A 71,832-nucleotide genomic window follows, 5' to 3' on the forward strand; every position below is an offset into this window, starting at 1 on the left:
GTCCTCCACTTTGTGCGGTTATATCTGAATGATGGGGCAGCTACAGGTATCATTCAGATATCGCCGTCTTCAGCCACCGATTCTCTGCACGTTAAGAACGATCAAAGTGGCGGTTCCGCCGCTTGATCGTTCTTATAGGCGGTGGGAGGGGACGTCCCCCCCTCCCGCCACCATCTGGTGCTTCTCCGGGCTCTCCCGTGCCATCGGGGGCCCAGAGAGCGAATTGGCCGGCGATTGCTGCGAAAGCATAGAGATGACTGGTGACCACATGGTCACCAGTCATCTCTATGACCGTCGGAGGTCCGGGCGCGACGTTATGATGTCACGCCCGGTACCGGGAAGTAAACAAAGCCGCAATCGTGGCTGTCGGCATTAGATCGGTAATTTTTTTTCACCAATCTAATGCTTGTAAGCCTGGAGGAGAGATGTGGGGTCTTATTGACCCCACATCTCTCCATAAAGAGGACCTGTCACAGTGATTCCTATTACAAGGGATGTTTACATTCCTTGTAATAGGAAATAAAAGTGATCAAAAAAAAAATATGTAAAATAAAGTGTAAAAATAAAAAAATGAAGTAAAATAAAAATTACATTTAAATGTATTTATTTTTAAATGCCCCTGTCCCCGGTAGCTTGCGCTTATAAGCGAACACACATGCAAGTCCCGCCCACATATGTAAACGCCGTTCAAACCCCACATGTGAGGTATTGTCGCGTGCGTTGTAGCGTGTGCAACAATTCTAGCACTAGACCTCCTCCTCCTAGACCTTTACAGTTGGCATGAATCCTTATTCTGCGTTGTTCAGAGAAAACGCATATTATACTACTGTTCCTGTGGATGGGAGATTATCTGCAGGGGCACACCACGGTCCCGCCATGAGCTGATCAGACACATAGAAAGACAAGAGCGTGCATCGCCCCATAACCAATTATGTCCTTGCAGAGTGAACACATCCCCCAGATGAACATCTGTGCATTGCACAGGGGCCCTTTCACTGGTGGACATATCCCCACTCTGCAAACACCTTTCTCCAACCTCAGGAAGTTTTCCAGTACCAGACGCGACTCGACCAGCGTCAGTCTGTCCCAGTCAGCTCTTTAGAGCGGGCCGCGGGAGTACTAACCCTGAGACACTATGATCATACATATTAAATACATCTTCATAAAATTTACACAACAGAAGGTATGATTCTCCTTACGACTGTAAAACTAATCTTCTCCCTTCTATACTCTGATCTCTGTGTCCAGTAATATTCATCCAGCCTCGCCCTGTGTAGGAGGATGTCACCCCTCCCCATCCACATACTTCTCCGGTGTCAGAGATTTTCATTTCATTCATCTTCTGCTGTCAGCAAGGGCGTTTGCTGATCTGAGAGCTGAGTTGGAATATTCCGTCTGTCTGAACATTTATACCGATCCTGTAACCCTGAGATGTGGTCACAACTTCTGCCGGGTCTGTATTGATCGTGTGCTGGATACACAGGAGGGGTCTGGAGGATATTCCTGTTCTGAATACCGAGAGAAGTTTCCGGATCGTCCTGCACAGAACAGGTACATGACACTGCATAACATAGTAGAGAATTTTACAGTCTGCTCAGCCAGATCGGGAGGAGTCCGGGGTCTTCTGTACTTACTGTGTGGACTCTCCTGTACCTGCTGTTAGATCCTGTCTGTTCTGTGAGGTTTATCGGTGTGATAAAAACCTGAGAGTCCACAAAAAGTCCCCAGAACACATCTTATGTGACCCCACCTTGTCCATGGAGAGCAGGAAATGCTCCGTCCATAAGGATGTTTTGAAGTATTTTTTCACCAAAGATAACGCCTGTATCTGTTTGTCTTGCAGTTTGGCTGGAGAACATCGGAGACACCAGGTAGAGTCACTGGATGAGGCTTCTGAGAAGAAGAAGGAGACACTGAGGAATGTTCTGCAGAAACATCTGACAAAGAGAGAGGAGACGGAGGAAAGAGTCCAGAGTCTGCAGGAACACAGGAGGAAAGTAGAAGAAGAAGCAGCTGGTGACACCGAGAGAGTCACTGTCCTGTTTAGAGATCTCAGGAGACGTCTGGAAGATCTGGAGAAGAGAGTCCTGAGGGAAATCTCAGAGCGGGCAGAGCGGTTCTCCATCTCCATCTGGAAATAAAGAAGGAGGAGCTGTCCAGGAAGATACGTCACATTGAGGAGCTGTGTAACATGACGGATCCTCAGGAATCAGACACAGGTGACTTGTGTGATACTCAGGATGGAGATATATTACTGGATGAAAACACAGCTAGTAAATATCTACAGATATCAGATGACAGGAAAACTGTATCCATGGTAGATACAGACGAGAGTTACCCAGAAATACCAGAGAAATTTAATTGTCCTCAGGTGTTGAGCAGTCAGAGTTTCTCCTCAGGGAGACATTACTGGGAAGTGGATGTCGGGGGATCAGATGAATGGACAGTCGGAATGTGTTACCCCAGTATAGAGAGGAAAGGATGGGAGGCGGCAGGGATCGGGTGGAATAATAAGTCCTGGGCATTGTTGAGGTCTGAAGATCAGAATTTTGTGAACCATGACTGTGATAAGACCCCCTTACCCACCAATCTCTCCAGTAACAGAGTCAGGATAGTTCTGGATTATGAGGCCGGGCGGATCTCCTTTTATGATCTGTGTGACCCGATCCGACACCTCCACACCTTCACCACCACCTTCACTGAGCCCCTCCATGCTGGGATATGTGTAGTGAAAGGTACTATAAAGATATGTGGGGGGAAGGGGGAGATGTGAGAGCTCCGCCCACAGTCTGGTGATATCAGACAAAGGAGGGGAATTCATTTAATATTCATCCAATAGTATATAGAAGTGGGAGAAAAGTTTTCTACAATAAATAAATGTGAGATTTCTTACTGATCGCTGTGATTGGGTAGAATATCTGTCCAATTACTGGAGTAACAACAACATGTTCCTATTGGTCAGTAAGGATGGGTGTGGTCTATCTATCAATCTATCAATCTATCAATCTATCTATCTATCTATCTATCTATCTATCTATCTATCTATCTATCTATCTATCTATCTATCTATCTATCCCGTGAAAATCTGACATAATACTTTCTGTGTTTTGTAACAATATGTGACATCAGTCAACTCCTCCCCCTGCCCCTCCTTCTCCTAACCCTCCCCTCCTCTCTTCCCCTCCCCCACATGTGGTCCCTCTGTATAGGGGGCAGTCATGATCAGACATAGGGGGGTGGGGTGCTGTCACTATGATGGGATAGGATGGGGTCACCTCTCCTCTCTGCCCCTCCCCCTCCTCCTCCATACAATCTATACTACAAAGAGATGGAAATGAATGGAACAATCAGAGAGGAAATCTATGAAGACATCATCTAGAGATTTATTACTGGATATATGATCAGAGAGCCCAGACTGTTTTTAGGCAGAGTGGGTTAGGATTAGATCCCCTGTCAGGTTTTTTCCTCTATCCGGGGCTTCATTAGAGAGATTTCCCCTCACTTCCTGTCCCGGTGACAACATTTATCTAGACAGGAAATGAGGAGAACTCTCCAACAGGAACACAGACTGAAATAAGAATGATATGTTTAGTATAGTAAGGAAGGGGAAGGGTTAGAGCCCCTGTCATATTTTTATATGTCTGTGTCCCTGTACAGATTTCTCTCACTCCTTATATTGTTGTCACCAGGACAGGAAGTAAGAGGAAATCTCTCTAAAGGCTGGGATCACGTTGCTGTGCAGATCACACGTCATTGTCAGTGTGATGTGAATTTAGCCGTACAAACTGTGTGACTGAAATCACATTCACACCAAAATGGTGCCGGACCCTTTTTTTTGGTCCTCACTGGAATCGGATCACACTGGGTGTGACACATCTATACAATCCGATTCCTGCGCCATTTCGGCGTTTGCACTGCGATCTGCGATCCGACCTGGGGGTGTCATAAACTTTATATTGACATCCGCAGCGGTTCTCAGATTGATTGAGCTGTGATGTCATAGTATAGAAATGGCTGCCGAGGGACCCAATGTGGAAAGTATAGATAGAGGTGTACTGGCCCTTTAAGAACAAATCTATCTATCTATCTATCTATCTATCTATCTATCTATCTATCTATCTATCTATCTATCTATCTATCTATCTATCTATCTATCTATCTATCTATCTATCTATCTATCGGATTATAATGTGTAGATGTCTCATTCCTGATTAAAAAATACATTTACAATGACTTTAATTTTATTGTGTGAAGAAATTTAAATGAATAATAGATCTACAAATTACAGTAATATAAAGAGATGAAAATTGATGGAAACATATGAAGAAATTATCCCGAGATTTACTAATGAAAATAATAATGGGATTTATCACTTATACAATGATATCACTATAATAATGTATGATTACTAGAACATAGAATGGATCACCAATAGAATTCTATGGAATCACTTTTATAATGGACCCTAATATAATGTATCATGTGATGGTGTGTCTTATAATCAATAGATGTGTCCTGGTGATGGAGGAGAATTTGGAAATTGAATGTTAATTCAAAATAAAGATTCTTTATGAAATCATTATTATTATTATTATTATTATTATTACTATTATTATTACTACTACTACTACTACTATTATTATTATTATTATTATTATTATTATTATTATTATTATTATAACTATTATTATTACTATTATTGCTATTATTATTAATATTATTATTACTATTATTGCTATTATTATTATTATTATTATTATTATTATTATTATTATTATTATTATTATTATACAGGGTTTATATAGAGATGACAGTTTACACTGCACTTTACAACATGAAGGCAGACACAATTACAGTGTAATACAGGAGGAATAAGAGCCCTGCTCGTTAGTGCTTACAATCTAAGAGGGAGGGTCAAGGGATAAAAAAGGTAATAACTGTGGAGACAGTGTTCCCGATCACCACCACACCAGTCCCGGTGTCACCAGACCAGTGAAAGTCAGTAACAGGGTTCCCGATCACCACCGCACCAGTCCCGGTGTCACCAGACCAGTGAAAGTCAGTAACAGGGTTCCCGATCACCACCACACCAGTCCCAGTGTCACCAGACCAGTGAAAGTCAGTAACAGGGTTCCCGATCACCACCACACCAGTCCCGGTGTCACCAGACCAGTGAAAGTCAGTAACAGGGTTCCCGATCACCACCACACCAGTCCCGGTGTCACCAGACCAGTGAAAGTCAGTAACAGGGTTCCGATCACCACCACACCAGTCCCGGTGTCACCAGACCAGTGAAAGTCAGTAACAGGGTCCCGATCACCACCACACCAGTGCCGGTGTCACCAGACCAGTGAAATTCAGTAACAGTGTTCCCGATCACCACCACACCAGTGCCGGTGTCACCAGACCAGTGAAAGTCAGTAACTAGGTTCCCGATCACCAACACACCAGTCCCGGTGTCACCAGACCAGTGTAGCTATCAACAGTGTTCCTGATCACCACCACACCAGTCCCGGTGTCACCAGACTAGTGAAAGTCAATAAGGCCCCGTACACACGGCCGAGAAACTCGACGAGCAAAACACCCAAATCGTTTTGCTCGTCGAGTTTCTTGTGAAGCCCCCGAGGATCTCAGCGAGCCAAAATGTCCTCAGTGAGTAACGAGGAAATAGAGAACATGTTCTCTATTTGGCACGACGAGATTCTCGTCGGTTGCCTCGGCCGAAAGTGTACACACGGCCGGGTTTCTCGGCAGAATACAGCTCCGATCGAGTTTCTGGCTGAATTCTGCCGAGAAACTCGGTCATGTGTACGTGGCCTAACAGGGTTCCCGATCACCACCACACCAGTCCCAGTGTCACCAGACTAGTGAAAGTCAGTAACAGGGTTCCCGATCACCAACACACCAGTGCCGGTGTCACCAGACCAGTGAAAGTCAGTAACAGTGTTCCCGATCACCACCACACCAGTCCCGGTGTCACCAGACCAGTGAAAGTCAGTAACAGTGTTCCCGATCACCACCACACCAGTATGGTGTTAATAGACCGGTGAACTCCTTCACCAGTGTTCCCGATCACCACCACACCAGTACGGTGTTAATAGACTGGTGTACTCCTTCACCAGTGTTCCCGATCACCACCACACCCTTATACTTGTAGTGTAAGAACGTCTATCAACCGACTTCAGTAGACTCCTCCTGACGGATATTTCTGTACACTGTGATGATACATTAGCGCAGCAGAAGGGATTCCACCAATAACAGGGACTGTTCTGTTGGGGAATCCGGTGAATTTCTTCTAACCCGTGGTTGAAGGAAAGGAAACGGTATAATGTGTGGCCTGCCTTAGAGGAGAACACCCTGCTGCCTGTCCCAAAGAAACGTAGAGAAGTGCCTGCAGAAAAAAGAACGACTTGATGGCGTGATTGTAAGAAATATTACAGGAATGTTCCCCCTCCGTGTCTCTCGGCATCGGTGAGAACCCTTCAGGGGGACGGAGAACCGGTCATACAGGACAGACACACCCGGAAAGATTAAGGAGATACTGAGAGGAATGCGACAAAACAATACACAGCAATGCCGGGGGAGAAGGAGGGGAGTTGGAGCTTCAGTGAGACTCCCTCTGGTGAAGAGTGAATGGTAACGAGCCCTGAGCAGAGCGCCCCCCGCAGGAAGTGTGAGCTCCTTACATTTGTCACATTGCATGCTCTGGTTTCAGGGGTGTTACTAGGAATGTAGAAGACCGGGGGAGGGGTTAATATGTGACACAGCCACTAGTGGTTGTAGACAAACCAATGGGAGAGGAGAAAGGGACATAAATAAAACCCGAGTCTCCTGGTACTCAGAAGTCAATATTTTCTATCTAATGTTCCCCTCTCAGCACAATCTCCCCTCTAATCTCTCCTCGTGGCTCCCCCATACCCCCCATCTAATCAACTTCTCCCCAAATCCCTCCTCCCACCACAAATCTTCTCCAACACCCAAATCCCTCCTCCTATCACAAATCTTCTCCAACACCCACATCCCTCCTCCTATCACAAATCTTCTTCAACACCAAAATCCATCCTCCCATCACAAATCTTCTCCAACATCCAAATCCCTCCTCCCATCACAAATCTTCTCCAACACCCAAATCCATCCTTCCACCACAAATCTTCTCCAACGCCCAAATCCATCCTCCCATCACAAATCTTCTCCAACGCCCAAATCCATCCTCACATCACAAACCATCTCCAACACCTAAATCCATCCTCCCATCACAAATCTTCTCCAACTCCCAAATCCCTCCTCCCACCACAAATCTTCTCCAACCCCCAAATCCATCCTCCCACCACAAATCTTCTCCAACACCCAAATCCCTCCTCCCACCACAAATCTTCTTCAACACCCAAATCCATCCTCCCATCACAAATCTTCTCCAACACCCAAATCCCTCCTCCAACCACAAACCCTCTCCAACACCCAAATCCCTCCTCCTATCACAAATCTTCTCCAACGCCCAAATCCCTCCTCCCATCACAAACCCTCTCCGACACCTAAATCCATCCTCCCATCACAAACCCTCTCCAACACCCAAATCCCTCCTCCCATCACAAACCCTCTCCAACGCCCAAATCCCTCCTCCCATCACAAATCTTTAATCTCCAGCTAAATTTCTTCTCCAGTAAAAATCCTCACCCCAATGTCTATATCCCCTCCCACCTCTAATTCCCACTCCACATCCACCCTTCTAGCACAAATACCCCCCCCCAAAAAAAAAAATTCCACCCCAACACAAATAGCCCCATATACCCCCTCACAACACAAATATATTTTTTATTACTTACTATTGGTTTATTAGTCACCAATGCTTTATATGTATTAAGAGAGATAGTGCACCGCATTTCACTTGTTATTTTATTCATCTTGTATTCAAAGGTTTTTAGCGCTGCTTTTCTTGAGTATTTACACTGAGTGCAAGGTTTGTTTATTTTGTTTACATTTTATACTCTAAAAATAATAATGGTGTCATTTTATTGTAATGGTGTGTAAGGGTCAGGGGTTAACACCGTTCACGATCTCCCATTCCATCAACCCAAGACAGCTTCCGACACTCCAACCATCCAGCAGACCCGAACCATTCCATAAGAATTCCCTCAATAACGAGACTGACAAGCTCTGTTACTGAGTCAAAATGTATGAACACTTTTATTGGTTAGCCTTCAGGTTTATATACAGTTTACAAGGCATGTTTCAGTAATCACAGGAACAATCAAACTCTCCACCCCCAACATCACTCACTGGGGCTTCAATCACATTCTTTTAGATAATTACATAGAGGAGTTAATTATCCCCCAGACGTTACGTCTCCGACAATAAGTGATTCACCTGCAGAATACACATTTCACACATGAAACAGTATTAGCAAACATAATGAGAGATCTAGGTGCCAGGCTGAATTAACACCTAAAAGCTAGACATCTCACAAGCATGTGTCCTCACAGTGCATGAAAACACTCCACTGACCTGGTGGGGTCAGGATAAGCCAACAACTTGTAATTAGTTCTTTGCAGGCATTAAGGAATATATTGTGGATTACTGTCCATGCTAAAACAATCCAACATATGTCCCTTATTTCCTGGCTCAATCTGTGCCCAAAAGTGACTCTCGTTACATGGTGGTATTAGGAATATTCTTTCTTATAAAAAAAAGTGATTCGGTGCAGCCCATCTGTAACATTATAAAATAGAGTCTTTGATAAATAACAGTGGCCCGGATTCAGGTAGATTTGCCCCTTAGTTACGGAGGCGCAGGGCAGCGTTTTTGCCCTGCGCCCCCGCAAATTTCCTGCGCTACCCGCGATTCACGGAGCAGTAGCTCCGTAAATTGCGTGTGCGCTGTGTAAACTTGCCCTGCGTAAGGGCGCCTAATGTAAATGATCCCGTAGGGGGCGGGAATCATTTAAATTAGGCACGCTCCCGCGCCGAGCGTAGAGCGCATGCTCCGTCGGGAAACTTTCCCGACGTGCATTGCGGCAAATGACGTCATTTGCTTCAAAGTGAACGTGAATGGCGTCCAGCCATTGCTATTAGAAGGGGCAGCCTTACGCTAAACATGCCGTACGGAAACTACGTAAATTGCGTACGCAGGGCTCGCGCAACATTGTGAATCGGTGTTAGTATGCAATTTGCATACTATACACTGAGCACAATGGGAGCGCCCCCTAGCGGCCATCGCTAGAATGCAGCCTAAGATATGGGTGGCATAAGAGCCTTATGCCACGCAGATTTTAGGCTGCAGTCGGCGTTACGATGTTCCTGAATCTGGAGCATTCGTAACGCCGGGGCAAGGAAGCAATTGCGCTGTGTAACCTATGGTTACACAGGCGCAATTGCTTCTTGAATCCGGGCCAGTCTCTTTACTTGCTTCTTGCTGTCATACAAATTCTCCTGCTTCTTACATTTTTTTGGATTAAAAAATATGTAACTCCATATGGGAGTTTAGTTTTTATATAACATTTATGGAATAAAATTTTGCTTTCATATGTCTGCCTGATAAATGCCTCCTCCCTGCTTTGCAAATTGCCTCCTATTATACAGGATGTGTACAATGTGTATTCAGTGTCATAATTCACTTCATAATTCTGGCTGAAAAATGCAGACTCTCTCCCTCCACAACATTATCACCTCATAAAGAACGGGATTCTGTTCAGCAAACAAATACATTCGCTTTAAAAAGGCTTTTTAATACCGTATATACCTCGAGTATAAGCCCAGTTTTTCAGCACATTTCTTTTGTGCTGAAAATGCCCTTCTCGGCTTATACTCGAGTCACCTTTATGTGCCTGATCTCCCGGATTTTGGGGGACCTGATACTGGCCGATACTTGGCAAACATGTGGCCCCACTCTTCCTTTACAAGTGTGCAATGTTTGTTGTCCGGGGGACCTACGACCGGGGAGCACCGATTTTTCAAAGCCGGGCACCCCATCCATAGACTCCCATGTTAAACGGTAATTTCTCCTGTGAATTTGGGGACCCAGTACTTGCCGGTTGTAGGACCCACTGGACCCAAAACTTGGCACACATGTAGCCCTATGTCTCCTCTACAAGTGTGCAAAGTTTGTTGTCCGGGGGACCTACGACCGGGGAGCACCGATTTTTCAAATACGGGCACCCCTTCCATAGACTCCCATGTTAAACGGTAATTTCTCCTACGAATTTGGGGACCCGTTACTGGCCGGTCGTAGGACCTCTGGACCCAAAACTTGGCACACAAGTAGCCCCATTTCTCCTCTACAAGTGGGCTAAGTTTGTTGTCTGGGTAATCTAGGGCCGGGGAGCACCAATTTTTCAAAGCCGGGCACCCCTTTAATAGACTCCAATGTTAAACGGTTCTCCTGTGAATTTGGGGACACGGTACTGGCCAGTCGTAGGACCCCTGGACCCAAAACTTGGCACACATGTAGCCCCATTTCTTCTCTACAAGTGTGAAAAGTTTGTTGTCTGGGGAACCCACGACCAGGGAGCACCGATTTTTCAAAGCCAGGCATCCCTTCCTTAGACTCCCATGTTAAACGGTCATTTCTCCTGTGAATTTGGGGACCCGGTACTGGCCAGTCGTAGGATCCATGGACCCAAAACTTGGCACACATGTAGCCCTATGTCTCCTCTACAAGTGTGCAAAGTTTGTTGTCCGGGGGACCTACGACCGGGGAGCACCGATTTTTCAAATACGGGCACCCCTTCTATAGACTCCCATGTTAAATGGTAATTTCTCCTACGAATTTGGGGACCCGTTACTGGCCGGTCGTAGGACCTCTGGACCCAAAACTTGGCACACAAGTAGCCCCATTTCTCCTCTACAAGTGTGCAAAGTTTGTTGTCTGGGGAACCTAGGGCCGGGGAGCACCAATTTTTCAAAGCCGGGCACCCCTTTAATAGACTCCAATGTTAAACGGTTCTCCTGTGAATTTGGGGACACGGTACTGGCCAGTCATAGGACCCCTGGACCCAAAACTTGGCACACATGTAGCCCCATTTCTCCTCTACAAGTGTGAAAAATTTGTTGCCTGGGGGACCTACGACCGGGGAGCATCGTTTTTTCATAGACTCCCATGTTAAACGTCAGTCTAGTCATGAGCACAGTGAGGCATGCACATGGACACAGTGAGGCAAAGTGAGGCATGCAGATGGACACCCTAGGCTTATACTCGAGTCAATGCGTTTTCCATTTTTTTGGTGGTAAAATGAGGTGCCTCGGCTTATATTCGGATCGGCTTATACTCAAATATATACTCAAGTATAAACGGTATTTATGGCTGAAATATGTCAATTCCCTGCCCTCCAAAATGTCTCCCCTAAAAAAGGATACAATCGTGCTATGTTATCCTAACACGTCATTTCTGATTTGTGTCAGTGTGGTAGATGCAGATGAACATCTGGGGATCTGATACACCCCCTGTGTCCAAAATTGCATCGCTACTGGAGTGAGGTACTCTTTACGCTCAATGGCGTATTCCAGGTAAATGTCCCCTTGAACCCTATCCATTGTTTATTGGGGATCCTTAAAGAAGTGATACCTGAGGAGCTGACTAGGGTGGCCTTCCCCCGGCCTTTGTTCCAGGCCAGAAAGTTCATCCTATTGGGCTGGAAATCTGTAACTCCCCCTTTGGTCAAAACATGGGTAACTCACTTGGAGAGATACATATACCAGCACAGGGGTTGCCTCAATTAATATGAAAAAACTATGGTATCCTTGGTTCAACGTTCCTGGGTTGACCCCCAGGCAGCTTATCCCGATGAGGGTGTTACAATGCCCTATGGCTAATACAGTGTGGGAGAACCACAAAAGTGTAGGGGGGGGACTACATGGTGAATATTATAAACTGGTTGCAAACATTTTAAGCTAGTTGAATTAAGGTTTGGGCTGGATGAGAACTTCCCCTCTGATTTCATAAACTACAGACTTTAAATTAATAACATTTCCATGGAGACTACCATACATTACATTCTTTACATCTCTTGGTGTCAGGACATAATTCCACATGTGGACGTCACTTATTTCACCAACTAATGACTGAGAAGCATCAAACTTTCCACCAAAAGAGTCTTGTTCCTGCCCCAGAACAATGCTGGTCTCAGCTGCGATAGAAGACCCTTTCATGGAGACTCTTCTGGGGTAGAGTTTCCCGTTGACCCAAAGTTGGACCACTCCGGTGTTCGAGTCCCAGGTCACACAGATGTGCCTCCAGTCCAAAGACTCAGAGTCCGTCTTAAAACTAGTGAGTTCCTGGTTGATATATATAGAACAAGTGTTTGGAGGCTGTAAGAAGATGAGAAAGGCGTTATCCTTCCCGGGAGTGGCAAGAGAGAAGGGACAATAATTCCGGGAAAGGGCGGTATAAGAACGTAGACAGACGCTGACTTTCTGCAATGGCTCTGTAATTGTAGGTCTTAGAATGACATGAGCTGTGTTGGTTCCTTTCGGGAAGACGAAGACTTTATTCTCCATGTCTAGGGAAGAAAACAGACAACGTTCATTACTGCTACACATCACAATCTATCTACAAAACAATTGGATACACTCATATATCTCAGGAAGATCAGTATATTGGTTTTTGTTTTGTGTATATGTGGTTTTCAGATTCAGTAAATAGTGTTTTGGCAATTTACCTTCAGTCATCTTCTCAGTTGTCCAATCAAGAGACTTTTCTACCACTGGTGGAGTTTTAGAACAAGGAGCAGACACAGAAAGAATGGAGTTTGTATATAGATTACCGGTATACACCAAAATAATGACCACACACTATAACCCATTGAGTCATGGGCTCCACTAAACCTCTGAAGGTACGCTGTGGTATCTGGCACCAAGCCATCAGTAGCAGATTCTTTAAGTCCTGTATGTTGTGAGTTGAGGCCTCCATGGATCACACTTGCTGTCATGGATACGCTGCTCATAGCCCTGCAACAGGTCTCAGGTGTAGGGATGAGCCGAACACCCCCCCCGTTCGGTTCGCACCAGAACCTTCGAACGGACCGAATGTTCATGCGAACATTTAGAACCCCATTGACGTCAATGGGACTCGAATGTTCAAATTCAAAAGTGCTCATTTTAAAGCCTAATATGCAAGTTATTGTCGGAAAACGTGTTTGAGAACCCGGGTCTTGCCCCAAAGAACATGTATCAATGGAAAAAAAAGTTTTAAAAACAGTCGTTTTTTCTGGAGCAGTGATTTTAATGATGCTTAGCCTAGGTTCACACTGCTGCGAATTCAAAATCGCAGTAAAATGCACGATTTTACCGCGATTTCGCGGCCACGATTTTTCCGCGATTTCGGCCGCAATTTAATGTAAATCGCGGCCCGAGATCTCAAAAAGTAGTACAGGAACTACTTTTTGAAATCGCAGATGCGGCGTCGCACTGATTAGGACAGTGCCATTGCCGGCAAATGCCGCCGATTTGACATGTCAAATCGCATCTCAAATCGTTCCAAATCGTACCCAGTGTGAACCAGGGCTAAAAGTGGGAAAAAAATGAAAAATTCCTTTAAATATCGTACCTGCTGGGTGTCTATAGTAGTGGCACGTGTTTAGAACTGTCCCTGCACAAAATGAGATTACTCTCAGAAAAAAGTAATTTAATACTGCTTGCGGCTTTAATGTAATGTCTGGTCCCTGCAATATGGATGAAAATCACTGAGAAAAATAGCATGAGTTTCCCCGTCCCCGACCTCCCAGGTCATTACAAGCCCCTTTGGCCCTACATACTTTGAACAGCAGTATACAGGCGGTGCAAACAAGACAGGGACTGTAGGTTTGTTGTTAAGTAGAATCTGTTTGTAATTTTGAACTGGTATTTTTTTAACCACTTAACCCCCTTGGCGGTAAACCCGAGCATGACTCGGGGTTGGTTTTCAATGTTAGGATCAGTATCCCCGAGTCATGCTCGGGCTGGACGTGCAGAGTGTGCAGCGGCGCGGCTTACCTTCTCGCTGGATCCACAGGCAAGTTACTTACCTTGTCCCTGGATCCAGCGATGCCTCCCCACTGTGTGAGCGAGCGGGTCCTCCTCGCTCGATTCACAGTGTCCCTGTGTGCCGCCGATCTCCGTTCCCTGCGACGTTACGACGCACGGGGGCGGAGAACGGCGCCAAATTCAAAAAAGTAAACAAACACTTTACATACAGTATACTGTAATCTTATAGATTACAGTACTGTATGTAAAAAATACACACCCCCCTTGTCCCTAGTGGTCTGCCCAGTACCCTACATGTACTTTTATATAATAAAAAATGTTCTTTCTGCCTAAAAACTGTAGATTGTCCAAAAGTGTCCCTTTATGTAAAAAATGGGTTTAGATCAGCTAGAAAACAGCGATAATAAATTATAATCACTTGCAGAAATGTGCGATAGCGATTTGTGGTGAAATTCGTCATAAAAATAAATAAATAATGACAGCGACAATTCTGCAACTGAGCAAATTTCAGTGATTTTGAGTTGATTACATTATTGAATAATTTTTATTATAATTATATTATTATTTGTTATAATTATTTATAATTATTTATTATATTATAATTTATAATTGTGTTTTAAAAAAAAAATCATACCCGGGATGCCTACAAGACTCTTGCTTGGTCAGATTTAAGTGACTTATTTCTAAAAATTACAGGCCTACAGTATAAAACGCCAAATTTCCTTGCAAAATAATGGTACCGCTTTTGGTACTTGGGGCCTGATTCCCAAAAAAGCTGCCTAACTTAACTTTCAGCAGTTAAGTTACACTGACTTAAAATTTCTACCTAAGGGCCATATTCTCGTAGATCGGCGCATATTTACTCAGGTGTAGCGCATCATAGTTGAGCTACGCCGGCTTAACTTGGAGAGAGCTCTCCCATATTCCCGTACCACATGCGTCCTACGTTGCGCTCGCGGAGCTGAAATGTGTCGGCGTAAGTAGGCGCAAGTGACGGTAGGAGGGATGTGGGCGTGAAGAATGCTAATGAACCGTGACCCCATGCAAATGATGTCCAGACCGAACGGAGCATGCGCCGGACGTGCCCCGCCCTCTGCGCATGCGCAAAACAACAGTAGGCGTAAATCCCTGCTGAGTTGGGCCGTCCCAGTGTATAAATGCGTCACCACATGCGCCCAACGAGTGCAAAGTGACTCCATTGATTCTGTTGGTGGAGATTTTTTCTCTTTAGCTTTGCAATGCCTGGACCCAGGAAGGAAAGGAGAAAAAAGAATTTCAGCCAAGATGAGAGGGCCATCGTAGTCTCTGCCATGGAGAGATACGATTCAAGACTCCATGGTGCTGACAGTGGCAGCACAAGTAAAACAAAAAAGGAGGAGATCCTTAGGAAAGTGACTGCCCAGGTCAATGCCTTAGGCCATGAGGCAAGGACCCCCCAGGAAATTCAGAAAAAAATGAATGACCTGCGTGGTGTGGTCAGGAACAAGATGGCCATCATTGCAAAGCATGCCAGGGGCACAGGAGGGGGGCCACCCTGTTCTACCCGGCTCACTGAAGAGGAGGAAGTGATTGCCCGCTGCCTTCGGAGGGAGCAGGTGGAGGGCCTGGAGGGCCATGACTCAAGTGAGCCACCCATGAGGACAGGTAAGTGTGTTTTATCTTCTGGTGTGTTGCATGTTTGGTGGGGGTGGTGGGTTATGTGACAAGTGTGTGGGTCCACCAACATGTGAATGTTTTGTGTCATCCACAGGTGAGCAGGATGAAGCGGGGCCATCCAATGCTGCCAGTGGCCGTCACAGACCATCATCCACTGAGCAGTCTGCTTCTGTGACTGACCTCCTGGGAAGCCAACAGGCCTTGGTGGAGGGGAGTGGTCAGTCCTCCGCGCAGGAGGTTGTTGAGGAGGAGGTCCATGAAGAGGAGGTCCAGGAAGAGGTGGTCCAGGAAGAGGTGGTCCAGGAAGAGGTGGTCCACAGCGAGCAGGAGGTCTTCCTTTTTTTGGAGGAGTCGCATGTGGTGGCAGGACCATCACAAAGCCCACGCATCTCCAGCCCTTCAGGGTCCTCCAACACCCTCTCCAGTCCCTCCCGTCCCATCCCCCTCATCTCCAGCCCCTCCAGGTCCTCACTCTATGCAAGGGGCCCAGCCACTCCTGTCCCCAGGAGGGCTACCCACAGGACAAGGGGTGCGGCAGAAATGCTTCATGAGAATCTGGCCAGGCAGCAGGACCAGCAAACCCGTCATATGGGGGAAATCTTGGTGGAGTTGAGGCGCCTGTCCGACAGCTTGGCCTCCTCGGGAGCAGTACCAGATGCTCTCCAAGATGTGGCTGGAAACTGCGCAGCCACAATAACCAGCCTGGGTGAGCTGCAGACTACAACTGCCGAACTTGTGGGGGAGGTCAGGTGCCTGCGAAGGGCTGTTCAGGCCCAGACAGCTACCCAGGAGTCATTGCTCACCCGCATAGCACTAGCTTTGGAGGGCAGACAGGCAGGCAGGGAGGCACCTGGGAATGTTCCTCCACCTGGAGATGTTCCTCCACCTGATGCCCCAGCTCCCCCCAGGCAAGTGAGGGCCAGGAACCTGGGCACCAGGCGTAGCCCGCGCCGGGGCAAGTGATTATTTATTGTTCATTTGCTCTGGTTAAGAGCTTTTTTTATTATTTGCTCTGGTTAAGAGCAAATTTTATTTGTTGCTCTGGTTAAGAGCATTTTTTTATTATTTGCTCTGGTTAAGAGCAAATTTTATTTGTTGCTCTGGTTAAGAGCATTTTTTTTAATTTTGGGTGCTGCACACAGGCAGTGTTGCAGAGTACAGTGTGAATGGTGTGTGAATGTGGGGTGGTGACATTCCTGCCAGTAAGGGGGGTCACCCTCGGGCGCTGGTGATAAGTTCTCCCCAGGTCCGTATGAATGACGTATGAATGGACAGCAACATCATTGGGGCCTTGACGCGGCGTTGCTGCTCCTTAGTACCGTGCGGTGTACTTCGGTCTAATCCAATGTTCTGTGCATGTGGGGTGTGTGTTAGGGACCACAGTGGTGTGCATGCGTGCATTTTCTGTGTGCCATGTTTAATGTTTGTGTTTAACGTTCAAAGATTCGCTCCACGAGACATCTCCTGACTGCTGTACCATCAGCAGACGGGGTAGCCTCGGTTAGGGGGGGACATGGTGGTTGGGGGGTCAGGTCATCACGTAGGTCAATCTGCAGGCCCTTTCTCACTGCAAAGTTGTGCAGCACGCAACATGCAGCGATGATTTGGCACACAAAGTTGGGGGAATACAGCAGGGTACCCCCAGTCTTATCCAGGCATCGAAATCGTGACTTAAGGAGGCCAAATGTTCGCTCAACCACTCCACGGGTGCGTGCGTGTGCTTCGTTATATCTTCTCTCTCCTGGTGTTTGCGGATTGCGGAATGGAGTCATGAGATGAGGTCCCAGGGCATATGCAGAGTCACCTGGAAGGGAAAAGACAGGAGGATGTTAGTCATGCATGTGCCCCTCGTGATGTCTGCATCATGGGGGGGGGGCAGTCATACCTGACACCCATGTCACTCACCAACCAGCCAACTGTCCCCATACACATTCTGCTCAAATTGTCTTGGGATGTCACTTTGCCTGAATATAAAGCTGTCATGGCTGGATCCGGGGTGTTTTGCACGGACGTGCCATATGAGGCCATGTGCATCCACGATCACTTGGACATTGATAGAATGCCAATGTTTTCTGTTGCGGTACATGTGCTCGGTCTCGTGGGGGGGCTGTATTGCCACATGGGTACAATCAATTGCACCCACAGTGCGTGGGAAACCATCAATTAGGCAGAAATCTGTCATTGCCTTCAGCCGCATGTCCTCCTGGGTGGGTCTGATTATGTGGTGCGACATGCGTCAGAGTATTGCGGGGACAACTTGGTGCACGCATCTACTCATGCTGGTTTGGGATATCCCAACCACGTCTCCACTGGTTCTTTGAAAAGAGCCTGTGGCAAGAAAATGCAATGTTGCCAGGACCTTCACCAGTGGCTGCACTGCATGGGATCGTTGTGTTGGGCTGCTGATGTCATTCTTCAGGGCTCTGGTAATTTCAAGGATGGCATCAGGGCTGAATCTATAACGGAGATACACATCCACATCAGCCATGCCAAAGAGGCTAATGCGCTGTGGGTAGATCCTCTCACGTGCCCTCCTCCGTGCCCTCCTCCTTCTAAGTGCCTCTTCCTCCTCACACACTAGCAGTGCTAAGACCACGCCTGCCCCTGGCATGTTGGCAAACAAATGTGTTGTCCTAAAAATTTGGTTGCTCTGCTCGTCCGGGATGGTGCTGCTGTATTTGCTTTTTTCAAGCTAACTTACTCAGGTCTGGAGCAAAGTTAACCGAGCTTTATAAGGGGTAACTTTCAGCCGGACAATCGTCTTACGCGCACAGCGCGTAGCCTAAGCCGATCGCGCGTAGTTTCGGGAATCAGCGCATCTACATCATTTGCATATTTGAATACTAATTCTATGGCAGCCTAGGATGCCTTCAGCGGAAATATGCGCCTACGCCGCGTACACTTAAACGAGTTAGGACGGACAGGAGTAGCCTGATTTCTGGCGGATCTGGTTCTGTGACTATGGCGCATAGATAGGACGGCGCATCTTTACACTTACGCCGCGCATCTCCATATACGCCGGTGTAACTTGTTTGAGAATATGGCCCTAAGTGCCTGATCCACAAAGCACTTACCTAGAAATTACACGCCGTGTAACTTAAGTGCCTCCGTCGCAAGGCGGTCCTCCTCTCCGGGGGGCGTTTAAAATTTAAATGAGGGGAGCAGTACCAGATGCTCTCCAAGATGTGGCTGGAAACAGCGCAGCCACAATCACCAGCCTGGGTGAGCTGCAGACTACAACTGCCGAACTTGTGGGGGAGGTCAGGTGCCTGCGAAGGGCTGTTCAGGCCCAGACAGCTACCCAGGAGTCATTGCTCACCCGCATAGCACTAGCTTTAGAGGGCAGACAGGCAGGCAGGGAGGCACCTGGGGATGTTCCTCCACCTGGAGATGTTCCTCCACCTGATGCCCCAGCTCCCCCCAGGCAAGTGAGGGCCAGGAACCTGGGCACCAGGCGTAGCCCGCGCCGGGGCAAGTGATTATTTATTCTTCATTTGCTCTGGTTAAGAGTTTTATTTAATATTTGCTCTGGTTAAGAGCTTTTTTAATTATTTGCTCTGGTTAAGAGCTTATTTTATTATTTGCTCTGGTTAAGAGCTTTTTTTTAATTATTTGCTCTGGTTAAGAGCTTATTTTATTATTTGCTCTGGTTAAGAGCTTTTTTTTAATTTTGGGTGCTGCACACAGGCAGTGTTGCAGAGTACAGTGTGAATGGTGTGTGAATGTGGGGTGGTGACATTCCTGCCAGTAAGGGGGGTCACCCTCGGGCGCTGGTGATAAGTTCTCCCCAGGTCCGTATGAATGACGTATGAATGGACAGCAACATCATTGGGGCCTTGACGCGGCGTTGCTGCTCCTTAGTACCGTGCGGTGTACTTCGGTCTAATCCAATGTTCTGTGCATGTGGGGTGTGTGTTAGGGACCACAGTGGTGTGCATGCGTGCATTTTCTGTGTGCCATGTTTAATGTTTGTGTTTAACGTTCAAAGATTCGCTCCACGAGACATCTCCTGACTGCTGTACCATCAGCAGACGGGGTAGCCTCGGTTAGGGGGGGACATGGTGGTTGGGGGGTCAGGTCCTCACGTAGGTCAATCTGCAGGCCCTTTCTCACTGCGAAGTTGTGCAGCACGCAACATGCAGCGATGATTTGGCACACGAAGTTGGGGGAATACAGCAGGGTACCCCCAGTCTTATCCAGGCATCGAAAGCGTGACTTAAGGAGGCCAAATGTTCGCTCAACCACTGCACGGGTGCGTGCGTGTGCTTCGTTATATCTTCTCTCTCCTGGTGTTTGCGGATTGCGGAATGGAGTCATGAGATGAGGTCCCAGGGCATATGCGGAGTCACCTGGAAGGGAAAAGACAGGAGGATGTTAGTCATGCATGTGCCCCTCGTGATGTCTGCATCATGGGGGGGGACAGTCATACCTGACACCCATGTCACTCACCAACCAGCCAACTGTCCCCATACACATTCTGCTCAAATTGTCTTGGGATGTCACTTTGCCTGAATATAAAGCTGTCATGGCTGGATCCGGGGTGTTTTGCACGGACGTGCCATATGAGGCCATGTGCATCCACGATCACTTGGACATTGATGGAATGCCAATGTTTTCTGTTGCGGTATATGTGCTCGGTCTCGTGGGGGGGCTGTATTGCCACATGGGTACAATCAATTGCACCCACAGTGCGTGGGAAACCATCAATTAGGCAGAAATCTGTCATTGCCTTCAGCCGCATGTCCTCCTGGGTGGGTCTGATTATGTGGTGCGACATGCGTCAGAGTATTGCGGGGACAACTTGGTGCACGCATCTACTCATGCTGGTTTGGGATATCCCAACCACGTCTCCACTGGTTCTTTGAAAAGAGCCTGTGGCAAGAAAATGCAATGTTGCCAGGACCTTCACCAGTGGCTGCACTGCATGTGAGCGTTGTGTTGGGCTGCTGATGTCATCCTGCAGGGCTCTGGTAATTTCAAGGATGGCATGAGGGTTGAATCTATAACGGTGATACACATCCACATCAGCCATGCCAAAGAGGCTAATGCGCTGTGGGTAGATCCTCTCATGTGCCCTCCTACGTGCCCTCCTCCTTCTAAGTGCCTCTTCCTCCTCACACACTAGCAGTGCTAAGACCACGCCTGCCCCTGGCATGTTGGCATACAAATGTGTTGTCCGAAAAATTTGGTTGCTCAGCTCGTCCGGGATGGTGCTGCTGTATTTGCTTTTTTCAAGCTAACTTACTCAGGTCTGGAGCAAAGTTAACCGAGCTTTATAAGGGGTAACTTTCAGCCGGACAATCGTCTTACGCGCACAGCGCGTAGCCTAAGCCGATCGCGCGTAGGTTCGGGAATCAGCGCATCTACATCATTTGCATATTTGAATACTAATTCTATGGCAGCCTAGGATGCCATCAGCGGAAATATGCGCCTACGCCGCGTAAACTTAAACTAGTTAAGACGGACAGGAGTAGCCTGATTTCTGGCGGATCTGGTTCTGTGACTACGGCGCATAGATAGGACGGCGCATCTTTACACTTACGCCGCGCATCTCCATATACGCCGGTGTAACTTGTTTGAGAATATGGCCCCTTAGGTGTTTTTCAGATTTGGTGTTTGCAAGACTAAAACAGTGGGCCATATTCTGATACATTTCAGGCGGCGGAACGTATGTACTTTACGTTACGCCGCCGCAAGTTTAAGTGGCAAGTGCCGGATTCCCAAACCACTTACCTGTGAACTTGCGGCGGCATCGCGTAAAGTCCACCCGTGTAAGCCATCCTAATTCAAATGATCCAGGCAGGGGGCGTGGATCATTTAAATTAGGCGCGCTCCCGCGCCGATCGTAATGCGCATGCTCCGTCGGGTAAATTACCCGACTTGCATTGCGCTAAATGACGTCTCACGGACGTCATTTGTTTTGACTGTAACGTAAATGGCGTCCAGCGCCATTCACGGACGACTTACGTAAACGACGTTCAATTTTGAAATTTCGACGCGGGATCGACGGCCATACTTAACATTGAGTACGCCACCTAGGGGGCATCTTTATCTTTACGCCGCGTATCGCTTACGGAAACGACGTTAAAACACTACGGCGGGCAAGCGTACGTTCGAGAATCGGCGTGAGTAGTCATTTGCATATTCTACGCTGACCGCCACCTAGCGGTCAGCGTAAATATTGCAGCCTAAGATACAACGGCGCAGGCTGATGTATCTTAGGCATGTTTAAGTGTATCTCAGTTTGAGAATACACTTAAACATAGGAAAGGGACTTACGTAGGCGTATCTGTTGATACGCCTACGTAACTTGTTTAAGAATATGGCCCAGTGTTTTTTCTGCTAGAAAATTACTTAAAACCCCCAAACGTTATATATTTTTTTATAACACCCTAGAGAATAAAATAGTGGTCATTGCAATACTTTTTGTCTCACCGTATTTGCGCAGCGCTCTTACAAGCGCACTTTTTTTAAAAAAAATTCACTTTTTTGAACTAAAAAAAAAGACAACAATAAATTTGGGCCAATTTTTTAATATATTGTGAAAGATAATGTTACGCCGAGTAAAATGATACCCAACATGTCACGCTTAAAAATTGCGCCTGCTCATGGCATGACGTCTAACTTTTACCCTTAAAAATCTCGATAGGCGATGTTTAAAAAATTCTATAGGTTGAATTTTTTGAGTTACAGAGGACGTCTAGGGCTAGAATTATTGCTTTCGCTCTAACGATCGCGGCGATACCTCACTTGTAAGATTTGAACACCGTTTTCATATGCAGGCGCTACTCGCGTATGCGTTCGCTTCTGCGCGCGAGCTCGTCGGGACGTGGCGCTTTAAAAAAAAATGTTTTTGTTTTCTTATTTATTTTTATTTATTTTATTACTTTTTACTGAAAAAAATAATAATAATTTTGATCACTTTTATTCCTATTATAAGGAATGTAAACATCCCTTGTAATAGACAAAAGCATGACAGGTCCTCTTATATATGAATTCTGGGGTCAAAAAGACCTCACGTCTCATATTTAGACTAAGATGCAAGAAGAAAACAAAATTGAAACTGTAATTTTTTTAAATGACAAAAAAAAAAGGTTTCTTTAGGGCCTTGTACACACGACCGGACAGTCCGCTGAAAACGGTCCGCCGGACCGTTTTCATCGGACATGTCCGGTCGGAGATTTCTGTCTGATGGTTGTACACACCATCAGACAGAAATGAGAGGCAATCCGCGCGGACAGACAGCGCGGTGACGTGTCCGCGGCGTCGCCGCGACGATAACGCGGCGACGTGCGCGACGCAGGAAGGTCAATGCTTCCACGCATGCGTCAAAGTCATTCGAAGCATGCGAGGGATGGCGGCCACTCGGACATGTACGGTAGGTCTGTACAGACGACCGAACATGTCCGAGAGGACAGGATTCCAGCGGGCTGTTTCTAAACAAGTTTGTAAATATTTGCCCGCTGGAAAAAGGCCCGGCGGGCAAATGTATGCTGGAATTTTGTCCGCTCGGCTGTACAGACGACCGAACATGTCTGCTGAAACTGGTCCGCGGACCAGTTTCAGCAGACATGTTCGGTCGTCTGTACGGGGCCTAAGACGCTGGGCGGGACTGATGTTTTGACGTCACTTCCGCCCAGCAGAGCTATGCAGGGCCGGACTGGCCTACCGGGATACCGGGAAAATTCCCGGTAGGCCGCCTGTTGTCAGTGAAATTTATCAGGTCAGCTCTTGGCCGCGGCCGTCATCGCGGCCGCACTTTACAATTGTACCCCTGCGGCTGCGTGCGATATGCTGCTTAGCCACTCCAGTGTGATGTCTATGTCTATAAGCAGCGGCGGGCCGGCCGCCGGGGGGTTGCGGCCGCCATGCTCGCCGCTTCACTGACACTTTCCTTCCCGTGCCGCTGTGTGAAGTGTGCGATCATGCTGTTTGAGGGAGGGGAGGAGCCGAGCAGGAGAACCGAACGTCCCATCGTCCCGTGCGGCGCCAGCACCGCCCACTATCTTTCTCCACGTGTGAAGGCAGAGCCGCAGAGGAGAAGATGTGAACGGCGCTGGCCACCCTTGGAGCAGAAGGCAGAAAAGGTAGGTGCAGAGGGGACGGGGGGGGGGGGTCCATGCAATGGTGAGAGAGATTATACAGTCCAGATTACAATTTGCAGGGGCAGCCAGCAAAGGTGACAGAGAGAGAGGGGGTTGCATGGTGCACCCCCTTTTCTCTGTCACCTTTGCTGCCCCTGCAAATTGTAATCTGGACTGTATAATCTCTCTCTACCCAGTCCCCTGCTGTCACCCAGTCCCTCTGTCACCCAGTCCCTCCGTCACCCAGCCTCTGTCACCCAGTCCCTCCGTCACCCAGCCTCTGTCACCCAGTCCCTCCGTCACCCAGCCTCTGTCACCCAGTCCCTCCGTTACCCAGCCTCTGTCACCCAGCCCCCTGTCACCCAGCCTCTGTCACCGAGCCTCTGTCACCCAGTCCCTCCGTCACCCAGCCTCTGTCACCCAGTCCCTCCGTCACCCAGCCTCTGTCACCCAGTCCCTCCGTCACCCAGCCTCTGTCACCCAGTCCCTCCGTCACCCAGCCTCTGTCACCCAGCCCCCTGTCACCCAGCCTCTGTCACCGAGCCTCTGTCACCCAGTCCCTCCGTCACCCAGCCTCTGTCACCCAGTCCCTCCGTCACCCAGCCTCTGTCACCCAGTCCCTCCGTCACCCAGCCTCTGTCACCCAGCCCCCTGTCACCCAGCCTCTGTCACCGAGCCTCTGTCACCCAGTCCCTCCGTCACCCAGCCTCTGTCACCCAGCCTCTGTCACCCAGCCCCCTGTCACCCAGCCTCTGTCACCGAGCCTCTGTCACCCAGTCCCTCCGTCACCCAGCCTCTGTCACCCAGCCTCTGTCACCCAGTCTCTCCATCACCCAGTCCCTCCGTCACCCAGTCTCTCCGTCACCCAGTCCCTCCGTCACCCAGTCCCTCCGTCACCCAGCCTCTGTCACCCAGTCCCTCCGTCACCCAGCCTCTGTCACCCAGCCTCTGTCACCCAGCCTCTGTCACCCAGTCCCTCCGTCACCCAGCCTCTGTCACCCAGTCCCTCCGTCACCCAGCCTCTGTCACCCAGCCTCTGTCACCCAGTCCCTCTGTCACCCAGTCCCTCTGTCACCCAGCCTCTGTCACCCAGTCCCTCCGTCACCCAGCCTCTGTCACCCAGCCTCTGTCACCCAGTCCCTCCGTCACCCAGCCTCTGTCACCCAGTCCCTCCGTCACCCAGCCTCTGTCACCCAGTCCCTCTGTCACCCAGTCCCTCTGTCACCCAGCCTCTGTCACCCAGCCTCTGTCACCCAGTACCTCTCACCCAGTCCCTCTGTCACCCAGCCTCTGTCACCCAGCCTCTGTCACCCAGTCCCTCTGTCACCCAGCCTCTGTCACCCAGCCTCTGTCACCCAGTCCCTCTGTCACCCAGCCTCTGTCACCCAGCCTCGGTCACCCAGTCCCTCTGTCACCCAGTCCCTCTGTCACCCAGCCTCTGTCACCCAGTCCCTCTGTCACCCAGTCCCTCTGTCACCCAGCCTCTGTCACCCAGTCCCTCTGTCACCCAGTCCCTCTGTCACCCAGCCTCTGTCACCCAGCCTCTGTCACCCAGCCTCTGTCACCCAGCCTCTGTCACCCAGTACCTCTCACCCAGTCCCTCTGTCACCCAGCCTCTGTCACCCAGCCTCTGTCACCCAGTCCCTCTGTCACCCAGCCTCTGTCACCCAGTCCCTCTGTCACCCAGTCCCTCTGTCACCCAGCCTCTGTCACCCAGCCCTCTGTCACCCAGCCTCTGTCACCCAGTACCTCTCACCCAGTCCCTCTGTCACCCAGCCTCTGTCACCCAGCCTCTGTCACCCAGTCCCTCTGTCACCCAGCCTCTGTCACCCAGTCCCTCTGTCACCCAGTCCCTCTGTCACCCAGCCTCTGTCACCCAGTCCCTCTGTCACCCAGTCCCTCTGTCACCCAGCCTCTGTCACCCAGTCCCTCTGTCACCCAGTCCCTCTGTCACCCAGTCCCTCTGTGCCTCTGTCACCCAGTCCCTCTGTCACCCAGTCCCTCTGTCACCCATTCCCCTGTCACCCAGTCCTCTGCCACCCAGTCCTCTGTCACCCAGTCCCCTGCTGTCACCCAGTCCCCTGCTGTCACCCAGTCCTCTGCTGTCACCCAGTCCCCTGCTGTCACCCAGCCTGCTGTCACCCAGTCCTCTGTCACCCAGTCCTCTGTCACCCAGTCCCCTGCTGTCGCCAAGTCCTCTGTCACCCAGTCCCCTTGCTGTCGCCCAGTCCTCTGCTGTCAGCCAGTCCCCCTGCTGTCGCCCAGTCCCCCTGCTGTCACCCAGTCCAAGTGACACGCTGAGTCTGGTGACGGGACGGGTGGCAAGTGACACAGTAAATCTGGTGGCAGGGGAAGGATGGCAAGTGACATGCTGAATCTGGTGACGGGATGGGTGGCAAGTGACACACTAAATCTGGTGGCAGGGGACGGATGGCAAGTGACATGCTGAATCTGGTGACAAGTGGCAAGTGACATTTCCGAGTGTCTCCGATGCTCTCTGGCGCCCCCCACCTCTGGCCACATGCGGTATTGCATGCAATTGAAGTCAATGCGGAACAAATTATTTTCGTTTCCATTAACTTCAATGGGGAAACTGACTTTGATATGTGAACACTTTGGATTACGAGCATTCTCCTGGAACGGATTATGCTCGTAATCCGAGGTTCCTCTGTGTAACATTATATATATAATCTCCCTAGCCCTATGTGCTTTCATATCTGTCTTATCTTTATATAATACGCTCTTTAAATGTTTCTTTAAAATGTATGGTTTTCTCTTTTATGAACAAAAAAATAATGACGTTATGATGTTAGGCTGGTATAATAATGCTATGGGGCTGGTATGAAATGTTTTCCAGGGCTGTTTTTTACTCCCAGTCCGGCCCTGGAGCTATGGGGACGGGTGAAGGACATTTTTCCCTCACTCGCAACCCCAGTCACTTGCCGAACAGTCCCGATCGCCTCCGCCGATACCGACGGCTATGGTAAGCGGCGGAGGGCACGGGAGAGCGGCGGGAGGGGGGGCCCACCGCCACCGGTAACGGCGATCTTGCGGCGAATCTGCCGCGAAGACCGCCGTTATCGTGTACAGGACTGTTGGCATTAAAGATGGATACCTCGGTTGTGGCAGCAGCTGCTGCCGTTACCGAGATATCCATCTTTAAAATGCCGACGTATATGTACAGGAGCAGGTCTGGAAGTAAGTGTAGCTCCAGCCATAAAATCTTTTTTTAAGCTTTTCTGAAAACTTAGAGAAGGGTTATCACCCCTGTAACATTTGTTTTGCTGTCTGTGTGCATCTGTTCAGAAGATTGCACCTCACTTTCTGTCCCAATGACAAAAGATTTTTAGAATTTTTTTTTTTTTAGTGAAACAAGGATTGGTGATAAAGCATCAGTGGACAGGAGACACCTCTTAGGCCTTGTACACACGGACGGACAGTCCGCTGAAAACGGTCCACAACACTGTAAGCCCTCACAGTTAGTCTTGGTGGGCGCTGGAACGCCCTGCTGTGTGAACTCTTATATCAAGTTCATGCATGCCATTGTTGAACAGTGGTAGAAAAATTGGGCCTTTGGTGCTGGCGCTGGTGCCACAACTCTGTAAGCCCTCACAGTTACTCTTGGTGGGCACATGAATGGGCCCTGCTGTGAAAAATTAGATCAAGAATTGTAATTGCATGCTCCTGTTGAACATGGGCAGAAAATTGGACCTTTGTTGATGGTGGTGCTGGTGCTACAACACTGTAAGCCCTCACAGTTACTCATAGTGGGCACAGGAATGGGTCCTGATGAGAAATGTTAGATCAAGAATTGTAATTACATGCCCCTGTTGAACAGGGGCAGAAAAATTGGGCCTTTGTTGGTGGTGGTGGTGGTGCTGGTGCCACAACACTGCAACCCCTCACATAAACTCTAGGTGGAGCACAGGAATGAGCCCGCTGCAAAGTATTGCATCAAAAAGTGTAATTACACGCCCCTGTTAAACAGGAGCAGAAAAATTGGGCATTAGCCACTGGTGGCGGTGCCCAGAACCAAAAATGTTCTTACAAGCTATCAGCATGATCATTGAGGAGGAAAAGGATAGTCACTTAGCATAACAGGATAGTCACTCAGCATCAGCATAGGCAGTCTTGAAGGGATCTGACATTTAAAAAAAATGTATTCAGTTACATCAGCATCAGGTGCTTGGTAGCTGGTGGTGATCCAAGCCTGATTCATTTTTATGAAGGTCAGTCGATCGACGGAGTCGGTGGAGAGGTGCACCCTGTGATCGGTTACAAAGCCTCCAGCAGCACTGAATGTGCGTTCTGAAAGAACGCTGGATGCAGGACAAGCCAGTAGCTCAATTGCGTACTGTGCAAGCTCTGGCCAGTGATCCATCCTCAAGACCCAGTAAGCCAGAGGATTTTCGGTGGGAAAGGTGTCCAAGGCTGATCTTGCCCCTAGGTATTCGCACACCATGTAAAACAGACTCTGGCGATGGTTGCTGGAACCAGTCATACCTTGGGGCTGCGGACTAAAAAATTGTCTGAAAGCATTGGTCAGATGGCCACCTTCTGCTCCTTCTGTGACTGACCGAAGCCTACGTTGTCCAGGACCAGGATTTTGTAACCTCCCAGTCTCTGGGAACGCGTTGCACAGATCTTTCTGCAAGGCCTCCCGAAGGTGTTTCATCTTCTGCTCCCTCTACGCCGGCAAGAGAAGGTCTGCAACCTTATTCTTGTAACGTGGATCAAGGAGAGTTGCCAGCCAGTAATGATCCCTCTCCTTGATATCACAAATGCGAGGATCCTTCCGCAGGCTTTGCAGGATCAGGGAGGCCATACAACATAGGTTTGCTGACGCATTTGGTGCAAAGTCCTCTGGGTCACTGAGGACGTCATGATCCGCAGCCACCTCATCCCAGCCACGTAAAAGTCCATGGTTTCCTTGGGACTTTAATTGATCCCTTGAAGACTGCTGCTGATGCTGAGTGCTAGGCTCCACCTCCATGCTGACACAATCCTCCTCCTCTTCCTGTGCGATAGGCAGGCAAGCAGGAACACTGTCTGGATAAAGGGGGCCTTGAGAGGTAGGGAAGTCCTCCTCTTCCTCCCTCTGTTCTGCCTCAAGGGCACGGTCCATTATTCCATGCAGCGTGTGATCCAACATGTGAATAAGAGGGACAGTCTCACTGATGCATGCACTGTCACTGCTCACCATCCTCGTGGCCTCCTCAAATGGTGACAGGACAGTGCATGCATCCCTGATCATGGCCCACTGGCGTGGGGAAAAAAAACAAGCTCCCCTGACCCAGTTCTGCTGCCATATTGGCACAGATGCTCATTGATGGCCCTCTGCTGCATGTGCAGCCGCTGCAGCATGGCCAACCTAGAGTTCCATCTGGTGGGCATGTCACAGATTAGGTGGTTCTTGGGCAGGTTGTATTCCCTTTGGAGTTCTGCCAGCCAAGCACAGGCATTATATGACCATCAGAAATGCACACAGACTTTCCTGGCCTGCTTCAGGACATCCTGTAAGCCCGGGTACCTGCCCAAGAACCGCTGCACCACCAAGTTAAGGACATGAGCAAAACAGGGCACATGGGTCAGTTGTCCCTGTCACAGGGCGGAGAGAGGTTGGTGCCATTGTCACAAACCACCATTCCTGGCTTAAGCTGGCATGGCGTCAACCACCTCTGAACCTGCCCCTGCAGAGCTGACAGAACCTCTGGCCCAGTGTGGCTCCTGTCCCCCAAGCACACCAGCTCAAGCACCGCATGGCATCTCATTGCCTGCGTACCTGCGTAACCCCTTGAACGCCTACAGAGCACCGCTGGTTCCGAGGACACATCAGCACAGGAAGAGGCCACAGAGGAAGAAGAAGAGGAGGGGGTGGAGGAGAGAGGTGTGTCACAATCAGTAGTAGCATTTTGGAGGCGTGATGGCGAAACAACCTCCAACACTACTGTACCTTGTTCTGCGTCCTTCCCAGCTGCCAGCAGAGTCACCCAATGGGCCGTGAAAGATAGGTAACGTCCCTGTCCATGCCTGCTGGACCATGAGTCAGCAGTAATATGCACCTTACCACTGACCGCCCTGTCCAGCGAGGCATGGACATTGCCTTCCACATGCCGGTAGAGAGCTGGAATTACCTTCCGTGAGAAAAAGTGGTGTTTGGGAACTTGCCACTGAGTTACCACACATTCCACAAACTCACGGAAGGGGGCAAAATCTACCAACTGAAAAGGCAGCAGTTGAAGTGCTAGCAATTTAGCTAAGCTAGCATTCAACCGCTGGGCATGTGGATGGCTGGGAGCGTACTTTTTTTGGCGCTGCAGCAGCTGGGGCAGGGAAATTTGCCTCGTACAATCTGCCATCGGTGTACCGATAGTAGATTGCCTGCATGTACTAGGCTGTGACACACCTAATTCTACACCTTCAGTCCTATCAGTGCAGGCTTCAGAGAGGACTGAGATGTATAGTGGGGTTGGAGATCCCAGCTAATGAGGGGCAAGGGGAGGTCTGCTTTGTTCTTTGGTGTGGGTCTTTGAGGTATGCTTGCCAACGAACTGCATGGCAGGTCGACATATGTCTGGTCAAGCATGTGGTGCCCAAGCGGGGGATGTTTTGGCCATGCGAGATATGCTTGAGACATATGTTGCAAATAGCAGCGGTGCGATCTGATGCACTAGTCTCAAAAAAGGCCCACACCAAAGAACTTTTGGAATAATGCTGAGACACAGCAGCGCCCTGCACATGTGTAGCTCTGCATTGTGATGCAGTCGGTGTGCTGCCCTTAAGCTGGCCACTGGAGGGCATCCTGCCTCGTTGGAGATGTGCCTGTGCTTCCTCCTCCTCTCTCCTATCAGGCACCCACGTAGAGTCAGTGACCTCATCACCCCCGCCCTCCTCATCACTGTAGAAAACCTGGCAGTATGCTGCAGTTGGGGGAACATGACTGTCAGATTGCTGTCCTTCTTGGGCACCCCCTCTCTCTGGGCTCACGTTACTGCCTTCCTCTAGCTGTGTACCATCATCGGAGCCTTCAAAACGCTGTGCATCCTCATGCAGAATGTACCCAACACTGTGTTCAAACAGTTCGGGGGACTCCTCAGGAGGACATGGTGGGGCTAGGGATTGAGTGACTGATGCCATTGAGCAGAGAGAAGAGGACGCCTTGGCCGCTGCTTTTCCAGACAAAGTACCCTGATCCTGGGTGAGAGAGGATGGGGAGGATAAGGACGACTTGGTCATCCACTCTACCAAGTCTTCGGCATGTTGCAGGTCAACACGGCCAGCTGCCGAAAAAAAGGACGAGTGTGTCCCACGGCCACGTGCTGATGAGGATGCACCGTGTCCACGACCAGCACTGTTGCCTTTAGACGCAGAGCCTGCTTGCCCTTGTGCCTCTCTGCCTCTCCTTGTTGTCCTTCCAGACATACTAATGGCAAAGGCAGTACACACACCTCGTAGCTTTAGGTGCAAACTGCAGAGGACACGGGCAGTACACACCAAGTAGCTTTAGGTGCAAACGGCAGAGGACAAAGGCAGTACACACTACGTAGCTTTAGGTGCAATCTGCAGAGGACACGGGCAGTACACACCAAGTAGCTTTATGCGCAGACTGCAGAGGACAAAGGCAGTACACACCACAGAGCTTTATGGTGCACACTGCAGAGGACACAGGCCATAAACCACGTGAGAATACTGCAGCTAGCACAATCACCTGCCTGCCAGTAAATTAGGAAGAGCTGATCTAGCTAAACTATACAGTGTATAAATATATGTAGAACACCTGGAATGCATATATATCGGGCCAGATTCAGGTAGACTTACGACGGGCGTATCAGTAGATACGCCGTCTTAAGTCCGAATCCCCGCCGTCGCATATTTAAGCGTATTCTCAAGCTGAGATACGCTTACATATTGTTAAGATACGACTGGCTTAAGTCTCCTACGCCGTCGTATCTTAACTGCATATTTACGCTGGCCGCGTCAAATATTCCGTCGATTACATCATTTGCGTAAGTCGTTCGCGAATAGGGCTGTGCGTAATTTACGTTCACGTCGAAAGCATTGACTATTTGTGGGGTAATTTGGAGCATGCGCACTGGGATACGTTCACAGACGGCGCATGCGCCGTTCATAAAAAGCGTAATTTACGCGGGGTCACGATGATTTTACATAAAACACGCCCACATCTTACACATTTGAATTAGGCGGGCTTACGCTGGCCAATTTACGCTACGCCGCCGCAACTTACGGAGCAAGTGCTTTGTGAATAATGCACTTGCCTGTCAAAGTTGCGGAGGTGTAGCTTAAGTAGGATACGCTACGCCCGCACAGAGTTACGCGCTCCCTACCTGAATCTGGCCCATCCTCTACACACTGTGGGCCAGATTCACAAAGAAGCGCCTATCTTTAGGCGGGCGTAGCGTATCTCAGATACACTATGCCGACGTAACTTAGAGCGGCAGGTCCCGTATTCAGAAAGAACTTGCGCTCTAAGTTACGGCGGCGTAGTGTAAATGGGTCAGCGTAAGCCCGCCTAATTCAAACTAGGCTGGTAGGGGGCGTGTTGTATGTAAATGATTTCGTGACCCCACGTAAATGACGCGCTTAACGAACGGCGCATGCGTGCGCATGCTCAGTATCACGTCGAATTTTTAAAGTAAATTACGCCCGCTCAATGCTTAGTCGACGTGAACGTAACCTACGCCCAGCCCCATTCACGGACGACTTACGCAAACGATGTAAAATACAACGCTGTTCGGACGTTTCCGACGTCCATACCTAACATGACTTACCCCTGCTTTATGAGGGGTAACTTTACGCCGGTCAGACGCATTACGTAAACGACGTATCTTGATACGCCGGGCGCACGTACATTCGTGAATCGGCGTATCTAGCTCATTTACATATTTGACGTGGAAAAAACGGAAGCGCCACCTAGCGGCCAGCGTAAATATGCACCCCAAGATACGACGGCGTAGGAGACTTACGCCGCTCGTATCTTGGCCAAATCTATGCGTAACTGATTCTAAGAATGAGCCGCATAGATACGACGGCGCACATTCGGACTTACGATGGCGCACATGGAGATACCCTGTCGTAAGTCCTTTGTGAATCCGGGCCTGTAACTTTAACTGACTAGCCTGCCTGCTCTATTTACTTAGAAAAAATGACACTGGGCCAGATTCACATAGAATTCCGGCGGCGTAACGTATGTCATTTACATTACGCCGCCACAACTTACTGGAGCAAGTGCCGTATTCTCCAAGCACTTGCTCCGTAATTTGCCCCCGCGCCGATCGAACTGCGCATGTGCCGGGCGGAAAAATAGCCCAGTGCGCATGCTCCAGCTCACGATGAAAAACGTCAATGACGCCGACGTGAGCGTCATTGACGTAAAGTCGTATTCGCGGACGACTTAGTAAAACGACGTAACCGACGGAAAAAGACGACGCTGACCCGACGCCATACTTAACATGGCATACGGCGGACTGGTGTAAGGTTACCCCTCATATAGCAGGGGTAACCTTAAGCTTACGGAAACAACGTAAATGACGACTACGCGGCACAAATTCGTTCGGGAATCGGCGTATCAGGCTCATTTGCATAGTCAAATGAGAACTGAACGTAAACGCCACCTAGCGGCCAGCGTCAAATTACATCTAAGATCCGACGGTGTAAGTGACTTACACCTGTCGGATCTACGCCGTATCCCGTAATGTTCGTATTTCGACAAACTGTCGAACATACGATGTTCGAGTCAAACGTGAGTTCGACTCGAACACGAAGCTCATCCCTACTCAGGTGCATCCCAGCTAACAGGCGTCTAGCAGCGAATAGCCGTTTGCCAATGCGCATGCGCAGACCGTGGAGTTTGTGCACGCGCGCACTGTGACGCTGCTTTGTCGCCCAGTGACCTTTAAAATGGGCTCCCGCTGCATCCGTCCCTTGCTGTTTGATCTGCAGCTTTACCTGTAAATCTGATCTTGAACCTGCATCTGAAATCTATTCTGACCCGGATTCCTGACCCTGCTGCTTTCTCCAGTCCTGACCTTTTGCTTTCCTTGACCCTGCTTTTGTTTACCTGTCTGTCTGAACCTCAGATATTGACCCAGCCTGGACTCTGACCATCCCTTGCCTGCCGCTACTGCCTGACTGATCCTCTGTGTATTACCTGGCTAGTCTGACCTTGTTCCTGCCTGCTGTCTTGCTTCTGCATGCGCCTGCATCTGCTGCTCCTCAGTGCACCTGCACCCGCTGACCTGTATCCACAGCATCCAAGCTGTTTCCAGTCTCTGCCAGCTGTCATCATCTCCAGCCTAGAGAACCCTGCAGGCACTCATACCTCACTGCGCTCCTACGGTCACTGTCCCAACTCCAGTGACTCCGGAGCCAGGGCTGTACGAGAGGTCTCCCTCTGCACGTCAGGCTTACCTCCACGGTGCGTGTCACTTGCTTTTATAGCACGTACCGCAGATGCTCAATTGTATTGCAATCTGAGGAATTTGGAGGCCAAGTCATCATCTTGAACTTGTTGTATTGCTCAAACCATTTGTGGATTCATCAGACCAGGCCTCCTTCTTCCATTGCTCTGTGGTCCAGTTCTGAGGTTCACATGCCCATTGTAGGCACTTTTGGCTGTGGACACGGGTCAGCATGGGCATCCTGATCAGTGTGCGGCTACACAGCCCTATACACAACAAAATGCTATGAAATAATTAACAAAGAGTACAAAGATAAGATGACAGACTTACGCAAATTTTTAGGCTGGACAAGAACTTCTCCTTTCATTTCATAGAGTAGAGACTTCCAACTAAGAATATTTCCATGGAGATCACCAGAGGTGACTTTCCGAATGTCTTCTGCAGTCAGGACATAATCCCACATGTGGACGTCACTTATGTCACCAACCAATGACTGATAAGCATCAAATCCTCCACCAAAAGAGTCTTGGTCCTGTCCCAGAATTAGGCTGATTGCAGTTTCTATAGAAGATCCTTTACTGGAGACTCCTCCGGGGTAGAGCTGTCCATTGACCCAAAGTTGGACCAACCCAGTGTCGGAGTCCCAGGTCACACAGGTGTGCCTCCAGTCCTGAGTCTCAGAGTCTGTCGAGTAAAAATTGCCTCCTTGATCTATATTATTCACAAATACATTATAGCGACTTGAAGGGTAGAACATGATTAGTAAAGCATCAGAGCTTTTTGAAGTCGCAGCAGACAATAGACAATAGCCGCGTGAAAGTTCACTGTAGGAACTTAGACAGACGCTGACTTCCTGCAATGGCTTTGTAATTGTAGGTCTTAGAGTGACATGAGCCGTGTCGGTTTCTTTGGGGAAGACGAACATTTTACCTTCCAAGTCTAGGGAAGGAAACAGACAAAACTCATTACTGGTACGGATCAAAGCTTTAGATGATGAACAAAAAACTCAGAATTTATTTATAGGTGATAGAAAAGAAAAATAGATATACTCATAGGCCCAGATTCTCAAAAGAGATACGACGGCGTATCTCCAGATACGCCGTCGTATCTCTGAGACGCGCCGTCGTATCTATGCGCCTGATTCTTAGAATCAGTTACGCATAGATTTCCCTTGGATCCAACAGGCGTAAGTCTGTTACGCCGTCGGATCGTAACTGCATTTTTCCACTGAGCGCTAGGGGCGTGTAAGCTAATTTACGTGTCGAAATATGTAAATCAGCTATATACGCGAATTCCCAAACGTATGCCCGACCGACGCAGTAAAGTTACGACGTTTACGTTAGGCTTTTCCCGGCATATAGTTGCCCCTGCTATATGGTGGCATAAGTGCGGCGTAACAATGTTAAGTATGGCCGTCGTTCCCGCGTCGAAATTTGAAAATTTTGCGCCGTTTGCGTAACTCGTCCGTGAATGGGGCTGGACGTAATTTACGTCCACGTCAAAACCAATACGTCCTTGTGGCGTATTAGGAGCAATGCACACTGGGAGATTTCCACGGACGGCGCATGCGTCGTTCGTGAAAAACGTCAATCACGTCGGGTCACAGTACATTTACATAAAACACGCCCCCCTGATCCAAATTTGAATTAGGCGGGCTTACGCCGGCCGATTTAGGCTACGCCGCCGCAGCTTATGGAGCAAGTGCTTTGAGAATACAGCACTTGCACGTAAATCGGATATGTTACGCCGCCGCAAAGATGCGCCGATCTACGTGAATCTGGGCCATATACTGTATATCAGGAAGATCATGTACATATATATATTTTTTTTACATTTTTTATCTTCTCAGTTAGCCTATGGTCCTCCAACTGATGATTTCAGTTGTAAAAGTACAATTGAACCTCGGATAACGAGCATAATCCATTCCAGGAGAATGCTCATAATCCAAAGTACTCGCATATCAAAGCGAGATTCCCCATTGAAGTCAATGGAAATACCGCATGCAGCCATAGGTGGGAGGGTGCCAGAGAGCCTCGGTAACACACAAAAAGGCCTGAGGACAGCTTGGCTGACCTCGGCAACATCGGAAAGGCTTGGGAATGGCGTATTTCTGAGTCTTACCGATCATTTCCAAACTGCTCCGAACGGCGCAGTTCGGCTCCCGCGCCCCCCACCTCAGGCCAAACGTGGTACTGCCCACCGCTTTGGCTTGAATCCTGCTCGTTTTGCGAAACAAGACTGGCAAACCGAGTTAGGATTTAAAAAAATTCATCACTTGTATTGTGAAGCGCGTTACTCGCAATCCGATGTTCCACTGTATAGAAGCCCTAACACTATCAGGTATCAGAACAGTTCAGGGTAAGTATCCACATCGGATACTAGACATGTGCAATTCGTTTTGGTCCGGATGTAAATTGGGACAAATTTTGGGTTATTCAGAGATTCGGATGTGTCCAAATCTCCAAATGAAATAGTAACACATTTTGTGAAAATTTGTTGAAGTTAGTTTTGTTTTTTTGTTTTCGAACAAATTCCAAATTTTTGGAACGATTTAAATTTTGATCGGTTGAATAATGATCGGCAATTCAAATTCTGGCCCATATTCTCGTAGATTGGCGCATTTTTAATCTGGCGTAGCGGATCTCCGATGCGGACCGCCAGCTTAACTTGGCGAGAGCCGGACCATATTCCCGGACCACATGCGTCCTACGCTGCGCTCGCGTAACTTAAATGTGTCGGCGTAAGTAGGCGCAAGTGACGGTAGGAGGGATGTGGGCGTGAAGCATTATAATGATCCGTGACCCCATGCAAATGATGTCCAGACCGAACGGCGCATGCGCCGGACGTGCCCCGCCCTCTGCGCATGCGCACAATGACAATAGGCGTAAATCCCTGCTGAGTTGGGCCGGCCCAGTGTATAAAAGCCTCAGCACATGCGCCCAGCTAGTGCAAAGTGACTCCCTTGGATTTCCTGTTTTTTGGAGTTTACACTTTGCTGCTATGCCAGGCCCAAGGAAAGACAGAAGAAAAAAAAAACTTCAGCCATGCTGAGAGGGCATTTGTTGTCTCAGCAATGGAGCGTTTTGATGCCAGGTTCCATGGTGCTGATAGTGGCAGCACGAGCAAAATTAAAAAGGAGGAGATTTTAAAAAGAGTGGCGGCACAGGTCAATGCCCTTGGCCATGAGGTGAGGACCCCCCAGGACATAATAAAGAAAATGAATGACCTGCGGGGTGTGGTCCGAAATAAAATGGCCACCATTGCTAAACATGCCAGGGGCACTGGAGGTGGGCCACCCTGTCCGATCTGGCTTACAGAGGAGGAGGAAGTGATAGCCCGCTGGCTGCGGAGGGAGCAGGTGGAGGGCCTGGAGGGCCATGACTCCAGTGAGCCGCCCATGAGGACAGGTAAGTGTGTTTTATCTTCTATCTGGTGTGTAGCATGTTTGGGGGGGGGGACATGTGACAAGTGTGTGGGTCCACCAACATGTGAATTTTTTGTGTCATACACAGGTGTGCAGGAGGGAGCTGGCCTGTCTACTGCTGGCAGTGTCCGTCCAACACCATCCCCCCAGCAGCCTGCTTCAGTGGCTGACCCCCTGGGAAGCCAACAGGCTTTGTTGGAGGGGAGTGGGCAGTCCTCCGCGCAGGAGGTGGTTGAGGAGGAGATTGCCCATGAGGAGGTGGTGGGCAATGAAGAGGAGGTGGTCCAGAGCGAGCAGGAGGTGTTTTTATTTTTAGAGGAGTCGCATGAGGTGCCCGGACCATCACAACAACACCGCATGTCCAGCCCCTCAGGGTCTTCCAACACCCTCTCCAGCCCCTCCCGTCACATCCCCCTCATCACCAGCCCCTCACGGCCCTCCCCCTTTTCAAGTGCCCCAGCCACTCCTGTCCCCAGGAAGGCGACCCACAGGACAAGGGGTTTGGCAGGAGTCCTGCAGGAAAAGCTGGCCAGGCAGCAGGACCAGCAGAGCCGCCATATGGGGGACATTGTGGAGGTATTGAGGCAGCTGAATAACAGCCTGTCCTCCTCTGAAGTAGTGCCCGATGCTCTACAGGATGTGGCAGGAAACTCTGCAGCCACAATTACCAGCCTGGGTGAGCTGCATAACACCACAGCCGAACTTGTGGGGGAGGTCAGGTGCCTGCGGAAGGCTGTTCAGGCCCAGACTGCTTGCCAGGAGGCCCTGCTCACCCGCATAGCAGTGGCTCTAGAGGGCAGCCAGCCAGCCAGGGAGGCACCTGGGGATGCTCCTCTACCCCCAAATGAGGCTCCCCCAGGCAAGTGAGGGCCAGGAACCTGGGCCCCAGGCGCAGTCCGCGCCGGGGCCAGTGATATTTTATTTTCAGATTTGTGCTCTGATTAAGAGTTTATTTTATTATTTATGCTCTGATTAAGAGCTTTCTTATTATTTATGCTCTGATTAAGAGTTTATTTTTTTTGGGTGCTGCACAAAGTAGTGCATAGTACAGTGTGAATGGTGTGTGAATGTGGGGGGGTGACACTCCTGCCAGTAAGGGGTGTCACCCTCGGTCACTGGGGATAAGTTCTCCCCAGGTCCGTGTGAAAGGTGTATGAATGGACAGCAACATCATTGGGGCCTTGACGCGGCGTTGCTGCTCCTTAGTACCGTGCGGTGTACTTCGGTCTAATCCAATGGGATGTGCATGTGGGGTGTGTGTGCTAGGAATCACAGTGGTGTGCATGCGTGCATTCTTATTGTGCAATGATTAATGTGTATTTTTAACGTTCAAAGATTCGTTCCACTAGACATCTGATTGCTGATCCCTCAGAAGACGGAGTACCCTCGGTTAAGGGGGTAATGTCTGGTTGTGGGGTCAGGTCATCACGTAGATCAATCTCCAGGCCCTTTCTCACTGCAAAGTTGTGCAGCACGCAACATGCAAGGATGATCTGGCACACGAAGTTTGGGGAATACAGCAGGGTACCACCAGACTTATCCAGGCATCGGAAACGGGATTTCAGGAGGCCAAAGGTGCGCTCCACCACTGCACAGGTGCGTATGTGTGCAGCATTGTAGTTTTCCTCTCCTGGGGTTTGTGGGTTCCGGAATGGGGTCATTAGATGAGGTCCCAGTGCATATGCCGAGTCACCTGGAAGGGAAAAGACAGGAGGATGTTAGTCATGCATGTGCCCCTCGTGATGTCTGCATCATGGGGGGGGACAGTCATACCTGACACCCATGTCACTCACCAACCAGCCAGCTGTCCCCATACACGTTCTCTTCAAATTGTCTTGGGATGTCGCTTTGACGGTAGATGAAGCTGTCATGGCTGGATCCTGGGTGTTTGGCACGGACGTGCCATATGAGGCCATGGGCATCCACGATCACCTGGACATTGATGGAATGCCAGTGCTTCCTATTCACATAAATGTGCTGTGTCTCATGGGGGGCATGTATTGCCACATGGGTGCAATCAATGGCCCCGATGGTGCGTGGGAATCCAGCAATTTCGCAGAAATCACGCATTACCTTCAGCCGCTGGACCTCCTGGGTGGGTCTGATGATGTGGTGGGACATGCGTCTTAGGATTGCGGGGATAACCTGGTGCACACATCTGCTCATGCTGGTTTGTGATATCCCAATCACGTCTCCACTTGTTCTTTGAAAAGAACCAGTGGCCAGGAAATGCAATGTTGCCAGGACCTTCACCAGTGGCTGCACTGCATGTGAGCGGTGTGTTGGGCTGGTGATGTCATCCTGCAGGGCTCTGGTAATTTCCAGGATGGCATCAGGGCTGAATCTGAAACGCCGATACACCTCCACATCAGCCATGCCAAAGAGGCTAATGCGCTGTGGGTATACCCTCTCCCGTGCCCTCCTACGTGCCCTCCTCCTTCTACGCGCCTCTTCCTCTGCATACACTAGTAGTGCTAAGACCTCGCCTGCCCCTGGCATGTTGGCATACAAATGTGTTGTCCTATAAGTGTGGTTGCTCAGCTCGTCCGGGATGGTGCTGCTGTATTTGCTTTCAAGCTGACTTACTCAGGTCTGGAGCAAAGTTAACCAAGCTTTATGAGGGGTAACTTTAGGCCGGCCATTCGTCTTACGCGCACAGCGCGTAGCCTACGCCGATCGCGCGTAGGTTCGGGAATCTGCTTATGTACATCATTTGCATATTTGAATACTAATTCTATGGCCGCGTAGGATGCCATCAGCGGAAATATGCGCCTACGCAGCGTAAACTTAAACGAGTTAGGACGGACGGGAGCAGCCTTGTTTCTGGCGGATCTGGTTCTGTGACTGCGGCGCATAGATAGGACGGCGCATCTTTACACTTACGCCGTGCGTCTCCATATACGCCGGCGGAACTTCTTTAAGAATATGGGCCTCTGTGTGAAGCTAGCTGGTTGTTAACCACTTCAGCCCCGGACCATTTGGCTGCCAAATGACCGGGCCACTTTTGGTAATTCAGCACAGCGTCCCTTTAACGGACAATTGCACGGTCGTGGCTCCCAAACAAAATTGGCGTCCTTTTTTCCCCCACAAATAGAGCTTTCTTTTGGTGGTATTTGATCACCTCTGCGTTTTTTTTTTTTTTGCGCTATAAACAAAAATAGAGCGACAATTTTGAAAAAAAGCAATATCAAGCGTTTATGGATTGGCTTTAGTGTCTACAAAATAGGGATAGTTTTATGGAATTTTTATTATTATTCTTTTTTTTACTAGTAATGGCGGCAATTTTTATCATGACTGCAACATTATGGTGGACATATAGGACACTTTTGACACTATTTTGGGACCATTCACATCTATACAGCGATCAGAGCTATAAAAATGCACTGATTACTGTATAAATGTCACTGGCAGTGAAGGGGTTAAATACTAGGGCAGGGCTCAAAATTTCAAGTCCTGAGCTACTAGCCAGGCCTCAAGGGTTACTCGTCACCAGTTGCCCCGCCCAACCCCGCCCCTAATCCCGCCCCTAAACACGCCCTCATATATTATCTCATGAAATTACACTTAAATGTTCTATGCAGAATTAAGTTATAAAAATATTAACAACAACTTTATCCAAACCCAAAAATGCAGCCTGCCTGTGTCCGCCAATGCAGCCCGTGTCCGCCAGTGCAGCCCGTGTCCGCCAGTGCAACCCGTGTCCGCCAGTGCAACCCGTGTCCGCCAGTGCAGCCCGTGTCCGCCAGTGCAACCCGTGTCCGCCAGTGCAGCCCGCGTCCGCCAGTGCAGCCCGTGTCCGCCAGTGCAGCCTGTGTCCCCAGTTCAGCATGTGTCCCCAGTTCAACCTGTGTCCCCAGTTCAACCTGTGTCCCCAGTTCAACCTGTGTCCCAAGTTCAGCCTGTGTCCCCAGTTTCAGCATGTGTCCCCAGTTTCAGCCTGTGTCCCCCCCAGTTTCAGCCTGTGCCCCCCCCCCCCCCAGTTTCAGCCTGTGTTCCAGTGATTGTAGGGGATGAGAGGGGAGAGCCACCACCGCCGCCTGGCTAATTAAAGCACTGGGGAACATGACAGCTTTCTTTACAATAGCTGTGTTTCCCCGCTGTGCGGCGCCATATACAGCCCCTCCCCCTTGTCCGGGGAACTTTGATAGACAGATCACTGTCCCAGGATTGGATGGTGATCTGTCTATCAAAGTGCCCGGACAAGGGGGAGGGGCTGTATATGGTGCCGCACAGCAGGGAAACACACAGCTATTGTAAAGAAAGCTGTCATGTTCCCCAGCGCTCTAATTAGCCAAGCGGCAGTGGCAGCTCACCCCTCTCATCCCCTACGATCGCTGGGACACAGGCAATACAACCCGGGCCGACGGCGGTGCTCGCCCACCCCGCTACCAGGCAGCCTACACTCGCCCCTTTCAAAATCCACACGCAAAATGCGAGCAGGCGAGTGGAATTTTTTGAGGGCTGTACAAGGGGGCTAGGAAAGTGTGTCCTAGGGAGTGTTTCTAACTATTAGGGGGCATGGCTATGAGTGACACATCACTGACCGCTGCTCCCGATGAGACTATAACAGGCCCAATGCCCTCAACATGGGGCCTTGTTGATGGGGACAAGGAACCCTTCCCCACAACCCTGGGCAGTGGTTGTGGGTGTTTCCAGGTGGGGGGCTTATCAGACTCTTGAAGCCCCCTTTAACAATCCAGTTTCCACCCCCCCCCCCCACTATGTAAATGAGTATAAGGGAACATAGTACCCCTACCCATTCACCAAACAAGTGTAAAAAGTAATTAAAGACACAACGCAAGTTTTTGACAATTCCTTTATTAAAAAGTAAAAAATAAATAAAAAAATGTCCCCCGATGTACATCCATCCTCAATTACGATGCACCGCTGGACCCGAAAAAAGAAAGAACGAAAGAAAAACTCAGGTCTCGTCGAATGCTCCCACCTACTGCCATGTCTTAAATAGCTAAGAGGCAGAGTCACCCGATGATGTCAGTGGGTGAGCCCCACCCCCTTGTGATGGCACCGACCAGGGCATGCTGGAGAAATGGGGGGGGGGGTCTGAGATGGAGTGGGGTCTATGAAGCGGGGTCTGTGGTGGAGTGGGGGGGATATGTGATGGAGTGGGGGGGATCTGTGATTAAGTGGGGGGATCTGTGATGAAGTGGGGTCTGTATTGGGGGGTTTGTGATGAAGTGGGGTCTGTATTGGGGGTCTATGATGGAGTGGGAGGATCTGTGATGGAGTGAGTTCTGTATTGGGGGTCTGTGATGGAGTGGGGTCTGTATTGGGGGGTCTGTGATGAAGTGGGGTCTGTAATAGGGGGATCTGTGATGAAGTGGGGTCTGAATTGGGGGGTCTGTGATGGAGTGGGGTCTGTATTGGGGGGGGGGGGGGGTGTGATGGAGTGGGGTCCTTATTGGGGGGGTCTGTGATAAAGTGGGGTCTGTAGTGGGGGATCTGTATTGGGGGGTCTGTGATGGAGTGGGGGGACCTGTGATGGAGTGGGGTCTGTATTAGGGGTCTGTATTGGGGGGGGGGGGTCTGTAATGGGGGGTCTGTGATGAAGTGGGGTCTGTATTGGGGGGGTCTGTGATGAAGTGGGGTCTGTAATAGGGGGATCTGTGATGAAGTGGGGTCTGAATTGGGGGGTCTGTGATGGAGTGGGGTCTGTATTGGGGGGGGGGGGGTATGTGATGGAGTGGGGTCCTTATTGGGGGGGGTCTGTGATAAAGTGGGGTCTGTAGTGGGGGATCTGTATTGGGGGGTCTGTGATGGAGTGGGGGGACCTGTGATGGAGTGGGGTCTGTATTAGGGGTCTGTATTGGGGGGGGGTCTGTAATGGGGGGTCTGTGATGAAGTGGGGTCTGTATTGGGGGGTCTGTGATGAAGTGGGGTCTGTAATGGGGGGATATGTGCTGAAGTGGGGTCTGTAATGGGGGGATCTGTGATGAAATGGGGTCTGTATTGGGGGGTTTGTGATGAAGTGGGGTCTGTATTGGGGGTCTATGATGGAGTGGGAGGATCTGTGATGGAGTGAGTTCTGTATTGGGGGTCTGTGATGGAGTGGGGTCTGTAATGGGGGGATATGTGCTGAAGTGGGGTCTGTAATGGGGGGATCTGTGATGAAGTGGGTTCTGTATTGGGGGGGTCTATGATGGGGGGATCTGTGATGGAGTGGGGATCTGTGATGGTGGGTCTGTGATGAAGTGGGGGTCTGCTTTGGGAGGGATCTGTGATGAAGTGGGGTCTGTATTGAGGGGTCTGTGATGGAGTGGGGTCTGTAATGGGGGGGGGGTCTGTGATAAAGTGGAGTCTGTAATGGGGGCCTCTGTGATGGGGGGATCTGTGATGGAGTGGGGATCTGTGATGGAGTGGGGATCTGTGCTGGGGGATCTGTGATGGGGGAATCTGTGATGGAGTGGGGATCTGTGATGAAGTGGGGTCTGTAATGGGGGGGGTCTGTGATGGAGTGGGGTCTGTGATAAGAGTGGGGTCTGATGGGGGGATCTGTGATGGAGTGGGGATCTGTAATTTAGTGGGGTCTGTAATGGGGGGGTGTGGGGTCTGTGATAAGAGTGGGGTCTGATGGGGGGTATGTGATGGAGTGGGGTCTGTGATAAGAGTGGGGTCTGATGGGGGGTATGTGATGGAGTGGGGTCTGTGATAAGAGTGGGGTCTGATGGGGGGGTATGTGATGGAGTGGGGCTCTGTGATGAAGTGGGGTCTGTAATGGGGGGGGTCTGTGATGGAGTGGGGTCTGTGATAAGAGTGGAGTCTGATGGGGGGGATCTGTGATGGAGTGGGGATCTGTAATGAAGTGGGGTCTGTAATGGGGGGGGGTCTGTGATGGAGTGGGGTCTGTGATAAGAGTGGGGTCTGATGGGGGGGGATACAGTACATCCAAATAACACACAGAGCTCACCTCTTCACCACACACAGCCACAAAGGCAAGAGAGTTCTTGTTGGGCCGTGTATTAGTCCTCAGATGAACACACTTAGGTAGATTCAGAAAGAGTTAGGCCGGCTTATCAGTAGATAAGCCGACCTAACTCCGAATCTACGCCGCCGTATGTTTAAGCGTATGCTCAAACAGATACGCTTAAACATATCTAAGATAGGACGGCTTGCGCCGTCCTATCTTAGATTGCAATTTTTCGGATGGCCGCAGGGTGGCGCTTCCATTGCGGCCGGCGTAGAATATGTAAATGGGTTTCTACGTCGATTCCCGAACGTACGCCCGGCCGCCGCAGTCGCTTTACGCCTTTTGCGTAAGGCCTTAGGCGGCCTAAAGTTATTCCACCTATGAGGTGGAATAACAATGTTAAAGTATGGCCGCCGTTCCCGCCGCGAGGTTCGAATTTTTTACGTCGTTTGCGCAAGTCGTCCGCGAATCGGGATTTACGTCGTTTACGTCCACGTCGAAATCAATAGGCCCGTACGGCGTACTTAGCCGCAATGCGCACTGGGAAATGTAGGCGCCCGGCGCATGCGCAGTGAAAAAACACGTCAAGAACGTGAGGTCGAGCCTCATAAACATTAAACACGCCCCCCCTAACACATTTGAATTAGGCGCCCTTACGCCCGCCGATTCAGGCTACGCCGACGTAACTTAGCAGGCAAGTACATTGTGAATCATGTACTTGCCTCGATAACTTACGGCGGCGTAGCTTAAATTCCTTAAGCTACGCCGCCGCAAAGTTACTGCGATCTTACTGAATCTACCCAACTCAGACTGAGTTTTAATGGTTCAAAGAATGTCAGGCAAAAATGTTGAACACCCCTGCTGTAGACCAAGTACTGAGTGATCCAAATGGACATCTGAGACAGTTCCACCCTTAACAAGCCATTTGTCTCTGTAGGGCTGAACTCAGGTCATGACCCACACCTCCCCTATGGAACTTGGTGATCTAAGGGCTGTAATTCAATGAACAGAGCATCCAATGAGTGGGAATATCTCAGATCTTCCTTGTGGAACCTCTTTAACTACTTGCCGACCGCCCACCGTCGTTATACGTCGGCACTTTAGAGATGAATATCTCGGTAACAGCAGCAGCTGCTGCCACAATCGAGATATTCATCTCTTCTGTGGGCGGCCGTGTTAACGATAATGGCGGTCTCCGCGGCGGATTTGCCGCGAGATCGCCGTTATCGGTGGCGGGAGAGGGGCCCCCCCCCCTCCCACCGCTCTCCCGCGCCCTCCGCCGCTTACCGTAGCCGTCGGTAGCGGCGGAGGAGATCGCGACCATCCGGCAGCTGAGCGGGGACGAGACTGAAGGAAAAATCTCCTTCGCCCGTCCCCATAGCTCTGCTGGGCGGAAGTGACGTCAAAACGTCAGTCCCGCCCAGCGTCTTAAAGAAACATTTTTTTTTTTTTGCATTTAAGCCCAAATATGAGATGTGAGGTCTTTTTGACCCCAGATCTCATATATAAGAGGACCTGTCATGCTTTTTTCTATTACAAGGGATGTTTACATTCCTTGTAATAGGAATAAAAGTGATAATTTGTATTTTTTTTTTTTTTTTTTCAGTGTTAAAAATTCTAAAATAAATAAAAATAAATGCGAAAAGCAAAAAAAAATTTTTTTAAAGCGCCCCGTCCCGACGAGCTCGCGCGTAGAAGCGAACGTATACGCGAGTAGCGCCGACATATGAAAACGGTATTCAAACCACACAAGTGAGGTATCGCCGCGATCGTTAGAGCGAGAGCAATAATTCTAGCCCTAGGCCTACTCTGTAACTCAAAAAATGCAACCTGTAGAATTTTTTAAACGTCGCCTATCAAGATTTTTAAGGGTAAAAGTTTGACGCCATGCCACGAGCGGGCGCAATTTTTAAGCGTGACATGTTGGGTATCATTTTACTCGGCGTAACATTATCTTTCACAATATATAAAAAAATTGGGCCAAATTTATTGTTGTCTTATTTTTTCATTTAAAAAAGTGAATTTTTTCCAAAAAAAGTGCGCTTGTAAGACCGCTGCGCAAATACGGTGTGACAAAAAGTATTGCAATGACTTCCATTTTATTCTCTAGGGTGTTAGAAAAAAAAAATATAATGTTTGGGGGTTTTAAGTAATTTTCTAGCAAAAAAAAATGGTTTTGTCTCGTAAACACCGACTCTGAAAAACAGGCCCGGGGCTAAAGTGGTTAAATAACAAAGAGATGGAAAAGCAGAGGAGCATTTGAATAGCATAAAGCACATCACTGGTTTCCACTAGCAATAATTGTATGTAGGTTCTACCACCTACCTTCCTGTGCAAGAGACACGGGGACCACCAACAGCAACACCACCACAACCAGCTCCATCTCCGTGATTAACCTATAAAATGATAAAAAAATAGTAATCACTGGTAAATTATAAAATAGTAATCAGTGCTAAGTAATAATTAATCTTTTGTTTAGTAGACAAAGAATGGGACTGTGGGCCATATTCTGAGTAAGGATACGATGGAGCATCTCAGGAAACTCCATCGTATCTCTCTTTTTTGGGCCGCGTATCTATGCGAGTGATTCTTAGGGCCAGATTCACGTAGCGCAGCGGATCTATAGATCCGCTCGATCTACGTGAATTAAGATCCGCTCCCGCAAGTTTAGGAGGCAAGTGGCTAATTCACAAACCACTTACCTCCAAACTTGCGACGGCGGATCCTAAATCCCCCGGCGGAGTTCAAATTCCACGACTAGGGGAGTGTCATATTTAAATCAGGCGCGTTCCCGCGCCGATTTAAATGCGCATGCGTCGTCCGGGGAATTTCCCGGCGTGCATTGCTCCCACTGACGTCACTAGGACGTCAGTGGTTGCGACGTGAGCGGGACTTGCGACGCGCGTGTTCGTGAATCGGCGTACGCAAACGACGTAGGAAATTTCAAATTCGACGCGGGAACGCCGGCTATACTTAACATTGGCTGCGCCTGATAAAAGAAGGGGTAAGTATACGACGGAAAACCGCTACGGAAACGACGTAAGAACACTGCGACGGGTCCGCGTACGTTCGTGAATTTGCGTATCTCGCTGATTTACATATTATTTATCGTAAATCAGCGGGAACGCCCCCGGCGCCATTTTTAATTTTTAAAAAAGATCCGACAGTGTAACACATTGTAACACTGTCAGATCTAGCCCTATCTATGCGTATGTGATTCTATGAACCAGGCGCATAGATAGGACCAGTGTAAGTCAGAGATACGATGGGGGATCTGGAGATATCTGTAGATAATACACCGTCGTATCTCTTTGTGAATCTGGCCCGATGAATCATTTTCGCATAGATACTGTGGGCCAGATTCACAGAAGAGATACGATGGAGTATCTCAGATACACCATCGTATCTCTGATTTTTACTGGTCCTATCTATGCGCCTGGTTCATAGAATCAGTTACGCATAGATAGGGCTGAGATCCGACAGTGTCACACTGTGTTACACTGTCGGATCTTTTTTTTTATTTAAAAATGGCGCCGGGGGCGTTCCCGCTGATTTACACTGAATAATATGTAAATCAGCGAGATACGCGAAATTCACGAACGTACACGGACCCGACGCTGTGTTCTTACGTCGTTTCCGTAGCGCGGTACCCGTCGTATACTTACCCCTGCTAAAAGCAGGGGTAAGTATTGTTAAGTATGGCCGTCGTTCCCGCGTCGATTTTGAAATTTCCTACGTCGTTTGCGTACGCCGATTCACGAACACGCGCGTCGCAAGTCCCGCTCACATCGCAACCACTGACGTCCTATTGACGTCAGTGGGAGCAATGCACGCCGGGAAATTCCCCGGACGGCGCATGCGTATTTAAATCGGCGCGGGAGCGCGCCTGATTTAAATATGACACTCCCCTAGCCGCGGAATTTGAATTCCGCTGGGGGAGTTAGGATCCGCCGTCGCAAGTTTGGAGGTAAGTGTGTTGTGAATTTGACACTTTCCTCACAAACTTGCGAGGGCGGATCTTAAAACACATAGGTTACACGGATCTAAAGATCCGCTAACCTTTGTGAATCTGGCCCTGTACACTTAAGGGGCCAGATTTACAAAGAGATACAATGGTGTATTATCTACAGATATCTCCAGATACACCATCGTATCTCTGACTTACACTGGTCCTATCTATGCGCCTGATTCATAGAATCAGATACGCATAGATAGGGCTAAGATCTGACAGTGTTACACTGTGTTACACTGTCGGATCTTTTTTTCAATTTAAAAATGGCGCCGGGGGCGTTCCCGCTGATTTACGATAAATAATATGTAAATCAGCGAGATACGCAAATTCACGAACGTACGCGGACCCGACGCAGTCTTCTTACGACGTTTCCGTAGCGGCGTACCCGTCGTATACTTACCCCTGCTTTCATCAGGCGCAGCCAATGTTAAGTATAGCCGACGTTCCCGCGTCAAATTAAAATTTGTTAACGTCGTTTGCGTAAGTCGTTCTCGAATACGGACGGACGTCGTTTACGTAAGCGTCGCAACCACTGACGTCCTAGCGACGTCAGTGGGAGCAATGCACGCCGGGAAAATTCGCGGACGGCGCCTGCGCATTTAAATCGGCGCGGGAACGCGCCTGATTTAAATAGTACACTCCCCTAGCCGCGGAATTTGAATTCCGCCGGGGGATTTAGGATCCGCCGTCGCAAGTTTGGAGGTAAGTTGTTTGTGAATAAGCCACTTGCCTCCTAAACTTGCGGGAGCGGATCTTAATTCACGTAGAACGAGCGGATCTATAGATCCGCTGCGCTACGTGAATCTGGCCCAAGATCCGCCATGTGTAAGTCACTTACACTGTAGGATCTTAAATGTAATTACGCCGGCCGCCGCCAGATGGCGTTTACGTTCAGGTCTCATTTGTTTATGCAAATGAGCCTGATACGCCGATTCCCGAACGAATTCGCGTCGCGTAACCGTCGCTAACGTCGTTTGTAAGCGTAAACTTACCCCTGCTATATGAGGGGTAAGTTTACGCAAGTCCCACGTAGGCCATGTTAAGTATGGCGTCGGGTCCGCGTCGTGTTTTTCCGTCGGCTACGTCGTTTCCCTAAGTCGTTCTTGAATACGACTTTACGTCAATGACGCACACGTCGGCGTCATTGACGTTTTACGCCGAGAACTGGAGCATGCGCACTGGGCTATTTTAAGCCCGGCGCATGCGCAGTTTGTTAGAATCGGGGGGGCGCTTAATTTAAATAGAAGCCGCCCCCTTGGAGATATGCGTGGCTGCGCCGGGCCAATTACACTCCGCCGCCCCAAACTACGGAGCAAGTGTTTGGGGAATACAGCACTTGCTCCTGTAGGTTGGGGCGGCGGAGTGTAAATGGCTTACGCGCCGCCCGCGGGAAATCTAGGAGAATATGGCCCAGTATGGCCAAAGGTACCTGATATCCTTTTAAATTTCCCCCCTCCCCCTTTTTTTTTCTTCTTCCCTTATGTTACCTTGTTTCATTCCTCCCCCTCTTTTCCCCTTTTTTCCCTAATTCCCCCTCCCTTTATTTCCCTAGTAGACAAAGAATGGGGCTGTAACGGAATGACCCGTGACACCCAGAGACTTTTGAAGGATGGGGGGTACTCCTGTGCCAGCGTCACTAATGACTTTTGGGTCTAGGGTCACCCTGTGCCCCTTTTGGGCATAGGGCGACTGAGAAACGATAATTCATTTATAGGGATTTCCTTTGTCAGGAAGAGTATAGGGACTGTATTGGAAGCGTGATGGACATCAGTGCGGTGTACGGATACGTAGGCCTGGTCAAACCTCAATCATGAGAGCCACAACGACAATATAGATTCATATAGCAAAAGATTTATTTGATAAAAATTATATAGAAAAGGGGTGGGTGCCTACCCACGTGGGTACCTACCGGAGCATGATGGGACGGTGAGGCCTATATAAATGGGATGCAAGGCGCGCTTCCATCATTGCAGCGAGAAGAGGCGTCGGGTCAACATCGGAAGAAGGAAGAAGAAGAGAAGAGAAGAAGATGACGTCACAGAAGACCGCGCTGGCTGCCTGCTAGTAATTGAGCTAACACACGAAGATAGCAGGCAGCCAGCGCTGAAGGAGAAGGCACCGGAGAGCTGGAGAAGAACCGGGGTTCGCCGAGTCAAGAGCGGAGAGCGGCGAAGATAGAAGAAGACCCCCGGAGAGCGGAGAAGACCCCCCCCGGAGAGCGGAAGAAGAAGCCCCCCGGAGAGCGGAGAAGACCCCCGGAGAGCGGAAGAAGAAGCCCTGCCTGGTATTAGAGCTAAAGAAGACAGGGGGGGCCTCCGGAGCAGACTAATAAATGATTTTAAAAACCTTTGTGTTGTGTGTTTAATAACTATCACTTTGCCTCCAGGTGAATGGGTAGGGGTACGATGTACCCCATATGCATTCACTTAGGGTGGGGGGCCGGTATCTGGGGGCCCCCTTATTTGAGGGGACTCCCAGATTCCGATAAGCCCCCCGCCCGCAGACCCCGACAACCAACGGCCAGGGTTGTCGGGAAGAGGTCCTGTCCTCATCAACATGGGGACAGGGTGCTCTGGGGTGGGGGGGCCCGCAGTGCGCCCCCCTGCCCCAGAGCACCCAACCCCCCCATGTTGAGGGCATGCGGCCTGGTACAGCTCAGGAGGGGGGGCGCTCGCTCGTCCCCACTCCCATTCCTGGCCGGCCGGGTAGCGTGCTTTGGATACGGGTCTGGTATGGATTGTAGGGGGACACCCTACGTCGATTTTTCGGCGTAGGGGGGGTCTCCTTACAACCCATACCAGACCTAAGGGCTCCTGGTATGCTCCTGGGGGGGGAACCCATGCCATTTTTTTCTTTGAAAATTGGCATGGAGTTCTCCCTCTCAGGAATGCATGCCGAGCGACGCTGTCCAATTTTTAAAAAAAAAAAATTCCCGACGCAACTTTTTTTACCCGGCGCGATCCACAAAACTCGGCGTAACGTAACTTCGCGCATGAGGGAGCGCGCCTCATTTAAATGGGACTCGCCCCATTTGAATAGGAACACCTTGCGCCGGCCGGATTTAAGTTACACAGCCTGAAATTTCTAGGTAAGTGCTTTGTGGATCGGGCACTTAGGTAGAAATTTTAAGGCAGTGTAACTTAAATGGGATTTTTTAAGTTGCGCCAGGTTTTTGTGGATATGCCCCAGGGATACGACGGCGTAACAGCACTTACGCCGTCGTATCCCTTTTGTGGATTTGGCCCTAAATACTTTGAAATACATATTTATGAATATTCAAACTAGCGTATAAAATGATACTTCAAATGCATAAAGATGCAGGTGATCTTCATCCCAACCCACGTAATGCGGTTCTACTAGTTTCGCCCAAGAGGGCTTCGTCAGGAACCCGTAGGGGGCAATGGTCTATGCAAACAGAGAGTATATCAGTAACATAACAAAGAATAATATGATGAAACAAGTAAATAACATAAAAATAATGTATCGAAAGATACAAGAAAATTAATAGAAAATACTTGACCATAGAAAACAAAGGTAATTGTTCATTATAAAAATAGAGTGAACAAAGTGTCTGCGATAGCTGTGGACTATAACAGAAGTCTTTACCTGTGAAGATGGAATGAATGGCCTGGATGAGACGCCGTGGTGTTTTGCAGGATATCTTGGAATATTACAAGTTGTTAAAGTCTGACTCCAAATGGAGTGTTTTCATTCAATGGGGGGACACATGCTTTTGAGGTGTTAATTGCGTCTGCTCCTAGACATTCCATTGTGTGATGCTAATACTGTTTTGTGTCCACTGTGCTAATTAGGTCTGCTCCTAAGACCTTTCATTATGTATGCTAATAACACTGGCCCAGATTCAAGAAGCAATTGCATCTGCATAACCATAGTTACGCAGCGCAATTGCTTACTTGCGCAGGCGTAACGACTTCTCCTGATTCAGAGAGCTCATTACGCCGACTGCAGCCTAAGATATGCGTGGCATAAGGCTCTTATGCCCTCATATCTTAGGCTGCATTCTTGCGATGGACGCTAGGGGGCGTTCCGGTAGTGGTCAGCGTATAGTATGCAAATTGCATACTAACGCCGATTCACTACCCTACGCGAGCCCTGCGTACGCAGTTTACGTTGTTTGCGTACGTCGGTTTTTGCGTAAGGCTGCCCCTTCTAATAGCAGGGGCAGCCAATGCTAAAGTATACCCGTCGTTCCCGCGTCGCGAAATTTGAAATTTACGTTGTTTGCGTAAGTGAATCGTGAATGGCGCTGGACGCCATTCACGTTCACTTTGAAGCAAATGACGTCCTTGCGATGTCATTTACCGCAATGCACGTTGGGAAAGTTTCCCGACGGAGCATGCGCCCTACGCTCGGCGTGGGAACGCGCCTAATTTAAATGATTCCCGCCCCCTACGGGATCATTTAAATTGCGCACGCTTACGCCGGGCATTTTGCCGGAGCGCCCACGCAATTTACGGAGCTACTGCTCCGGGAATCGCAGAAAATTTGCGGGGGCGCAGGGCAAAAACGGTGCCCTGCGCCTACGTAAAAAAAGCGCAAGGCTACCTGAATCTGGCCCACTGTTTTGTGTGAAAAGTATTAGATGTGGAATGTGACTTGTCAAGCTGTATGCAGAGACAGGCTGTCTGGATAATGACTAATAATTAACTCAACTGAATGTCATTATTTAAAAGCCCCATTGTGTGATGTGTGGGTGGAGAGTTTCTTTGTTCCTTTGATTACTGTAACATGCTTGCACTGTATATAAGAAAGCTTAGATACCATTAAAAGTCATTCATACATTTTGAAACCAGAGAACAGAGCGTATGTCTCGTTTATTCTGGGGAAATCCATATGGATCGTGTCTGCTGGGTTGTCGTGTGTGTCGGATAAGCTGACGTGTGGCGATGGAATGGAATATCGTAAACGGTGGTGACCGTTACAGGGACTATATGCCCAAAGGTACCCGGAGATCCTCTTAAACCCCCCTTTTCCCTTTTCCCTTATGTTACCTTTTTTTTTTCCTTCCCCTCCCCCTCTCCCTCTCTTTCCCTTTTCCCCCCTTTTTTTTCCTAGTGGACAAAGAATGGGATTGTATGGCCAAAGGTACCTGGACATCCTTCTTCCCTTATGTTACCTTTTTTTATTTCCTTCCCATTCCCCTTCCCCCTCTTTTTCCCTAATTTCCCCCCTCTATTTTCTTTCTCATCCACCCTTTGTTCCCTCATTCCCTCTTTTCATAATTTTTCCCCTCCACCCCTCTTTTTTACCCCCCCCCCCCCTACACACTTCCTAATAAATAATGTATAGATAATATACAATATTATCTATGAATCTTGTAAATCTAGAACCTAGTGGCCCCTAGTGCCTTCTGTGTCCGCTGTGGGGGGGGGGACACCTTTGGGGTGCCTCTGTCGGTGCTGTCACACTGACGCGGCTTGTTTTAGGTAAGCAATGCACGCGTCTCTTTTTCTCAGAAAGCATATCAGTTTTGTATGATATTAAAGAAAACAATCTTTCTGTTTTGAAATATGTACCATTATTATAAATAAGGGTTTAAATATGAAATTACGTTTATGATTTGTGATTGGTTCCTTCTGAAGAAGCCGCAATTTCTGCGAAACTAGTAAAGGATAATCGCCAAGACGCATCATATTTGATACCCCATCTCAACATTGAGGGTCATCTCCATCACTCCTACAATGTTTAACTACTTCCCACCCGCGGCCACTGTACATATTCGGCTGGGTGGGCACTTCCTCCTTCTGAGGAACGTTTAGGAATGTCCCTTAGAAGGAGGGGGATCGCTCGCGTGACCGTGCAGTGGCGCGATCCCGATGCACTCGTGTCACCCGGACACGGAAGTTGTCAGTGAGGAGAGGAGAGCAGATCTCTGCAGCCGTCCGGAGATCAGTGAGTATGAGCTGTTTTTTACAGGCCCAGTGTCCCCACACAGTATGAACACACAAGTCCCCACACACATGTCCCCACACACATGTCCCCACACACATGTCCCCACACACATGTCCCCACACAGTATGAACACACAAGTCCCCACACACAAGTCCCCACACACAAGTCCCCACACACATGTCCCCACACAGTATGAACACACAAGTCCCCACACACATGTCCCCACACACATGTCCCCACACAGTAAAAACACCTGTCTCCCACATATGTAACAGTTAAATCACATGTCCCAATGATCATCTGCACACATCTTTATGTATCGACCTAAACTGAGGAAAAAAATTGTTTTTTTTATATATTTTCTGGGGGATATTTATTATTTTTTTTTTCAAAATTGTCGCTCTATTTTTGTTTATAGCGCAAAAAATAAAAACCGCAGAGGTGATCAAATACCACCAAAAGAAAGCTCTATTTGTGGGAAAAAAAAGGACGCCAATTTTGTTTGGGAGCCACGTCGCACGACCGCGCAATTGTCAGTTAAAGCGACGCAGTGCCGAATCGCAAAAAAGTGCTCTGGTCAGGAAGTGGGTAAATCGTTCCTGGGGCTGAAGTGGTTAATATGTGGAAGGAAATAGTTTCCTTCACACATGAAGCATGGATGACATACTCCCAATATTTGCTTTCCACGTCCCGACTTATTTCCTTGATAAAGCGGACATTGAGCATCACCACCCCCCCCCCCCTCCTCCTATAGCATGGGTCTTCAAACTACGGCCCTCCAGTTGTTCAGGAACTACAATTCCCATCATGCCTAGTCATGTCTGTGAATGTCAGAGTGTTACAATGCCTCATGGGATGTGTAGTTCCGCAACAGCTGGAGGGCCGTCGTTTGAGGATCCCTGTCCTATAGCATCGCAGGAGCAAGTGTGACTTTCGTAATTTCGTTTTCATCCGAAAAATGTATTTATTTAGCTACTCCTGAAATTTGTTTTTATTTATTTTGTTTTTCTGTCATTGAAGGCTTATGGTGTCTGTCGAATGTTCTAAGAAAAAAAAAAGAAGATTCGACAGAATATAAAGAAAAAAAAAATTGACTCTTCGTGTCTCTCTATGTCGAATCTTCATGTCTCTCTATGTCGAATCTTTTCTCTCTATGTCGAATCTTTTCTCTCTATGTCGAATCTTTCCTCTCTATGTCGAATCTTTCCTCTCTATGTCGAATCTTCATGTCTCTCTATGTCAAATCTTTTCTCTCTATGTCAAATCTTTTCTCTCCATGTCGAATCTTCATGTCTCTCTATGTCAAATCTTCATGTCTCTCTATGTCGAATCTTTTCTCTCTATGTCGAATCTTTCCTCTCTATGTCGAATCTTCATGTCTCTCTATGTCGAATCTTTTCTCTCTATGTCGAATCTTTTCTCTCTATGTCGAATCTTTTCTCTCTATGTCGAATCTTTTCTCTCTATGTCAAATCTTTTCTTTCTATGTCGAATCTTTCCTCTCTATGTCGAATCTTTCCTCTCTATATCGAATCGTTCCTCTCTATGTTTAATCTTTTCTCTCTATATCAAATCTTTTCTCTCTATGTCGAATCTTTTCTCTCTATGTTGAATCTTTCCTCTCTATGTCGAATCTTTTCTCTCTGTGTCGAATCTTTCCTCTATATGTCAAATCTTTTCTCTCTATGTCAAATCTTTCCTCTCTATGTCAAATCTTTCCTCTCTATGTCAAATCTTTCCTCTCTATGTCGAATCTTTCCTCTCTATGTCGAATCTTCATGTCTCTCTATGTCGAATCTTTTCTCTCTATGTCGAATCTTTTCTCTCTATGTCGAATCTTTTCTCTCTATGTCGAATCTTCATGTCTCTCTATGTCAAATCTTCATGTCTCTCTATGTCGAATCTTTTCTCTCTATGTCAAATCTTTCCTCTCTATGTCGAATCTTCATGTCTCTCTATGTCAAATCTTTTCTCTCTATGTCGAATCTTTTCTCTCTATGTCGAATCTTCATGTCTCTCTATGTCGAATCTTCATGTCTCTCTATGTCGAATCTTTTCTCTCTATGTCGAATCTTTTCTCTCTATGTCGAACCTTTTCTCTCTATGTCAAATCTTTTCTCTCTATGTCGAATCTTTTCTCTCTATGTCGAATCTTTTCTCTCTATGTCGAATCTTTCCTCTCTATGTCGAATCTTTCCTCTCTATGTCGAACCTTTTCTCTCTATGTCGAACCTTTCCTCTCTATGTCGAATCTTTCCTCTCTATGTCGAATCTTTTCTCTCTATGTCGAATCTTTCCTCTCTATGTCGAACCTTTTCTCTCTATGTCAAATCTTTTCTCTCTATGTCGAATCTTTTCTCTCTGTCGAATCTTTCCGCTCTATGTCAAATTTTTTCTCTCTATGTCGAATCTTTTCTCTCTATGTCGAATCTTTTCTCTCTATGTCGAATCTTTTCTCTCTATGGCAAATGTTTACTCTCTATGTCAAATCTTTTCTCTCTATGTCAAATCTTTACTCTCTATGTCAAATCTTTCCTCTCTATGTCGACCCTTCTTCATGTCTCTATAATGTCGAATCTTTTCTCTCTATGTCGAATCTTTTCTCTCTATGTCGAATCTTTTCTCTTTATGTAGAATAATATTGGACTAATAAAGTTAAGGTTAGGCACATTCGAACACGACAAAAATAAAGCATTTGTTTATGTCGGAACTTTCGGTTTTTGTTTTCTGTGCTTTCGTTATCGTTTGTTATAACGATAACGAAAATACCTGAAATTCGGAAGAAAATGCATTCGGAAGAAAACGAATGCACATGTCTAATCCCAGCAATGGCTGAGCTCACTGGTGACCTTCCTTCTAAGGGTGTTGGGTTCCTGGCTGTCATGCTGATCTTCTGGCTTTAAGGGTTTTTGGTCACTGACCAGAATCAAGAATTTCCAGGATCTCAGATAATGTCATCTTCATACCCATCTATTCTGAAGCGTGGCTGGACAATGACATTGGATACATCGCCTTGAGGCGATTAAGTTTGCATTTGTAGCGCTATACAAGTTACTCACTCACTCTTGCGGTGTGGTTGGTCTGGTTGAAGTCTTCTCTCCCCTTTGTCCAGTCTCAGCCCTCAGAAGATCCTCCTGGTAATGGTGAGATGAGAGGATGGAGGGGGGTTATAAAGTCTCGTCCTTGTTAATAACTCCTCCTCCGACCTCCATCTGCGGGATCACTATTTCTCAAAAATGGAAAAATACAGAAAAAGAGCCTCATTGTTCATCACAAGGACATCAAATAGAAGTTGTGCAATGTGTACTGGTATCACGGTGACAATCTAATCTTCTCGCCGGTTCCTTGATTACACAGCTCAGGTATCTATGGATAAACACTGCAAGTGAACTAAGTCGGGGGAATTTCCCAAGAAAGCAAACAAAATATTTCTCTATATCAAATATCCTCCTTGTTCTCCATTCATGGGATCAATATTTCACAAGCTCAGCACTGACGGGACTTCCATAATGTGTCATCTATTTTCTTATACTGTTCCAAATATCTAAAAGCAGACCTTCACCCTTCAATGAAGTTTCCTCCTCTCCAACCCTCCCCAACTCCACTACAGAAATAATTTCTCTCTTATTTTGTTTACCTACTTTTTTAACCACTTCTCTACTTTGGGTGTTTTTCAGTGTTTACAAGACTAAAACTGTTTTTTTTGCTAGAAAATTACTTAAAACCCACAAACATTATATATTTATTTTTTTCAAATACCCTAGAGAATAAAATGGCGATCATTGCAATACTTATATATTGTGAAAGCTAATGTTATGCCGAGTAAAATGATACCCAACATGTCACGCTTACAAATTGCGCCCGCTCGTGGCATGGCGTCAAACTTTTACCCTTAAAAATCTCGATAGGCGACGTTTAAAAGATTCTATAGGTTGCATTTTTTGAGTTGCAGAGTAGGTCTAGGGCTAGAATTATTGCTCTCGCTCTAACGATCGCGGCGATACCACACTTGTGTGGTTTGAACACCGTTTTCATATGCGGGCGCTACTCGCCTATGCGTTCGCTTCTGCGCGCGAGCTCGTCGGGACGGGGCGCCTTAAAAAAAATGTTTTCTTATTTATTTTTATTTATTTTATTATTTTTTACACTGAAAAAAAAAAATGATCACTTTTATTCCTATTACAAGGAATTTAAACATCCCTTGTAATAGAAAAAAGCATGACAGGTCCTCTTATATATGAGATCTGGGGTCAAAAAGACCTCAGATCTTATATTTAGACTAAAATGCAAAAAAAAAAATAAAAAAAAATTGAAACTAATTTTTTCAAATGACAAAAAAAAAAATGTTTCTTTAAGACGCTGGGCGGGACTGAAGTTTTGACGTCACTTCCGCCCAGCAGAGCTATGGGGGCGGGTGAGGGCGATTTTTCCCTCGCTCGCAACCCCACACAGCTGCCGAACGGACCCGATCTCCTCCGCCGCTACCGACGGCTCCGGTAAGCGGCGGAGGGCGCGGGAGATCGGCGGGGCCTCTCCCGCCGCCGATAACGGCGATGTGGCGGCGAATCCGTTATCGTTAACAGAACCGCTCACACTAAAGATGGATACCTCGGTTGTGGCAGCAGCTGCTGCCGTTACCGAGATATCCATCTTTAAAGTTAGGCCTTGGAAGTGGTTAATGTAGACCCCACATCCTCTCTTCTCACCTAGGTGAGTGACATGCAGTTCCCCAGTGCCTCCTGGGATAGGTGATGCTCATATCCCGGGAGACACCGAGAGGCACTGCACATCATCCCATTCATGGGATGATGTGCAGAGAGGGAGCCTAGTGGCATTTCATCGGGCGGCGGTGCCTGAACTCGGAGGAGCCAGCAGCCTCACAATGACATCAGGGGAGAACATGGTAGTGCAGGACCTGAGTGGTGGCTGCAGAGAAGAGGATCTCGGCAGGACAAGGCTGGATCTGTTGGGTGGGTGAGTTTCTGAACTGTGCAGAACACAGCATCAGGGGGGATTTTATTTACATCATAATTTTTAAAGAGCAACTGTCACCTCTGTCCTGCAGTGGCTCCTCCTCTGACCCGGGTGCTGCGAGTACCTGTGGGCTGTGAGTATCCGAGTGCTATGAGTACCCGAGTGCTGGGAGTACCCGAGTTCTGTGGCACATAGCTAGAAGAGTTAAAAAAAAAACCTTTAAGTATATATAAAGTATAATCCTTTAGGTAAAAGAGGGAGGTCAGATCATATTGGCCCCATAAATAATGATGAAGGGAATCTGGTTACAAAGGATTGAGGGAAGGCAAAGGTTTTGCATTTATTCCTCTCCTCAGTCTTCATCAGGGACTCAGGGAGCTTCAGTAATCAAAATTGCAGTGTTTATCCTCATGGCACATCTCAAGAAGCACCCTCATGGTTAACAGAGGACAGAAAGTAGAAATAGACTTGGAAAACCTAACATTAATAAGTCACCGGCACCAGTCAGCCTAACATCAATAGTATGCAAGCTCTGGAGTGATGTGCAGAGAGGGAGCCTAGCGGCATTTTATCGGTTGGCGGTGCCTGAACTCGGAGGAGCCAGCAGCCTCACAATGACATCAGAGGAGAAAATGGTAGTGCAGGACCTGAGTGGTGGCTGCAGAGAAGAGGATCTCAGCAGGACAAGGCTGGATCTGTTGGGTGGGTGCGTTTCTGAACTGTGCAGAACATAGCATCAGGGGGGATTTGATTTAAATCATAATTTTTAAAGAGCAACTGTCACCGCTGTCCTGCAGTGGCTCCTCCTCTGACCCGGGTGCTGTGAGGATCCGAGTGCTAGGAGTACCCGAGTGCTGGGAGTACCCGAGTGCTGGGATTACCCGAGTGCTGGGATTACCCGAGTGCTGGGATTACTTGACAGCTGGAATTACCCGAGTGCTGGTATTACCCGAGTGCTGGGAGTACCCGAGTGCTGGAATTACCCGAGTGCTGGGATTACCCGAGTGCTGGGAGTACCCGAGTGCTGGAATTACCCGAGTGCTGGGATTACCCGAGTGCTGGGATTACCCGGGTGCTGGGAGTACCCAAGTGCTGGGATTACCCAAGTGCTGAGAGTACCCGAGTGCTGAGAGTACCCGAGTGCTGGGAGTACCCGAGTGCTGGGAGTACCCGAGTGCTGGGATTACCCGCGTGCTGGGAGTACCCGAGTGCTGGGATTACCCGAGTGCTGAGAGTACCCGAGTGCTGGGAATACCCGAGTGCTGAGAGTACCCGAGTTCTGGGAGTACCCGAGTGCTGGGAATTCCCGAGTGCTGGGATTACCCAAGTGCTGGGAGTACCCGAGTGCTGGGAGTACCTGAGTGCTGGGATTACCCGAGTGCTGAGAGTACCCGAGTGCTGGGAGTACCCGAGTGCTGGGAGTACCCGTGTTCTGTGGCACATAGCAGAGAAGAGTAAAAAAAATCCCCAAAAATCCTTTAAGTATATAAATAGGTAAAGAGGGGGTTCAGATCATATATAATGATGACGGGAATCTTGTTACAAAGGATTGAGTGATGGCAAAGGTTTTGCATTTATTCTTCTCCTCATGAGGTATTCAGGGAACTTCAGTAATCAAAATTGCAGTGTTTATCCTCAGGGCACATCTCAGGAAGCACCCTCGTGGCTAACAAAGGACAGAAATTAGAAATAGACTTGGAAAACCTAACATTAATAAGCCACCGGCACCAGTCAGCCTAACATCAATAGTATGTAAGCTCTTGGAGGGGATGATAATGGACTATATACAAGATTTTAGTAATGAGAACGGTATCATTAGCAGTAATCAGCATGGATTCATGAAGTATCGTTCTTGCCAAACCAATCTATTAACCTTCTATGAGGAGGTGAGTTTTCATCTAGATAAAGGAAGGCCCGTAGACGTGGTGAATCTAACTAAAGAAAGGCCCGTAGACGTGGTGTATCTAGCTAAAGGAAGGCCCGTAGACGTGGTGTATCTAGATAAAGGAAGGCCCGTAGACGTGGTGTATCTAGATAAAGGAAGGCCCGTAGACGTGGTGTATCTAGATAAAGGAAGGCCCGTAGACGTGGTGTATCTGGATAAAGGAAGGCCTGTAGACGTGGTGTATCTAGGTAAAGGAAAGCCCGTAGACGTGGTGTATCTGGATAAAGGAAGGCCCGTAGACGTGGTGTATCTAGATAAAGGAAGGCCTGTAGACGTTGTGTATCTGGATAAAGGAAGGCCCGTAGACGTGGTGTATCTAGATAAAGGAAGGCCCGTAGACGTGGTGTATCTAGATAAAGGAAGGCCTGTAGATGTGGTGTATCTAGATAAAGGAAGGCCCGTAGACGTGGTGTATCTAGATAAAGGAAGGCCTGTAGATGTGGTGTATCTAGATAAAGGAAGGCCCGTAGACGTGGTGTATCTAGATAAAGGAAGGCCCGTAGATGTGGTGTATCTAGATAAAGGAAGGCCCGTAGACGTGGTGTATCTAGATAAAGGAAGGCCCGTAGACGTGGTGTATCTAGATAAAGGAAGGCCCGTAGACATGGTGTATCTAGATAAAGGAAGGCCCGTAGATGTGGTGTATCTAGATAAAGGAAGGCCCATAGACGTGGTGTATCTGGATTTTGCAAAAGCATTTGACACAGTTCTCATAAATGTTTACTGTATAAAGTAAGGTCCGTTGGCATGGACCATAGGGTGAGTACATGGACCATAGGGTGAGTACATGGACCATAGGGTGAGTACATGGACCATAGGGTGAGTACATGGACCATAGGGTGAGTAAATGGACCATAGGGTGAGTACATGGATTGAAAACTGGCTACAAGGGCGAATTCAGAGGGTGGTGATAAATTGGGAGTACTCGGAATGGTCAGGGGTGGGTAGTGGGGTCCCTCAGGGTTCTAAACTGGGACCAATCATATTTAATTTGTTCATAAACGACCTGGAGGAGGGGTAAACAGTGCAATCTCTGTATTTGCGGACAATACTAAGCTAAGCAGGGCAATAACTTCTCCACGGGATGTAGAAACCTTGCAAAAAGATCTGAACAAATTAATGGGGGGGGGGGGGGGCAACTACATGGCAAATGAGGCTCAATGTAGAAAATTTTTAAATAATGCATTTGGGTGCCAGAAATACAAACGCAAGTTACTCACTGGGAGGAGAACCTTTGAGGGAATCTAGGATGGAAAAGGACCTGGGGGTCCTAGTAGATGATAGGCTCAGCAATGGCATGCAATGCCAAGCTGCTGCTAACAAAGCAAACAGATAATTCTCCCGCTCTACAAGACTCTGGTCCGGCCGCACCTGAAGTATGCTGTCCAGTTCTGAAATAAAGTGAAAGAGTGCGGCGCAAACAAATGCTAATTAAATGGTTATAATAAAAAACAATATAAAATATGAAACCATAAATAAAGTGAACCAGTGAAAAAAACAATGTCCATGTGTCCAAAAAAAGTCCTTATAAAGTGTATTAAAACACAAATCCAGCAGGAGTGAAGGTGAAGAAGAAACACCGATAGGGAATCCACCACCGCATGCAAGATGGACTCTCACCTTAAGGCTTCGACCCGTGAAGGTCACAAAGCATATCTGCAGTAATCAGCAATCACATCAGATCTCCAATTGAAAAACACCATACCACAATGGTATCAGCAGACCACCATACATAGAAGAAAAATAGAAGATATCTAGTGCTCTCTGTATTCTGGGCACCAGTCCTCAGGAAGGATGTACTGGAAATGGAGCGAGTACAAATAAGGGCAACCAAGCTAATAAAGGGTCTGGAGGATATTAGTTATGAGGAAAGGTATCTTAGGGTGCAATATTTACGCTGACCGCTAGGGGTGCTTGCCTAGACTTCCGCGTTGAATATGCAAATTAGGTAGATTCAGAAACATACGTCTGCCCGGCGCATTTTTTTACATCGTTTACGTTAGGCTTTTTCCGGCGTAAGGTTACCCCTGCAATATGAGGGGTATCCTATATTAAGTATGGACGTGGTTCCCGCGTCGAATTTTGAAAATTTTACGTCGTTTGCGTAAGTCGTTCTCGAATAGGGCTGTACGTAAGTTACGTTCACGTCTAAAGCATTGACGATTTGCAGCGTAATTTGGAGCATGCGCACTGGGATTCTTTCACGAACGGCGCATGCGCCATTCGTAAAAAAAAAACGTCAAATACGTGGGGTCACAATTCATTTATATAAAACACGCCCACATCATCCACATTTGAATTAGGCTGGCTTACGCCGGACCACATACGTTACGCCGCCGTAACTTAGGGCGCAGGTTCTTTCTGAATACGGAACTTGCGCCCTAATTTACGGCGGCGTAACGTATCTGAGATACGTTACGCCCGCCGATAGGTACACTATTGTATCTGAATCCGGGCCATTACGTTTAATGGCATCCCAGTCTTAGTCCCGGAGGGTTCAATATGGAGTTGGCCCCACCCTTTGCACCTATAAAAGCTTCACCTCTTCTGGGAAGGCCGTCCACAAGGTTTAGGAGCGTGTATATGGGAATGTTTGACCGTTCTTTCAGAAGAGCATTTGTGAGGTCAGGCACTGATGTTGGGTGAGAAGGCCTGGCTTGCACTCTGTGCTTTAATTCATCCCAAAGATGTTCTATCGGGTTGAGGTCAGGACTCTGTGCAGCCCAGTTAAGTTCCTCCACCCCAAACTCGCTCATTCATGTCTTTATGGACCTTGCTTTGTACACTGGTGCGCAGTCATGTTGGAACAGGAAGGGGCCGTCCCCAAACTCTTCCCACAAAGTTGGGAGCATGAAATTGTCCAACATGTCTTGGAATGCTGAGGTCTTAAGAGTTCCCTTCACTGGAACTAAGGGGCCAAACCCAACCCCTGAAAATATCTCCACACCATAATCCTTCCTCCCCCCACACCATAATCCCCCCCACACACCAAATGATTTGGACCAGAGCACAAAGCAAGGTCCATAAAGACATGGATGAGCGAGTTTGAGGTGGAGGAACTAGACTGGCCTGCACAGAGTCCTGACATCTTTGGGATGCCAGCCAGGCCTTCTCATCCAACATCAGTGCCTGACCTCACAAATGCTCTTCTGGAAGAATGGTCAAACATTCCCATAGACACCCTCCTAAACCTTGTGGACGGCCTTCCCAGAAGAGTTGAAGCTGTTATAGCTGCAAAGGGCGGGGGGCAAATCAATATTAAACCCCATGGACCAAGACTGGGACACCATTGAAGTGCATGTGTGTGTAAAGGAAGGCGTCCCAATACTTTTGCTAATATAGTGTGTATATACAGTATATATTACATTTCTGCTGTTCTTGCTACACTTGTAGCTGACCTGCAATTTCCTGCAGAGCTTAACCACACATTGAAATTTCTTGCCATTCCTAAACCCCGCCACTTCCCATGGCACAATACAGAGATTCATCGTTGCTCAATATGTTTCGCAAGGTGAAAAGACACGGCGCTTAGTAAGCTCCGAGGAACATTTTCTTGCAAAGCACAACTTTCCTATTTGCCACTCTGAGTTCTTCTTTCAATTGTCCCCCTCCCCCCGTAGGGACACTGTGACTGGTGTGGTGGTGATCAGGGGCACTGTGACTGGTGTGGTGGTGATCAGGGGCACTGTGACTGGTGTGGTGGTGATCAGGGACACTGTGACTGGTGTGGTGGTGATCAGGGGCATTGTGACTGGTGTGGTGGTGATCAGGGACACTGTGACTGGTGTGGAGGTGATCAGGGACACTGTGACTGGTGTGGTGGAGATCAGGGACACTGTGACTGGTGTGGTGGTGATCAGGGACACTGTGACTGGTGTGGTGGTGATCAGGGACACTGTGACTGGTGTGGTGGTGATCAGGGACACTGTGACTGGTGTGGTGGTGATCAGGGACATTGTGACTGGTATGGTGGTGATCAGGGACACTGTGACTGGTGTGGTGGTGATCAGGGACACTGTGACTGGTGTGGTGGTGATCAGGGGCATTGTGACTGGTGTGGTGGTGATCAGGGACACTGTGACTGGTGTGGAGGTGATCAGGGACACTGTGACTGGTGTGGTGGAGATCAGGGACACTGTGACTGGTGTGGTGGTGATCAGGGACACTGTGAGTGGTGTGGTGGTGATCAGGGACATTGTGACTGGTATGGTGGTGATCAGGGACACTGTGACTGGTGTGGTGGTGATCAGGGACACTGTCACTGGTGTGGTGGTGATCAGGGACATTGTGACTGGTATGGTGGTGATCAGGGACACTGTGACTGGAGTGGCGGTGATCAGGGACACTGTGACTGGTGTAGCGGTGATCAGGGACATGGTGACTGGTATGCCGGTGATCAGGGACACTGTGACTGGTGTGGTGGTGATCAGGGACACTGTGACTGGTGTGGTGGTGATCAGGGACACTGTGACTGGTGTGGTGGTGATCAGGGACACTGTGACTGGTGTGGTGGTGATCAGGGACATTGTGACTGGTATGGTGGTGATCAGGGACACTGTGACTGGTGTGGTGGTGATCAGGGACACTGTGACTGGTGTGGTGGTGATCAGGGGCATTGTGACTGGTATAGTGGTGATCAGGGGCACTGTGACTGGTGTGGTGGTGATCAGGGACATTGTGACTGGTATGGTGGTGATCAGGGACACTGTGACTGGTGTGGTGGTGATCAGGGACACTGTGACTGGTGTGGTGGTGATCAGGGACATTGTGACTGGTATGGTGGTGATCAGGGACACTGTGACTGGTGTGGTGGTGATCAGGGACACTGTGACTGGTGTAGTGGTGATCAGGGACACTGTGACTGGAGTGGTGGTGATCAGGGACACTGTGACTGGTGTGGTGGTGATCAGGGACACTGTGAGTGGTGTAGCGGTGATCAGGGACACTGTGACTGGTGTGGTGGTGATCAGGGACACTGTGAGTGGTGTAGCGGTGATCAGGGACACTGTGACTGGTGTGGTGGTGATCAGGGACACTGCGACTGGTGTAGCGGTGATCAGGGACATGGTGACTGGTATGCCGGTGATCAGGGACACTGTGACTGGTGTGGTGGTGATCAGGGGCACTGTGACTGGTGTGGTGGTGATCAGGGACACTGTGACTGGTGTGGTGGTGATCAGGGACACTGTGACTGGTGTGGTGGTGATCAGGGACACTGTGACTGGTATAGTAGTGATCAGGGACACTGTGACTGGTGTGGTGGTGATCAGGGGCACTGTGACTGGTGTGGTGGTGATCAGGGGCATTGTGACTGGTGTGGTGGTGATCAGGGGCACTGTGACTGGTATGGTGGTGATCAGGGACACTGTGACTGGTGTGGTGGTGATCAGGGGCATTGTGACTGGTATAGTGGTGATCAGGGGCACTGTGACTGGTATAGTGGTGATCAGGGGCACTGTGACTGGTGTGGTGGTGATCAGGGGCACTGTGACTGGTGTGGTGGTGATCAGGGGCACTGTGACTGGTGTGGTGGTGATCAGGGACACTGTGACTGGTGTGGTGGTGATCAGGGACACTGACTGGTGTTTTGGTGATCAGGGGCACTGTGACTGGTGTGGTGGTGATCAGGGGAACTGTGACTGGTGTGGTGGTGATCAGGGGCACTGTGACTGGTGTGGTGGTGATCAGGGGCACTGTGACTGGTGTGGCGTGATCAGGGACACTGTGACTGGTGTGGTGGTGATCAGGGACACTGTGACTGGTGTGGTGGTGATCAGGGACACTGTGACTGGTGTGGTGGTGATCAGGGACACTGTGACTGGTGTGGTGGTGATCAGGGACACTGTGACTGGTATGGTGGTGATCAGGGACTCTGTGACTGGTGTGGTGGTGATCAGGGACATTGTGACTGGTATGGTGGTGATCAGGGACACTGTGACTGGTATGGTGGTGATCAGGGACACTGTGACTGGTGTGGTGGTGATCAGGGACATTGTGACTGGTATGGTGGTGATCAGGGACACTGTGACTGGTGTGGTGGTGATCAGGGACACTGTGACTGGTGTAGTGGTGATCAGGGACACTGTGACTGGAGTGGTGGTGATCAGGGACACTGTGACTGGTGTGGTGGTGATCAGGGACACTGTGAGTGGTGTAGTGGTGATCAGGGACACTGTGACTGGTGTAGCGGTGATCAGGGACATGGTGACTGGTATGCCGGTGATCAGGGACACTGTGACTGGTGTGGTGGTGATCAGGGACATTGTGACTGGTGTGGTGGTGATCAGGGACACTGTGACTGGTGTGGTGGTGATCAGGGACATTGTGACTGGTGTGGTGGTGATCAGGGACACTGTAACTGGCGTGGTGGTGATCAGGGGCATTGTGACTGGTGTGGTGGTGATCAGGGGCATTGTGACTGGTATAGTGGTGATCAGGGGCACTGTGACTGGTGTGGTGGTGATCAGGGACACTGTGACTGGTGTGGTGGTGATCAGGGACACTGTGACTGGTGTGGTGGTGATCAGGGACACTGTGACTGGTATAGTAGTGATCAGGGGCACTGTGACTGGTGTGGTGGTGATCAGGGGCACTGTGACTGGTGTGGTGGTGATCAGGGGCATTGTGACTGGTATAGTGGTGATCAGGGGCACTGTGACTGGTATGGTGGTGATCAGGGACACTGTGACTGGTGTGGTGGTGATCAGGGGCATTGTGACTGGTATAGTGGTGATCAGGGGCACTGTGACTGGTATAGTGGTGATCAGGGGCACTGTGACTGGTGTGGTGGTGATCAGGGGCACTGTGACTGGTGTGGTGGTGATCAGGGGCACTGTGACTGGTGTGGTGGTGATCAGGGACACTGTGACTGGTGTGGTGGTGATCAGGGACACTGTGACTGGTGTGGTGGTGATCAGGGACACTGTGACTGGTGTGGTGGTGATCGGGGGAACTGTGACTGGTGTGGTGGTGATCAGGGACACTGTGACTGGTGTGGTGGTGATCAGGGACACTGTGACTGGTGTGGTGGTGATCAGGGACACTGTGACTGGTATGGTGGTGATCAGGGACACTGTGACTGGTGTGGTGGTGATCAGGGACACTGTGACTGGTGTGGTGGTGATCAGGGGCATTGTGACTGGTGTGGTGGTGATCAGGGACATTGTGACTGGTGTGGTGGTGATCAGGGACACTGTGACTGGTGTGGTGGTGATCAGGGGCACTGTGACTGGTGTGGTGGTGATCAGGGACACTGTGACTGGTGTGGTGGTGATCAGGGGCACTGTGACTGGTGTGGTGGTGATCAGGGACACTGTGACTGGTGTGGTGGTGATCAGGGACAATGGAATGGTGGGGTGAGTTCACCTATGTGATGAAGATTGGTGGCAGTGCTCATCTCCGCTCCAGAGACCAGGCATAGAGGATTCTGGGAAGGATCCGTCACTATTACAATCATTGGAGTCACAATAGGAAATGATGACCATGGTCATCCTTCACTTCATACAGAATGTGGAAATATTCTATGTTGTCCATAGTAACCAATCATGTTCCAGCTATCATGTCCTAGTGCTGGATGCAATGGTGTAGCATTGGTTGTCAGTGCCCAGGCCAAGGCAGGTGATTTGTGCCCCCTAACCCATAGACTTACCTATTTTATCAGCTTGCTCCAGTCTGGTCACATGATCCCCTGTTAGTCAGTTAGTCAGCATTCGATGCAGGGGAGAGGAGAGAGAGTGCTAAACAATGGGTGGTAAAGCCTGGAGCGGTGACATCACTGATAGGTTAACCAGTCCAGTTCACAGGAAAAAGAGACAGAGAGGGGATAGAGAGAGAAAGAGGGAGGGGGTAAGATAGGGGGAGAGGGGAGAAAGAGCAAAAGGGGGCTGAGAGAGAGGAGGCTAAAATAAAGGGCTGAAAGAGGGGGCTGAAAGAGAGAGGAGGCTGGGGACAGAGAAGAGGCTGGGAGAGAGAGAGAGAAGGGGAGATTGGGGGAGAGAGAGAGGGAGAGAGGGGAGGAAAAGCAAAGGGGGCTAAGAGAGAGGGGGGGCTAAAAGAAAGGGCTGAAAGAGAGAGGGAGACTGGGAGAGAGGGACTGAGCGAGAGATAGAGAGAGAAAGGTAGAGAAGGGGGCTGAGAGAGGTAGAAGAGAGAGAGAAGGGGATGAGAGAAAGAAGTGTGTGAGAGAGAGGGGCTGAGAGATAGAGGGGGAGATAAATGGGGTGAGAGAGAGCGTGAGAGAAAGGGTGCTAAGAGAGAGAAGGGGGGGCTGAGAGGAAGGGGGTTCTGAGAGTGAGGGGCTGAGAGAGAGGGGTGAGATACATGGGGGTAAGTGAGAGAGGGGGTTGAGAAAGAGAGGGGGGTTGACAGAGAGAGGGGGGCTGAGAGAGAGAGGGGGAGGGGCTGGGAGGGAGAGAGAGCGAAAGGCTCAGAGAGATTGAGAGGGGTGAGAAAAAGGGGGCTGAGAAAAAGAGAGAGCGAACGAGAGAGAAGCGTCCTGAGAGAGAGAGGAGAGAGAAATGGGGTGAGAGAGAAGGGAAGAGTGGGGGAGAGAGAGGGGGAAGGGAAGAAAGAGCAAAGGGGGCTGAGAGAGTGGGGGCTGAGAGAGAGAGAGAGAGAGAGAGAGAAAGAGGGGGAGACTGAAAGAGAGAGAGAGATAGGGGGGCTGAGAGAGAGAGAGAGGGGGACTGAGAGAGAGATAGAGAGAGAAAGATATAAGGGGGCTGAGAGTGTGGGAGGAGAGAGAGAGAAGAGGGTGAGAGAGAGAGGGGGGAGATAAATGGGGTGAGAGAGAAGGTGAGAGAAAGGGGGCTAAGAGAGAGAAAGGGGGGCTGAGAGGGAGGGGGTTCTGAGAGTGAGGGGCTGAGAGAGAGGGGTGAGATACATGGGGGTAAGTGAGAGAGGGGGTTGAGAAAGAGAGAGTGGGTTGACAGAGAGAGGGGGGCTGAGAGAGAGAGAGAGGGGGGGATGAGAGGAAGAGAGAGCGAAAGGCTCAGAGAGCTTGAGAGGGCTGAGAAATAGAGAGAGAGAGAACGAGAGAGAGAAGGGGGCTAAGAGAGAGGAGAGAGTGGGGGGAGAGAGCGGAAAGGGGAGAAAGAGCAAAGGGGGGCTGAGAAAGAGAGGGAGACTGAGAGAGAGAGAGAGAGGGGGGGGATTGAGAGAGAGATAGAGAGAGAAAGAGAGAAGGGGGCTGAGAGTGAGGGAGGAGAGAGAGAGAAGGGGTGAGAGAGAGGGGGCTGAGAGAGAGGGGGGAGATAAATGGGGTGAGAGAGGGTGAGAGAAAGGGGGTTAAGAGAGAGAGAGAGGGCTGAGATGGATGGGGTTCTGATTGTAAGGGGTTGAGAGAGAATGGGGTGAGATACATGGGAGTAAGTGAGAGAATGGTTGGGAAAGAGAAAGGGTGTTGACAGAAAGAGGGGGGCTAAGAGAGAGAGGAGGGGCTGAGAGAGAGAAAGGGGCTGAGAGTGAGAGGGAGCGAAAGGCTCAGAGAGATAGAGAGGGGTTGAGAGAGAAAGAGAGAGACAGGGCTGAGAGAGAGAGGAGAGAGAAATGGGGTGAGAGAGAGGGATGAAAGAACAGAGGCTGAGAGAATGGGGGCTGAAAGAGAGGAGTGAGTGCGAGAGGGCTGATAGAGGGGGTCTGAGAGTGAGGGGGCTGAGAGAGAGAGGGTGAGAGAGGGGGTTCTGAAAGTGAGGGAGGTGAGCGATAAAGGGGGTGAAAGAGAGAGTGGTGAGAAACATGGGGATGAGTGAGAGAGAGGGTTGAGAAAGAGAGAGGGGGTTGACAGAGAGAGAGAGAGATGGGCTGAGAGAGAGGGGGCAAGAAAAAGGGGGGTTGAGAGAGAAGGGGACTAAAAGAAACAGGGGGCTGAGAGAGAGGAGGTAAAAGAGAGAGAGGAGGCTGAGGGAGAGAGATGGGGCTGAGAGAGACGGGTGGGGCAAGAGAGGGTGAGAGCGGGGATGAGGGAGAGTGATGGAAGAGAGATAGGGCTGAGAGAGAGGGAGGGGTGAGAGAGAGAGTGGGGGCTTAAAAAAATGGGGGCAGAGGGAGAGTGGGGCTGTGAGAGAAAGGGGGGGGGGGGCTGAGAGAGAGAGGAGGTGAAATAAACAGAAGGGCTGAGAGAGAGGTTAAGAGGGATAGAGGGGGTAAAAGTGGGTGAGAGGGGGCTGAGAGAAATTGGGCGGCTGAAAGAGAGGGGGTGAGAGAGGGGTTTGTCAGAGAGGGGGGACCAACAGAGAGGATGTCTGAGAGAGAGGGGGTGAGGGGGGATGAGAGACCCCTAGCCCTGTCACTATCCCAGTCTGTAGGTCTTTCATTCCAGTATCCTTGTCTGAGGAACTTTGCTGTACATTTGTGTTGCTAGCTGTTATTGGTCAGCGTGATGTCATGGTACAGATAGGGCCAATCACAGCACATCTAAACCATGTGATTAGCTCTGGCCAATCACAGCTAACCACAGCAAATTAATCTGTTTCATTCTGTAAAATGCTTGCTTATAGCAATGTAATGCACTGCATTCACGTCGAATCCAA

The 71,832-nt window shown here is 49.1% G+C and overlaps 2 protein-coding genes across 3 annotated transcripts; one reads left to right on the forward strand and one right to left on the reverse strand.

Moving 5' to 3' along the window:
* The first annotated feature begins 1,488 nt into the window (after positions 1-1,488).
* LOC120933790 (E3 ubiquitin-protein ligase TRIM39-like) lies at positions 1,489-4,582 on the forward strand. The gene is made up of 2 exons (XM_040347186.1): positions 1,489-1,551; positions 1,844-4,582. The coding sequence occupies exon 2, from the start codon at positions 2,192-2,194 to the stop codon at positions 2,771-2,773; it is 582 nt and encodes a 193-aa protein (XP_040203120.1). The 5' UTR covers positions 1,489-1,551; positions 1,844-2,191; the 3' UTR covers positions 2,774-4,582.
* A 6,628-nt stretch (positions 4,583-11,210) lies between these two features.
* Positions 11,211-57,732, reverse strand: LOC120933787 (serum amyloid P-component-like). Of its 2 annotated transcripts, none has more exons than XM_040347182.1 (4): positions 57,444-57,732; positions 46,785-46,855; positions 34,441-35,049; positions 11,211-12,490 (listed from the first exon to the last, which is right to left on the reverse strand). In XM_040347182.1, exons 2-4 carry the CDS (start codon positions 46,840-46,842, stop codon positions 11,892-11,894), a joined length of 1,266 nt encoding a protein of 421 aa, XP_040203116.1. In that variant the 5' UTR covers positions 46,843-46,855; positions 57,444-57,732; the 3' UTR covers positions 11,211-11,891. The 2 variants fall into 2 exon arrangements, with proteins under 2 accessions (XP_040203116.1, XP_040203115.1); XM_040347181.1 differs by having other exon boundaries at positions 57,448-57,640.
* Between the last annotated feature and the right edge of the window lie 14,100 nt (positions 57,733-71,832).

The sequence above is a fragment of the Rana temporaria genome, chromosome 3 (genome assembly GCF_905171775.1).
Source record: "Rana temporaria chromosome 3, aRanTem1.1, whole genome shotgun sequence".
Taxonomy (NCBI): Eukaryota; Metazoa; Chordata; class Amphibia; order Anura; family Ranidae; genus Rana; species Rana temporaria.

What these genes read in the sequence shown, in the direction of transcription:
- LOC120933790 (XM_040347186.1), top strand. Translation starts at nt 2,192, where the DNA reads ATGACGGATCCTCAGGAATCAGACACAGGTGACTTGTGTGATACTCAG.
- LOC120933787 (XM_040347182.1), bottom strand. Translation starts at nt 46,842, where the DNA reads ATGGAGCTGGTTGTGGTGGTGTTGCTGTTGGTGGTCCCCGTGTCTCTT. An exon ending in CGTGTCTCTTGCACAGGAAG is followed by an intron (nt 35,050 to 46,784) that starts GTAGGTGGTAGA and finishes TTCCTTCCCTAG; the next exon opens with ACTTGGAAGGTAAAATGTTC. An exon ending in TGTCCAGCCTAAAAATTTGC is followed by an intron (nt 12,491 to 34,440) that starts GTAAGTCTGTCA and finishes TTTCTTCCCTAG; the next exon opens with ACATGGAGAATAAAGTCTTC.